General features: G+C 40.4%; 1 protein-coding gene and 1 long non-coding RNA gene across 3 annotated transcripts; both read right to left on the bottom strand.

Annotated features, from left to right (window-relative positions):
• Positions 1-36,930: 36,930 nt before the first annotated feature.
• LOC120439855 lies at positions 36,931-54,357 on the bottom strand. The gene is made up of 3 exons (XR_005612816.1): positions 54,277-54,357; positions 53,880-53,987; positions 36,931-37,032 (listed from the first exon to the last, which is right to left on the bottom strand). It is a non-coding gene; the product is annotated as an uncharacterized LOC120439855 (long non-coding RNA).
• Positions 54,358-56,821: 2,464 nt separating this feature from the next.
• Positions 56,822-69,067, bottom strand: sall1a (spalt-like transcription factor 1a). Of its 2 annotated transcripts, XM_039612734.1 has the most exons (4): positions 68,180-69,067; positions 65,638-65,823; positions 59,553-62,956; positions 56,822-58,471 (listed from the first exon to the last, which is right to left on the bottom strand). In XM_039612734.1, exons 3-4 carry the CDS (start codon positions 62,739-62,741, stop codon positions 58,031-58,033), a joined length of 3,630 nt encoding a protein of 1,209 aa, XP_039468668.1. In that variant the 5' UTR covers positions 62,742-62,956; positions 65,638-65,823; positions 68,180-69,067; the 3' UTR covers positions 56,822-58,030. The 2 variants fall into 2 exon arrangements, with proteins under 2 accessions (XP_039468668.1, XP_031602266.2); XM_031746406.2 differs by lacking the exon at positions 65,638-65,823.
• Positions 69,068-72,089: the final 3,022 nt, after the last annotated feature.

The following is a 72,089-nucleotide window of genomic DNA, read 5'->3' as shown; positions in this document are numbered from 1 at the left end:
TCAATGCCTGTAAAAGAGAGCTCAAGCGAGATGGTGTGTTGTCACCCACTGCACTACACTGGTCCACCTTCTGGCGCCCTTCAACTTTAATTTTTTCCAAGATTCAAATCACATTTTTGATATTTGCTTTATATGATAGAAAACTGAAGAGAAAACTCTTCAGGGAAGAATTAGAGCGTTTGTGCTAGCCTCGAGGGCACCGATCTGGGGTTCAACCTAATTTGGAAAAATAGAAAGGTCTTGCTGTGTTATTATCATTTGTGCTGGTGCATTTGATACTGGGCTGCCTCTGGGAGTTGAGCAAACAGACGCCAATGGCAAAAGGCGACATCTTAAAGAGATATTTCAGTTTTGTGGACTGTTTTCACTTAAAAGTTTGGGAGCATATAATCTCCAGCATTAGTTGCCCAAAGGGATCCAGCAAGCACACACTCAGACACACACTTGATTTGATCACAGAAATTGTTGTAGATACATACCTAGCTTCTTGTAGAATAGTACTGTGAGCATTGCACTATGGACAACCCTGGTTAGGTTTAACAATGTTTCTGATTTATACAGGTACTTTTTCATACTGTCATCCTGCTTATAGAGAAAAGTGACTGTGTATAATGAATTGGGACAGATCAGTGTGGGAAAATTCAGCCCTCAGTTCAATAAATTCAAACAGCTCCATGTTATGAGACGTGGGATAGTGCAGCTTACACACACTGTCTTGCCCCTGCGAGGATAATTCATTAACTTTCCTAATCCTCTCATGTGGTGTTGCAGCAGAAAAAAAAAAGATGAAAAGCTCACTGAATATCAAAAACAACGATTTCTGAGCCCCTCACCATGGTCCTCACGCTCTTTCACAAGTGTCTCTGAAAAGGGATGCTACATGTTCGACGCATGCCTGTCCTGTGTTAATGAGCTTCGAAATACATTTTCGGCAGCTTATTGCTGCCGCGCACCGCTGTGGGATGAGAACAGCTCAATAAAATATACACAGGAGGTCGAAACGGTAGGGAAATAAAAACCCCTTTTTGACAATGTTAAGCCTCGCAGCTGCTTTGAGGCAACTGAAGGGTTTTTATCAGCTCTTCAGATGTTGGATCATAGGGCGCAGAAAGCTTTCCAAGGGTAAGCAAAGTCAGGGGAGTCAGTACTGTACCAACATATGCCTTTGCACACATGATTAAAACACATGTTGTGGTGTCTTCTGTCCAAATGCATTATGTGAGCCCATTTTTTCTTGCACAATATACTTGTTGACCATGAAAACTAATGTCTTATAATTACATTAAAGAATTAAACTGAGCTAAATGTTGCCATTCTAATTTATACACTGTATACACACAGGAGAACTGAAATGGTTTTCAAATATGTGTGCTACACACTCATATGGTAACGTATAAATACACAATATCTTTAAGAGTATTAGTATTTTAGTTCTTTTTCACCGAACACTGCCAGTATTCGGTGTTTGGCAGTTCTGCTTTAGTGCCTTTTGAGAACCAACCCACATTTTTGCAGGTTTTTGGAAAAAAACAATTGTGGAACAGAAACTGGAACATTATTCATGCGAAGACAGAATCTGTGAAATACATATACAAATTATCAGTTATTTTATTTTTTGCAATAGCTGTGATCTATATCTATGGTGATCTATAGTCAGGGGTGAGCTACTCTGGTGAGTACCAGGTGTTTGGTACTCACCCAATACATAGGGTTGTCTTAATAAGTGCAGTCTCCCTCAATGTCCTCTGCTTCAGATTCCTGCATGGTAGATGATGAAGATGCTGCAGATGCACCTCCTTGTACTTGGTTGGCTGTCTCCAGCCACAGGTCAACAGCTGGCTATGGGTCAAATGTCTCTGCGGTCTGCTTTGACAGATGAATGTGCATCAGGGCAGAGAGATGAGCATGTGTCAGACGAGATCTGTACTCGGTTTTTATCAAGTTGAGATGAGAATCCCCTCTCATACGCTTCAATGCTTAAAGGCAGTGTAAGAGACAGATTAACCACCTTGTTGATGTTGGAGTAAGCACCGGGGTTACTTCTATTTACTATCTGGACCAAGTCATACACAGAAGAGGCTCCCAGGCATTTTCCTGTCTGCTTTAATTGCATCCATTCTGTCACCGTGGTGTCTTTGTCAAGTTGCAAAGTGACCTCATACTTCTTGAGAATGCTGCAAACTGTTGTGTTTCCAGAACTGTGGAGGACTTGCATTTCCTGAGGTCATGTTGAAGGATCAAATACTAAGAAATGATCACATGACTCGAGGGAGTCATATCTAATTTCAAACTCTTCGATTAACCCCCTGAGTAAGTTTGTCTTATCTCTGTCAGCATCAGCATTAGAAACAGTGTGTGCCCTATAGTGGCCCTCACTATCAAGCAGAAGGGAAAACTTTTTAATGGTCACCATGAGTTCATCCTTACAGTTTCCACTGATCAGCTTTTCCTTCTGGAACCTAATGGATACTGTCTTTAAAATGGTGCCAATGTCAAGCATGTTTGACAGAAAGCATTGAAAACGCTCTGTGCAGATATGCTGCAAGTCACTGTTATCACTCGTAGCCAGTTGCATTTTAATGGCTGGCGATAGTCTTGTTAACAGTGTTTCATGCCTTCATGCAGACCACCTGATATTATGAAACTTACCCAGTTTCACAACGGGTTTTCTTCACACAGCTTCTTCAGTGCAGCATTTTTTTTGCTCCACCTTTTTGCAGATAAAACTGCAATAGCTTAACCACAGAGCGATTTAATGTCTCACAGTAAGTAAAGTTGTGATCACCTGATTTTAGGCAATTCTTCAGTGTGTGTGCCGTGAACAGAATGTGCACAAGGGAGTCTCCAACTGCAGCAAGCTGAGTTTTGGCACAATGCCGTTGTACATACCCACGTTGACAGCAGCCCCGTCTGTGCACACAGCGACCAACTTTGTTGTCCAGTCATCCAAGCTTGTGTCCTGAATATGTCTCACAAGTCCGCCTGTTATGCCTGCATAACAGTCTGTTATGTCTGTTCAATCAACCCAAGAAATGCAAACGACTTCCTGCTCAGTTTTTGTGATGTCCTCAGATCGATCAAAAAACAGCCCCCAAAATTTGGCAGACGGGAATTTGTTTCGTAACTCCCCACTGATGGTGTGAGCGATGCTCTACAGCAGCGGTCCCCAACCTTTTTTGCGCCACGGACCGGTTTATGCCCGACAATATTTTCACGGACCGGCAATGAGGTGTCGCGGATGAATACAACAAAATAAAACTAGTGCCGGTACCGAAAAAAAGAAGATTTATTCATAACACACGTGAAAAGACCCAGGAAAGATAACAAAATAACGTTGAAAACCGATAAAAACCCTGAAAACCATACATTTCACACCTGAGGCTCAACTCTCGCGGCCCGGTACCAAACGACTCACGGACCGGTACCGGTCCGAGGCCCGGGGGTTGGGGACCGCTGCTCTATAGGATCCATGTGCCCCCTTCACGTGAATGCACCTCCAACATTTATGCCTAGCCGCCTTCAATAAAGGAATATCCGCAGAATATGAAGACATTGGACGTGCATGTTTAGCTTTATGGAAGCCGAGGAGAAAAATATTAAACAGAGCTAGCCATTTTGCTTGTCTTGCCATCTGTTAAGCGAGCGACTCGTAATTTTTCTCGGCTAGCTTGTTTATTAGCAATGACTTGCACCAATGTTCCCTCTAAGCTGCGCACGTGCGCAATTGCGCACTGCTGGCACGGTCTCTGCGCACAGAAAATCTGCGTTGCGCACAAAAAAAATCTAACCTGAATTGAAATTAAAATTAAAACTTTAACAATTCTGTTTTGCAGTGTTAGTCAGTAAGTGACTGGCTGCTCCTGTATGGGATTAGAACGATGCCACCTTATCCTATAGTCCAGCCAATAATGTGATTCACATTCGTATATACGCAGCCAATCAACGCTGTTGACAGGCTATGACAGCGTCCTTATGTGCCACACCGGTGTTTTAGCTGGCAAAGCGGCGTGGCTGATGTGCAGTGAAGCCACATTAATGACAACGTGTACAACCATTGGAGATGTGAGCAGGACAGACGGAACAATTGACGGAAAAAGTGTGGACTTTATACCAGTTTTTAAATTGTGTTGATAGGCCACGTAAAACCAGAGTTATGATAAAGATATATGCAATGTTTGGTTTTCTTCCTGAATACTATCGTTGTCTATATTTACTGCGGGAAGAAACGGTAAAAACGGTGTTTTATAAGGAAAACGCTCGAAAGCACTCTCCGCCTGTGAGCAAAAACAAAATCAAAAAACCCCCACCCTTTCCTATTGGTCGAAAAAAGTACCGTGTCGACCAATCAAAAAATGATATGGCAACGTGGCATCTAGTTGTTAAGAAACGGGGGGAAGTTTTAGGAGTGACGGCGGTGTTCTGAGATGTGAGAGATTTGAGACGTTTAGCGCAAATCTTGTGTAGTTAGTGTGTAGTGTAGTCAATAGTTTTGTTGGTGTGTCAGAACAATGAGGCGACTGCTGAATGTTACAGGTGTTACAGCAGTGATACATCTCCTGTTGTCAGGCCTGCAGGTATCAGGCTGTTGTTCTCCTTTATCTCATAGTGGACAGAAATTATTTTTTGGAGTGGCACAAATAATTTGTGTGGCATCAGATTTGATGCAGAACAGCTGATTGTTCTGTAAATAGTTTGAAATGTTTATTTAAAAAAACGCCTTGGCTGCATTAAAAAAAATAAATAGCTGCAAAAAACTTTGTTGTTTGCCAAACTGAGTTACTTTTTTGAAGTAGTAACTATATAATTAATTGCCCAGCATTGGTCATTATATACTGTATTTTGCAGACAGAGAGTTACAGGACTCTCTCCCAGACCACAGACTCATACTCATAATACAAGTCAGAGCTTTATGAAAAAAAAAAAAAAGAAAAGAAAGAAAGTTGTGTTTTCAAAATTGGAGTTAAAGTTATTTTTACTTCCAATAGTGTTAACATACTACACAGGTCATGAACAGGATTTTTTAAATTTTCATTGTAAGTGGGCTAAAGCAGTTAATTAAAAGTAGTCTAACATAAATGTAAATGCTGTAATTTGATTATTTTAATAAACCATGTAACTTGGATGGATTAGATGCTGGCGTGACCACAGTGCACACGTCTGATGTCACTCACAGTGGTCCAAGGACCGCTCAGGGAGTTTGTGTGTTCGCTCAGACACATGAAAAATTAGAGGGAACATTGACTTGCACCACATTCATGTGCTTCCTGCTCTTTTCATGTTTGTCAAATAAAGGATGGTTAAAATTCTTTGAGCCTTTAAAAATGCACCTGATTTGTCTGCTAGATGTGAATGGGAGTGGCAAATCTTGCACCACATTTCAGTGTGCTCATTGTTAGCTTCAAGCCACAGCACATCTTGGAGCCAGTTTTCCGAGAAAAGTCTTATCTTTGGCTCTGGCTCCGGTTGGCATTTCTTAGCTGGTGCCAAAACACCAAAGTAGCTGCCTAATGCCTGTTGTTTTTTGGATATTTAGATGGTGACAAACAACACGTGGTTAAGGTTAAATGAGATGGTCAAGTACGCAAAGGCGCTTGGTAACACAAGTGTCACTACGCCTTCCTAATTTTTGTCGCCCATGCATACCTACGTACCAGCTATGTGCATCCCTGTCTATAGCACCCTTGCATCATTGGTTCTGATTTTCAAATCCAACTATTTTATGGATTACTCTTCTTTCAGTGGAAATATGTGGGCCTGGTTCTAGACTGAACTAGTGAATCTCCTATTGTGATTTGTAACTCTACAAAACATAATAGGCTAATGATGCTCTTTGGTCTACAAAGTAATTCTGGGTTAGATTGCTTCTATGACTAGAAATCTAGTAAGTGACCAGTGCTAACATTTCCATCTTACATTAGAGCCTATAAATAATTTCTGGTCTCCGAAAGGCTACAAAGAGATCCTCATGAGATATCATGTGTTGGTCTTACCTCATGTATACAAGACCTTGCAGAAAAATGCTAAACTTGATTACCTTTATCTGGTAAGTGCTTCTGGGCCAGGTAGGGTATTCTATTTTCTGTATCTCACATCATATGTTTTTAATGAGTTAATAATTCCTGAAGACTGTGAGAAAACAGGTTTGATGTGACAAAAACATAATGCATACCAGATAAGGAAACTCTGGTATAATTGTAGGTCATTGTTGAATATAGTTACATAGTTGAAAAAACATCCCCAGACCTTTTGCAGTTACCCAGAGGAGGAGGAAATGAGTTTATTGATGCATGCTTCTGTCTGTGTAGATAGTGTTATAAAGGAGTGGTCAAGTAACAAAAGAAGCTCTCAGACAAATGTTAAAGGAGTGTTCTATAATGACCTTGATCTCAATCCATGGTGTAGGTTAATGACTTTGTACCTGGCCTAGGCTCTTAACAGTGATTTTTCAGAGGCCGCTGTGTGATGTATGATTGTATGATTCTTTGGGGTGTGTATAAATTAAAAGAATGGCATCCTGTTCACATTGTGGATGATAAAATAAGAGGCACTTTAGGTAATTCCTCTGATAAACCGCATAGCGGATGATAGAATCAAAACCACTTGTGCAGGTCGCTGTCAGAATCATCTGTCTAGTTGGTCCATTAAGGCGGAGCGTGTGGGCTTCAAGTCCCTGCCAAGACAGTGTGACTCTCCCCTATCCTAAACATGCACTATGAAGATGAGGGTTCACAACCAGAATACCCTATGGATAGAGACAAATTGGAGTCAGTGTCTTTATGTTTATATGTGTTCTGCAGATGACAATCATTATAAGACCTGTTGGTTCTGTGACACTTAATTCAAGTCATCCAGTTTTATGTGGTATTACTCTTTATTTATGAAGGTGCAGTTACAGAGTTTAAGTTGCTTTTCAAATGTAAAATAATATTGACTTAGTGAGGGCAATATCCTGTGAGTACCCATATTGGGTCCTCTGCAGAGGGACTGTTTTTGCTGGGAGTGTAGCGTCTCTAACATTAAAAATGATGACATTGCATCAGTGGCGATAAATAAGTGGGTAAATATGTGGACAGGAAGCAGGATAACGGATATCAGCACTTGCTGCACCCCATTAGTTGTTGACAGCTTCTGCAAGAGAAGCAGGCCGGAATATGTGGCCTGTAATTCCGTCTCATTACCACGCTAGTCGGCACTTCCTCCCCCAGACCTTTAACTCATCTCTTATAGTTTGCCTGTCGTTGGCCTTTGCTTTATTGCAAACTAACTTGCGTGCTATGATGCCTGATTTATGCTGGTCATTGAGCGCCTACAAATCAGAGAATATTTTCATTGATTACCTCAAATTGTCTAATCTTTTCAATGTTCTTGGCCTCTGATTGGGTAGTATTTACTGATTGCCTCCTCCTAACTTAAAAATCAATCAGTGGCTACAGTCAGAGTGGCTGGATGAATTCGGGCCAAGGCAGCTGCTCCTCCTCCATCAATAATGTTGGAGGCATCAAATGAATTCTAATTTTTGATGATGTTTATATTTGCAGCTCTCATCTCTCATACAACAGCCGATAAGTTACTAAATGCATTGGGTCTTTATTGTGAAATTAACTGTATTCAAATCAATTCATTCTTTAGAGTCCATTAATGCATGTCCTTGGTTTTTCAGCTGTCCCACGAATACTTTCCACCAGCATGTTTCTAATCACTACCACATATTGCAGTACCATTTTGATTTTCATAACAAACTGCTTCAAAAATCATCCGATGGATTTCCATAAAATTGTATATCGTCTTCAGAGAATCAATGTGTTAGGGGATTTCTGGATTTTTTCATGTATCTTCACACAGATGATGTTTGCTGTTTTGAGTGAAATAGCTCAACATTAATTTTATCCTTCATGAAACATGCTATGTAAACCAAAATGTAAAATATTGTCATTATGAGCATTTTGGCAAGAAAACATTAACATTTAATCCAAAGCAATGAATTGCAGGCTCATGGAAGGCTAGCTTGCTGGAGCTTTGTTGTTTAGTAATCATGTTACTAAAAAAACATGTATCTTGTTAGTCAGTGTTAGTGTTCATGTTTGAAGATCACCTTTCAATTACATAGCAATCTTAATCCAGTGCTAGCAGGTAACACAAAGAAGAAATATTGCCTCAAGTACATTTACAGTAAATAGTTAACAATCGATATCTGAAACTGCAACAAAGAAGTCACCGCTGCCATCAGACTACATGTTTTCAGCATCACTATCTAAATCTTATTTCACTCCCGTGCAGCTGCTTTGGCCCTTTGTCACTATCAGACTTATTTTCCTGACAGTGACCCCAGCTTTCACTTGCACTTTTGACATGAGCTGACTTCCTGATACAAGGTGTGGTGGATAATTATAGAATGCATTCAGGGCAGCAGAGGTGTGCTGCTGTCCGGGCTGAATCTAATGCAGTCACATCTGTTTAACTTCACCATGCGGGAGCAGCTTCAGGTCTAGGAGGGAGAAAACACAGCAACACAGAGAGGGAGACACTGCCGGTAAGACTGGACAGGTTTAATACTCTGGCCACTGGCATCTCGGATGGTATCGAACAACAAGGAGGAATCTGTAGAGGGGATGTGGGATCAGAGTGTGTGATATGAGTCTGTGATGACAAGTGCTGATTTATATTGAGTCAGACATGGATGTACAGAGCCCCGAGGGTGGCTCACCTACTCACGCATTACCGTCACTGTCAGGAAGGGACAATGAGAGAGCGATAGAGGGAGACACACACACACACACACACACACACACACACACACACACACACACACACACACACACACACACACACACACACACACACACACACACACACACACACACACACAGAGACTTTTCTTTAACCAAGGTAACTACAAGGAGCAACATAAAACACCTTGAAACAGTGCAGTTTTCTTATATTATACACGACTTTAAAGAAATAATGTGTAAAACAATCTAACAAACCTGTTTGTTAGATTTTTTAAGAGGCCTCAAACAGCAGTTCCAATAAGAGCATATAACATGTGGGCTGGATTCCCATCTGTAGTTGAGGCAGACGTCAGTAACTAGGTAATCCAGAAACTAGACCTTTACACATGTTTACCTTTATGAGGGGAAACACGTGTAATTTACACAGAGCCATATATTTTAAGGTTTCAATCTGACCATATTGACCAACACGTGAAAACAACGGTGAAGGATGATCGAAACTTGAATTGCAGTCTCTTGGATGTTCTGAGTTTGTGCTCAGAACAAACTCAGTCCCTTGGACTATGCTTATACTCCACCTTCATAGACTGTGTTAGCTTCTTTAAGTGGAAATACTGCCTATCAGTTGGAACACATAGCGCATATGATTGTATAATTGGAGGACCTTTGGCTATAATGCTGATGATTTATTATACAACCTTGAATATTCCAAGTCCAAAAGTAACACTAGACACATAATAGTGTCACGAGCTCTAAGTAAAGAAAGAGGGTTTGTAAATTAATAAAATGAAGTCCCTAACGCTGGACACACCGGAACTTAAAAAATATAAATGTATTTTCATGTGGGATGCTGTCTAAGCACCGAATATGCAGCAACCATAAAACACTCATTTAACTGGGATGCCCCTCAAGTCAGACTTTCAACTCAAAAAGTCAGAGGAGCTCCAACCCGACTTAACACTCCAAGGTGGTTGCAGTGCATGTTAAACTCTAAAATTTGCAATCTGCACTATTACCATTGTGAGTCTGGACAGCTACAGGCACTTGGGTGTTTACCTAATTGATAGATTGGATTGGAGGACCAACAGCGATGTTGTGTACAAGAAAGGGATGAGCAGACTCTACTTCCTAAAGAAGCTCAGATCCTTTAATGTGTGCAGCAAGATGTTGGAGATCTTCTACCAGTCTGTGGTATTGAATGCCATCTGTTTTGTTGCTGTCTGCTGGTGGGGGGAAGCATTAGTGTCAGAGATGCCAACAGGATCTACAAACTAATCCGCAAGGTTGAAAACATCATTGGTCAGAATTTGGAGGCATATGAGTCAATGAGGAATGGGAGGTCACTGAACAAACTGCTCTCCATCATGGATAACCCATTGCACCAGCTCCAGTCCACACTTCTGAGCTTCTTCTCCCTCAGACTGATTCAACCTTGCTGCCATAAAGATCGCTTCAGGAAATCATTCCTACTGTTTTCTATAAAGGTGTGTAATAACTCTTTATACTGTGACAGGTGAACACACCTGTCAGGCATAAGATCCCAAACATATTCTTGTATTATACCTTCATGCAGCAGTTTTTATTAGATTTATAATGTACTTCATTTTTACTTTTCTTTGTTTTTATCACTGTTGTATACACATAAATTCCTGTACTATCTCATAGTATAAGACCCTTAGCAGGCACCTCTGGCACTTCTATTTTAACTTTGTTGTTTATTGTAGAATGTACTATTTTTATTCTTTATCATGCTGCTGTAACACCAATCCCTTGTGGGATTAATAAAGTATCCATCTATCTATCTATCTATCTATCTATCTATCTATCTATCTATCTATCTATCTATCTATCTATCTATCTATCTATCTATCTATCTATCTATCTATCTATCTATCTATCTATCTATCTATCTATCTATCTATCTATCTATCTATCTATCTATCTATCTATCTATCTATCTATCTATCTATTTAATACAGAACACTGAGCAGGCTCTATCCATGACTGTGCTGCAGCTGTGTTTTTAAGTGCAATCAAATGTTGTACATTGTGCTTATTGCTAGTGATCGATGAAAGGCTCTACCTTGCTAAGGAGTGAAACAAATCATGTTTTCCTTTGCTTTTCTGACTGTACTCCTGAAATGTGCTCAAGTTGGGATTTTCATGACTCCCAACTCCAACATCCAACTTCTGAAGCAAACAGAATCCATCATTTCTTCAGTTCTACTCAAAGGACAAAACTTATTTTGAGATCAGGAAGTTATCTCCAAGTGTACTATTATTAAGTGCACATATATGTGTCCCTTTATCAAAAGCTCCCCTTGAAGCAGTCTGTGAGTAAAATGTAAAAAACTACAATTACAATTACAATTGCTGCTAGTCTGTCTCTGCTACATTTCTGTGCCAGTATTACCAGTCTTTATTTCTATATAGAGTGCTGGGGCTGTTAGTCAAAAAGTTTTAACACTTTTCCTTACATTACATTTGAATTACTTTGTAACATGTCCCGAAATGCACTGTGTCAAATCCCCATCCTTAACAAGATATATATATATATATATATATATATAATCTTTTTTTGGCAACAATACTAATTGCCTCCATTTCTTGTGTTAGGCCTTGTGCTAGCCTTGTGTTAGGATGCTATCTGTGAAGATGTTTACAAAGTTAGCAATATAATGCAACTACCTAACATGTCCAATTGTCATCATAGCAATGTGTCCCACTACTTAATTATTATAACAAAGGTGGACAAGGTGGACATTGATGCGAGAATATATTTGCTGCTCGGTCTGTGGCTTTTCGTCACACTCGTTCACTGCGTTGTTTTTTGTAGTCGTTTCGTTGCCAGGTTTCAAATGGTGGTTTTAATTTTTGTCAATGAGATGCGCTCATGACTCATCAAGTGACGCTACTGACCAGCCAATTGGTGGGATGCAGTCTGATGACATCACATTTTAGTACCTGCTCGGATTGCTTGGAATCCCGGGTAAGCAGGTACTAAAAACGTACTTGTTACCAGGTACTATGACCTAACGCAAAACCCTGAAAACTGTGGCGAACCCTGCCGAGTCAATCCAAGCAGGTATTAATGGAAAAGGGGCTTTTCTGTCAGCTGTGGTGCACATAATGAAGAATCATTGTAACACAAGTAATGACATAATTGTAACTGTATTTAGTATAGTAAAACAAAAATATAATGTGATTACACTAATGCTCTGCAATTAAAAAAAAAGAAACCACAGAAGTTTCACATACAGTTTGAAGTATTGAATGAAACACAATTAAATAACAATGCAAATATGAAAAAAATTAAATAAACAAATTTTTTGTGTCAAAATGATTTTTGAGCTCATGAAAAATCGGGTTTTTTTGTAAGATGCCAGAGATACAAGCACATACAAAATAGCATAAAACCAAATTTAACAAATCTGAAGTAAATCCTGATTAAAAGGAGTATATGTGTGGATACAGTAAGTGTGCAGACAGAGAGAGAGAAAGGGAGAGGAGACGAGAATGGCATGAGAGCAATTTTCCTCAGTAATTTCATCTGCTGACATACACACTGGAGGTTCATTTTAAAACTACAGGTCTGAAATGGGAATTTTTAAGCCCCACCATTAAAATCTAAGAATTCAAATAACTTTCTTCATTGAGAAGTTTATGGATTCCACATTACAAATGACCTTGAAGAGAGAGAGAAAAAAAGAGATGCTAATGAAAAAGTTCTTGCTGGGATAGAGTTACAGTGTAGGTTAAGGTGGTTTAAAATGGCTAACAAATGTACAACGTGAGAATTGGGAGGGCCCGGAACAACTCCTAGTAAATTACTGACGTTCAATGTCTTTTAAAGCAGCACTTTGTGGTGTACATTAGACAGCATTATTAAGTAAAAGGTGCTTACTTGGGAATCAGGCTCATCACATGGCAGTGATAACGCTGTGGTTATGCAGGACTGCAATTACAACAATCAAGAGATCAGTTTTCTCTATCACGTTATCAGCCAAATTACATTATTACAATTTTTCTTTGATGATATCACAGCCTGTGATCTTTCAAAGGAAAAAACATTATGAACCAAAACTGTTCCGTTGCAATCAACCCTTGATGAGAAAGCCATCTTTGACTGATTAAAAACTCCAGCATACATTTTTGAGGGACTTCCTGTTTGGTCTGTCTCACATCCCCGCCTAAGAACAGCACTCTGTCTGTTGAGTGTTTTTCTATTCGCTACATTAAAGTCCTCTCAAATATTTACAGAGCTCCTTTTAATAACTGCATTTCCCTCACAGTTTTTTTTTACTTTCTGCTAATAAGCATCTCTTCAGCTGCAGCCTGATTTTTCTCAGTGGAAGATCACTGTGATAAGAAAATCTAAACATCCGCCAGGTTTATCCTTCATACCCTTTTTTCTGCAGTATGCATTGTCTTTGACAATTAGCCCGGAGAAATGGAGTCCTCGGTCGCGGGCCTTGCTTTTATTGCATGCTGACAGACAATTCCCTCTGGGGTCACAACTCTGCAGCCACACTGAGACAATAGAAAGACAATACAAATCCACAGAAATGAGCTATGAGAAACAGTATGGCTTTTAACTCCTTTGGGGGAATAACTCCTCGCCAACAAGTAAAGACGGCAGGTAACATCAAACTCATCCACTGTCCACCTCGCCTGAGTAGCTATCTACTGTTTTCTCCTCATATCACCTAACCAGCAAGCACCCCCATGCCTCTTTTCCCACCAACTCAACCCCCATCCTTAGCCGTCCACCCTCGTCAATAAATCCATCTAGGAGATCAATGCTGCAGCGAATCACTAAAAGTTATCAGCTGAAGCGCTGCCAAATCAGCACACACAATCACTATGTAAATCCATCTTTACTTCTCCTTCACAAAGACGAGCCTCCTGTAAGTGTGAGAGAGCTCTGAGTTTGAGTGAAGCTGCATTTAGTTAGAACAGAATGTGTTACAGAAATGGACAATATTGGATACTCAAAGTGTCAGCTTCAACTGTATGATAAAGTATATGATTCAGAGCACAGAGCACAAGACAGTTCGGATAGTTTTCTCAGAAGAGCTTCATATTCTCACCAGATTTAACAAGGAGTACAAAGCAGTTCAATAAAATTCAAAAACAGACAAGAGGTTCTTAAAATGCTAAATCAGCTGGATACTTATTCTGTTTGTTTTTAATCATAACTTCAGCTACTTTGTATGTTTTCATGTTTACTAGACAGTTGCCATGGGCTGGTCATTTATATGCCTCGATTGAGCTCCAATAGTGACATCTGTGCTTCTGTCAGTCATGATGCTGCTGCAGCCCCCACCTTCCTCATTGCCGTGGGCAAACCCTCCCCTGCACCTCCTCTTCCTCTCTCTCTCTTTTTCTCTCTCTCAGCAGCTCTGTCTCTCTACCCCCTCTCTCTCTCCTGGACGGCCTGGGCACCCAGGCCTGCAGGAGAGGGACTCACCGTGATGAAATAGAGGCAGGCAGTTGTTCCTTCAGCCCCAGGGTCATTATTTAAAAAGTGACAGAGACTCCAGTGAGTGAATGTGAGAGAGGTAGGGAAAGAGGGAGGGAGACGAAGAAAGAGGGAGTGAAGAGAGAGAGTGAGAACAGCACTCAGGAAAGAAGGGAGTAGGAGAGGCGGGGGGTGAGGGTCTCAGTTGTGCAGGTGTATTGTCCAGCGGAGGGAGAGGGTGCTGGGAGACAAATGAATCCAGCAGGCATTTGGTACACACCGGAGATTGCTTATCGATCCAGATCGCAGTATTCAGGCTGGCCTGAGAGAGGGCTGAGAATTTTCTGAGGGAGTTAATAACCTGGCAGCTCAGCTGTCTTGTCCAATTCACCAAAGGCAGAGGCCTAATCAGGGCTGGATTCCTTTTTCTGTCTGAGGAGGGGGCTCTAGCCCTCCACCCTCTCTTTCAGCTTTTGCTGCTCTCTCTGTCTCTCCATTTCTCTCGCCCTCCCCACTTTCCTCCCTCCTTCCACAGCCCTCACTTCCACTCCATCGGAGCTCTGAAAGTGATTGAAATGACAGCCTATAGAAAGAGGCTAATCAAATTGTTTATTATCAGTCTGAATCAATATGTATGGATTGTTAAAACATCAAAGTCAGCCCCTGGAAAAGTAATAGTCGCCAGTCGGCAGCAGCTGCTCAGCCAAGACTAGGTCCCTGGGAGCCTCGCTCCATTTAAAGCGACTTTCACTCTTACTTAAGTCCTGATGACCCGACGAGGTCAGTTGGCTGAAGGGGATGTACATGGCTGTTCTACAGCGCTGCCACATAAAAACCCTCTAAACTTCCTTCCAGCTACTCAGATACATGTCTATTGTCCCAGACTGATAAACAATCCATCAAGAAAATAAATGAGCCACCATGCTACTGTGCTCCAAGCAATATTTTGGACTACTGGTCATCATTTCCCTCAAATTCAATATTTTGCACCCATCCTCTCCCTTGAATCCAACTCTCCTTTCTTCAGGAAATCAGCCTAGATTGCAAATGAGCCCAGGCTGATAAATGAGTCAGCTGAATGGATCAAATTGCTTTGAGATGGACATTGTAGTTTGTTTCAGGCCACAAGACAAGTTGACATAGAAGATTGATGGATAACCATTGTCCATTCATTGGCGCTGAGTGTGACACCTGATGTTTGTCTGGGGTCTCCCTCCATCTCTGACACCCCACAAACACAAAGCATGCTGTGGCTTGATAGAATGATTAGACACTGAATTATATCTTTTTCTGCGGCTCTCCATCTCGACCACTTTGCTGCTGGCAAACATTAAGATGGATCACAGCCGCCACGTCAAATGTGAGAGAATTTCAGTTGACATACAACAAACAAATTATGTAATTTGTTGCTTGAGGTTTCGCACTGAGAAATCCATGCATCTCTGCATTTCACCACAAGATTGGGTCAGATGCAATGAGGTCAAGGTTCACTTTAAGATACATTGGTTGGAGGACATAGTTGGTAACCACCATGTTGCCACCACCTGTTTTCTCTTATTTTGCCCTAAGATTTCCTGTCGCTCTTTCAGTTGTCAGGCTCCCAATTTAATGAAATCAGGTGACCATTTCAAACAATACATTAATCCATATCACAAGAGAAGAAGCCTGCTAATTGGAAGTCCACTCCACTCCTTATCATCACTTTCATTACATGGGCCACATAAAAGCACCGTCATCCATCATACTCCAAATTTGTTCTGTCATTTTTCTTTGGGATTGAAGATAAGGGCCAGGAGGCCATATTGATTTTATAAAAAACATGAAGCTCAGACTCCAGAAGTGGAGTGTTTGCCTGTTATCGATAATTGCTCTAATAACCATGACAGCGGGGGGAAAGAAAGAAAAAAAAAAACAGTAAAAAAGAAAGATGACCTCATGACCGGACTCCTTCATAGGAAGCAATACTGCCAGAATTATTTTTTGAAAAACTTAATTTTCAAAATTGCAAGACATTTTACATGTGTTTGCACTGGATTTGTGTTGCATTTTGATGTTGTTTTGTGGGAAATGTGGGTTAAAGTTTTAAAAGAAATTAAGAAATAAGCATTCAAATCAATTTAATACATACAGCATGATAATAACTAGAAAACAGAAAAAATCATATGACCCCCTATTAGCAAGTGGTTTGGGGACAGTGGGAAGGAAAAACTCCCTTTTAACAGGAAGAAACCTCCAGCAGAACCAGGCTCAGGGAGGGGCGGGGCCATCTGCAGCGACTGGTTGGAGTGAGGAGAGGAAGACAGGACAAAAGACATGCTGTGGAATAGAGCCACAGATTAATACTAAGACTCATTATTTTAGTATTAAGTTGAAGCTCAGACTGTTTGCCATACATTTTTTTAATCAATTTTTTATGGAACTGAAACATTTGATTCCACAGATTTCCTTATACGTGCAATGTGATCTCATCCCAGGGAGTCATTTATGGTGGTTGTGGCAGAGATCTGTTATTTGAGCCTACATGCTGCATCAGTATTGAATGCCACAAGGTAACATTCTCTTTTAAAGTCAGCATATGAAGGTTGGAAAAGTATTGATAAAGTGACAAGAATGTCAGCCAGAAGACTGCAATTTCTTTTGTGTTGGAGAACCTTGTATTTTGCAGTCTTTTTCTTTGTTATTGATCACTAATCTTTATCTTTTACTTATAATAGTTAATAAGAGCCCAGACCCATTTTTACTGTATGGAAAACTATGGGAGAGTCAGTGTTGTAACTTTAACAGGAACTTTCCTCAGTGTGTAAAGGGCTGGTGAGTTCTTATGGGTTAAGCACTAAAAACTATGATGTGAGATTATGTAAAAGATCATGGTTTGTGATAAATAATGTCATAATAATGTTAAAAATATGCTTACCCAACATGCTTTAGGACATCCTGGCACCACACATTTGTTATGCTGGTAGAAGCTAATGTATCCTTAAGCTTCAAGCCTCAAGTGGAGATGCAGAAATAGACACTTTTTCTCAGTTTATACCATCTGAAGTCAAACATTTTGAGCGCCATTGTACAAGTTCTGTTTATGTAAAAACAAACTTTAAGGTCACTGGAGATCCCTTTAAAATACATGATTCTGGTAAAGTATACAAAAAACTATTAATACCTTAACTGCTTTTATTCAACACAGCAACTCTATGGGCCTGTAGCCCCACCAAGACTACAGCAGTCCAACTCTAACTGTAAAATAACAACGTTGCTTTTTATTTTTCCATCTGCTTGTCTGGATATTTAAAACAAACACCGAGTAGTACTTTCAAATAATCAGAAGGTACTTGAAAATGGTTCATTTCCTTACCCACACTGATAAGTAATTAACTATAGGAGGAAAACTCTCTAGTGTCATCTTTGTAGAATGCTTTATCATTTACTATAGATTTGTTTCATTTTCGTCTACCACTTTTGCACACGTAAATTATCTATAGAAGGTCGAGTGTATAGTGCAAAGTTCCAGGTGCAAACCTGATATGAAATAATTATATATTGTTCCTCATATGAATGTGTAGAATCGGTAGGAATTTTTGATATAACAAAAGTTTGAACCGACTTTGGTTGCATAAATGGTAAACAGCCCATGTAAAGGTGACTAGATGTATAGTGCTGTGCATACTAGTGAAATTCACTGGCTGTTGCCATCAGCTATTGCCTGATGGCTAAGTCGATCAAAAAAACAAAAAGAAAAAGCATTTGTTTGTATTTTCAAAGAATAACCCATGGATGGAAATGGAAATCTCAGCCTGAATATCCACTGACCTCACAGGAAGCCCTGTGAAGAAAAAAAATGGCTTTTGTCCACACAGGCTAAGACAGCAGACTAGCCAGTGGGTTCCCAGACTGGATGTGAAATAATTCCCTTAAATTATTTTACTTGCTGCCAACAGTTCCAAAGGTATACCAAAATTATGTTTATAGAATTTATAAAGACATACAAGCAGTATTCAGCAAGTTTTTCCCCTTAATTTGTACATTTCCTTGTCTGTTTTTCATCTCCTCTCTGTCTCCTCTCTCACACTCCCCCCTCTCTTTCCCCCACCTGCCTCATTTCTTCTTCCAGGAAGAGCAAGCTATGAGCGGTAGCTGATGGCAGGGTTACAGTGGAGTTCTTGCCAAAGTAGTGCTGGGCACGTTGCTGCATAGTAAACACCCAGGGCTCCTGCTCTTGACATGACGGGGGTCTCTAATTAAAGAGTGCAACAAGACACCCCTAGCCAAGGCTCTCCCTATCAGCCCTACACCCACAATTAAGTCCTCCATGGGATCCAAGGCGCTGCATTATTGATGGAGCAGAACGTTTGATTAGAAACTCTTAACTCAGCTCCGGAACAGAACAGCCAGTCCATTGTCATTAAACACCACTTAAACCAAGTCAAAACATACCAGTTGGACATGCTTCTTAAACATCCGGGTTATGATGAAGTTTGGGGCGAGGGTGGGAGGGCAATGGATTAAATATCAATGCTTCTGCTAACATATGCTGAGGGGTTTTATTCGTATGGGATAAAAAAAAAAGGTAAACAATATACCTGCAGGCCAGTTAATAGAGGTTTTTCTTGATGATTTGCAAAGAAGAGGAAAATAGTGGATTTTAGGTCCAGGAAACACATGTAAGAGATAAAAAAAGCAAGTGAACCACAACAATGTCAGCACCCCATATGATGAGTCAGTGAATGTTTGAAATTATAACAACCCCAACCAGGAAATATGTACTTACATCAAAGTCAGGCTGCTCTAAGTGGGACTAAACAGCATTACCGGCCCACATTCAATCAACTGTTGCCTTGTGCGTAGATAATGCATCACTTCATATCAAAAGCCTTTCTAATGAGAACAGGATGATGTATACAATACCAAAACATTCATACTCCAGTGTGGATGAAACATGTAGATGGGGATGTAATGGGGTGTCAAATTAAAGCATGCAGCAGCAAGCCATAACATGCACAGCGGTGGAAGCTCCACTTTAAACATATACATGAATTTTTCCCTTTAAAATAAACTGAACTGTTACACAGGAGCCTTGTGTTTGTGTGAATTTCTGCAAAAGACTATTAAGTGCATTTTTTTGCTCTGCATGCATGCTTGTGTGCACATGTGTGTCTGCTGGGGAGTAGAGGGAATACTGCAAATTCGTCTGCTTTGCCTTTGCAATAGGCCTAATTAATACACACTCAAGGGTTGATAACATTGTGGCTGAAAGTAGATCTCCTTAAGAGATACTTAATCCAGCTAAAGATTGCACTGCTCCTCTCTCTTCCACAGCATCACAATCAAAGGTATTGGGTGGGTCTCTAGTGGACTCATTAGCAGGCTGTTGAGTGGTGGGGGTCTCAGCTAAGGCGCATCCCCCTATCAGCCCCAAATGCACACACATAAACCTCACCCTCACCGCATACATCTGTACACCGCTCACTGACCCAAGTGATCAGAGATGCTTGTGTTATTATGACATTCATTAAGCATCACTGATTGAAACCCAACACACTCCCATCAGCGCTGTAATTAATCACCACCTTATCGGCAAGCCACAAACTTCCCACTATCTGTGTGTGGTTGAAGTCTCCTCTTACTAGGGCAGGGGTCAAATATCAGGGACAGGAGTGATCAGTAGCTACTCAGTGGACATCATTCAGGCTAATGAATGCTCTAGCATCACCTTTACGCAAGTGTTGCCGCCCATAGCAGATCTCAAAGCAATGAATTAATACACCTGGCATGGGTATTTATAGCTACATGTAACAGTTGTAATATGTGCAGTTGTATTCTTTCTCATCTCAGAGCCCTTTAATATGACATTTTTTACTATACATATATATTGTATTAATCTTCCAATAGCCTGCATTCTAACACTGGTTGAAGGTAATGACCTCTGTATGGAAAACCACTGAGGTCCTTTCATGGGAGCAATCTGTATATCTATCCTTGTACCTGAGCTGAATTCATAATAACGCAGGTTAGTAAGTGGGATCAGGTTAAAGAGTGCTAAGCCATGTTAAACCACTGCAGTACTGGAGCATGCATCATGTCCATGCATTAATAAAAGGCAACTATGCTATCATTATAAGCACCATACGTGCCGGGGCTGCACTTCCTGGCTGCTCTAATAGCTAACTGGTCAAGGGTGATTTATCTGATAAACTCCTTTTGTGTTCCACAAGCCTGAGAGATGGTTTAGTTCAGCCTAGTCTGCTATAATGTGCTTTATAAATACAAAAACAAATGGTTGCCTAGGGAGGAGGAAAGATGTAGCATGTATATTTGTGTTGGGTGGGGTGGGTGTAGGTCAAATTGTATCCTCTTGTGCCTTGGGGGGAGACAGGAAAAGCCTGAGTTATAACTCTTCCATCACCTGCCTTCTGCCTCACATGCATTACTCAGGATATAGCGCAAATTGCAGCCGGCATCCATTAGTTCTTTTCAGGGTTAATATTGATGTAGATATCATTCCTATCTGCTGTGTCATTTATTTGAAATACTATGTGCGAGGAGTAGCTCCGGCAGTGAATCAAATCAATTGATAGAGCAGTTAGCCTTGCAGCCCGGGCTGCCTGGGAGCTGCCGAGCGAGCATGAAATATTATGGAGATTGTTCTTTAAAGTGATCTCTTCATCATCATTTGTCTGCAGCCTGGGTGATCCTATCCCCCACTCTGCTGCCTTCCTCTTGGGCACCAGCTGTCATAACTAAATCAGCCGGATAATGCAGTCGTGCGCACAGTTCTACCGCATGCCCCTGCGACACCCGTCTTCATCCCCACCCCTCCTCTCCACTCAAACATCGACTGCCTTCCTTCTCTGCTCCCTTCACCTTCTCCGTGCTGCAGACACACGTGTCAAAGAGCATCCAGAGAGTCGCTCATCATCTCTACTGATGGCCCTCCTCTCTGGGGCCTGCTTGTTTGTGTCACTTCCTATGTGCAGGTCTGCTAGTTCATGTCACCCTTTGTAGCAGGGGAGGGCACGCCTGCTGTTTTACTTCATGTTCGGCTGCTTGTGACGGGCAAAGAGGTGTAGCACAGAGTTCAGTGACAATCCTCCTGTATGTTATGACAGCCAGTTGAGCTGCCACTCTGAACTATGCCGTAAGTGAATATGACGGAGACAGTTTTTATGGTGCTCTTCACAGTCTGTTAGCATGCGGCTGGATGACTGTTTTTACTGCCCATAAATGGAGTGGCGTGCATATTTTCTGAGTCATTAGGAGGACAGTCAGGAGACATACTCAGAAGGAGATGCACGCCACTTAGGCCAGGCCGTTTACCATTGTAAAAACCTCATCACTGAGCCTCTCAGGATGATGTAAACTCTTACTTGGAGAACATTTCCATGTGTCAGTGAGAGATGAGATGAGAGGGCATCTTCAATGAGGATACTGAGAGGATACAAGGCCTTAGAGGAAAAAGCTGCATTATTCAGTGTCAGGACACCCAGAACCTGGAGACGGTCATGCCAACCTGATCAGTGCTTCATAGCCTACTGATATTACAGTCAACAGACAGGTATTGTAACAGTGTCGGCCTTAACTCTTTCCAAGACAATGCTGAGAGGATGCCAAAAATGCAGTTTCCTTAAAACGTCCTTCAATTTTTATCAAAAAAGAAGGTTGATATTTGTTTTTCTGCTTTAGGAAAATGCTGACATTTCATTTAATGAGACCTGATTGTGGCTGACTGCAAAACAAACACACAATTATGCCATTAACCCAAACATTTAAAAGAGCAAGGATATTCACAGGCAAAACAGTATCAAGTCATACATTTATACCAATTATGTGCTGACAAAATAGGCGTCTATATTGTTGAGACAATGATGTCATACACCAGCCAGTAACATTTATATTTTCTAAACGAGTCACTCTAGGCAGCCTGGCCGAGGCGGTGACATCTGCATGACTGTTAGTCAAAGGAACAATGAGTGCTCTTAGCAGAGAACAGAACCACTATTTGTCACTGTATGCTGATAAAATTCATACAGGGGCATTGTATGGGTCTGAAAATGGATGTTGAATTCATTAATCAAAGCCAGATGGATTATGTGCTCTATGGGTTATGTCCAATTGCTTACTCTAGGAGATACAGAGGTTTAAAAGGCCACAGTGTGTGCGTACATACACATTCACTTGTGTGTGTCAGTTCCCAATGAGTGATGATGACCACTGGCTCACCATATTGATCAGGAGAAGCCGAGGAGGGCTGTGAGATAGATAGCAACACACAAGCTAGGACAGCATACGCATCTCCCCGTGGCTGGGGTTAGAAAGTTCGTCTTATGCTTGGTGCACGTGAAAGCTGTAATTTAAGCTTTAGACTTAATAAAAGAAACATTAAAGAAAGTATGCAAGTAAGCTGGAAAACAAGTTACCTAAAAAAAAAAAAAAAAAACTAAATTAAGGAGGAAAAGGGGGATCAAGCAGGGTGCAAAGAATGCAGAGGTTAATAAATATAAATACCACTGAGACCACCCATCCAAAAAATTTAAGTTATGCACTCAGACCACTGTAAGATACTGTTAGCATATGCTTTGCAGATGTAACCATCATTGAAGACCTTCATTATACTCGAAAGCAAGTTCGAGGAAAACTGTATAGTTACAGGAATCAGAAGGTGGCTGCCAGCTTCCTGTTTGTTCAAAAGATTTGTGTTCAGTTATAAAAACTGAGTTCAGTTTTTATAAATTCAAAAGAGCAACTGTAAGTAGTATTTCAGTGTGATACAAGATTGACATATAGTTATATATCTTTAAAAATAAACAAACAAACAAACAAAAACAGTGAATTTCTTCAACTTGGATTTTATCCAACAAAGAATGATCTGGATACATTTATTTACGCACCATGAGAATATTAGACAACCACCACGCTGCCACACTAGAATGTGTTAAATTTGTGACTCATATTCCAACACCAGCTGGATGCCATCCCCACCCAGCAGCCCGACGCTGATTGGACAGGTAGATGTAAAGAGCATGTTGCTTCCCTCCGCAATTTTTCCACAGATTCAGCAGAAAGTATTTTATAGCACATTTTTTTGTCTCACCAATCCAAACAATGTGTGTGAGCTCTGTACCGTCACACACATGGCTCGGCCCTGGCTTGGCAAAGTGCATTTCTCTCTCTCTTTCGTCCCATGGTTATTAATTATACAGATATTGTACTGGCACAGAGCAGAATAGGGCTGCTAGATAGCTTTGGAGGTTCATCTCAAGTCAGACTCTGAAGTTTAATTTCAGCGTTGGACTTTAATATCCCTTTGCGTGGTCCAAGTGGTGCTCTGTTCTTTCTCTGCCGGCAGCAGAGGGACATACAGGGCCCTGGCAGTGGGGGAACAGCCTATGTAGGACAGCCTCTCATGGCTCCCTGGGGGCAGATTTGTGCAAACTACACTACAAATTACACAGTGGGTTGCTGTGCACCCTGAGCCAGTGTAAACAACAACATCGTTTCCTCTCTTATGCTATGAATCAAACTGAACTTATATGACCCAAGACCGAGTCCACACCCATACTTTCTACGTCCTTCAAACCCTTTTAATGACACACCTACGTAGTAGTGTTTAACCCCGAGCTAGCTTCCTCTCTCCTCCCCCTCCCACTGACTTCATTCATGAAAACTCCTCCTCTGTACGCCCCACTGCTCTCAGCGTGTCACACTCTGCAGCTGTTTCATTTTAGGAACTGGGGACTCCAGAAGTTTGCCTCGCAGCCACCAGTCTGCTCTCAGAGCCAAGTGGAAACCACAGCCAATACTTGTCCGAAGTGCTCTGGCAAAGTTAAATATAGAGCCCCTCAGTTGTTGTAAGAGATTTAATAAATTCCTCCTTCAAAGTTAGCATAATGCTCTCTGGTTTAAAAGACCAAAGTCCTCTTGCTTGTTATTTCCCAGGCCTATTTGTTGATCTCTCATTGCTGGAATATAACATTTCAGTAATGGTCTGCTGCAAACCAGCTGATGTGTTTAATAAACTTTACTGTGCCTCAGTCTGGGAGCTACCTCCCACTTAGTTACAGACATGGAGGAAAGCAGCTGAGAATAATTCATTAACACCATATATAACTAAACACCAATAATCAGTCACAGCTTAATATCCTTATCATTTTTTATAAAACAGGAAAATAAGACGAGCCCTGAAACAAACAATAATCACAGTGTAATTTTACCAAGCATTACTCATATTAGTTCAAATACTATTATTATCAACAAGCAAACAAACTTTACTGACACCATAACTGATTTAAGCTGTCTTGAAAATGCTTTACATATTGCACAAGGGTTTTCCACAAAGGGGAATTATGATAGATCCAAGATGTGTGGTGCAGTTATGAAATGGCTTCCATGCCAAGCCACGTGGTAAACAGGAAAATGCAAAGATCACTATTTTTTTAACAAACAAGGCAAAACCCTGGAGATAACACAGCTGTTTTACTGAAAGTGAACATTTATATGTTTAATATTTACATTAAGTTCAACTCACTTTCAACTCACAGTTTGAAGTAACAGTTCATTTGAAGTAACACTGCATTTAAATGAGGTAAAGGAGAAAACAGATACATGTGTCTTATACCAGTGTGTGAATGTGTGTGTGAATGGGTGGATGACTGGATATGTAAAGCACTTTGGGGTCCTTAGGGACTAGTAAAGCGCTATATAAATACAGGTCATTTATCATTTAAAATGTGTCTTTATTTGCTGTACATTTTCTTAGTACCAAGCAAATGTCACACTGGCTTGTTTTTAATTCCTGCCACATTATTGCTTATGATCCCTGCATATGGGACTCTGCCTGCTTTTCTGTGCATTTGGTACGACTAAATATTTTCTGAAACTCTTCAAAACTGTAACAAGGGCAGTGCGTACAGTCGATCTGTATCTTCAGATATCGTTAGTAGGAGGCGGGCTGGCAGAGCCCTTCACCAATATGCGTACCAGCTGCAGGCCTCGGCCTGGCAGTGTGCTCTGCTTCAGACAGAGGGGGCTCTGTGGTGGAGGTCTGTGTCACGCCATCAGAATGTGTGGCAGCGTGCTGTGGGTCCTGAGAAAAAGCGCCTGAAGCTCTGCATTATCAGCTGGGTTGATAACAGCATGGAAACACTGAGGCCAACAGGAAAGACATGCAGGGATCCTTCCCAGACCTGGCCACTGTTCTCTTTTCACTGCCAATAACCCTTGACATGACTGGTGTTTAGAAACTCTCTTGCCAGGCTGTTAGCAAAGAAACTGGCCTGTGAATGCAGGTTAAGGAGACTCTCAGGGAAAATGTGAATGCCTGTGGTAAAAAAACATTAAGGGATGATGTCATAAAGGCGCATCTTGAGTTCCTGTAAACTTTTATTTATTCACACAGATATGGAAAAAAGCACCATTTGTAAGCTGCTTTAAATCTTTTTCCCTACATATTGTTTTTATTATAGAATGATTAGGTGTAAGGTAAGATTGGATTTTAGAATCCCATTTACACAAAGTTGAAGTAAGGTGTAAAATGTAGATTAAAACATAATATAATGTTGTGACAGGCATATTATTTAAATGCTAGTAACAGTAAAACAACACCAACAAATTTATACTTTTAAAAAATGTATGAATATTTAATTCATTATTGGTAAAATTTTGCAAATAGGTTGAGAGTGGCCCAGAAATGGCTCTAAAAGTGTCATACTTGGAAAAAAAAAAGAAGAAAATCCCCTTATGGAAGACAATAATAAGGTTAATTGGCCAAAGGTCAGTAACGTGATGGGATTAAGAAAGTGCAAATAGTCCATGAAAGACTGCAACAATTTAAGAATAATGTTTTTCATTTTAAAACTGAAAATAATTTGGGTGTTTTATAAATTATATTACAAAAGAACAGAAGAGCCAAAGGACAAAAAAAGTTTCCTAATGTTGAATGGCTGGGATTTTTGGGCCCACACGACAAGTCTGCACTCCAAAGTTGAGTGGGAACAGTCAGCATCATTGATGGTGTGGAGGGGCATTAGTGGATATCTGTGAAGGCACCATTAATGCTGAATGATCTAAGTAGGTTTCAGAGCATTGCATACTCTCATCAATGTCTTTTGAAGAACTACCAGGTTATTTCAGCTACCCACCTGGGGAATACATAACACCACATTCTATGTGGCTCCAGAAACAGTTTGGTCTGGCTACAGACCAGACCTGTCACCCACTGAAAAAATCTGGTATATTGGAGGTGGGAAACTATTTTCCCCATGGGGCCACAACTGGAAGCTAACATCTACTCTTACCAGTAGTAGTTTATAAAGAGCTAAAATTAATATTGAGCAAAATGGAGTTCATCTCATCTGTGTGGTCCCCCACAACAGTCCCAGTTTCTTATGGGATCCTTTGGAAAAAAATTAAGCGCCAAGCCCTATTTTAGACAACAGAAGAAATAGCAATAGAGAGACTGAACGATCAAGATGTAATATTTCTATATCAAGTAAAAATTTTCTTTTTGTGTTTTTTTTACACTTTACAATTTTTTGAGAACAGTGCATATTTTTATGTTTTCATTTGTATTTATATTTATAGTTTTTTTCTCACATAATAAAATAATCTGTGAATTAACAGGATATGCCCACACACCATGTAGAAAAACACCTCCATACCACTGAGCCTTCTTCATGTTGTCTGCACATGATGTTACTTCCATACATAAACAGGTAGTCAGGGCGGACATGTGAACATAGGGCTTTAATTAATACCATGTTTAATTTCCCCTATCCCCCTTACCCTGCCACACATCCTCCAGCCACACATTAACTTGGGGAGAAGAGCCGAACAAAACACCCCTCTGCTCATCTCCCCTCCCATCTCTTCCTTCTCAGAGGGGAAGAGTGCAGATGTGAGCAGGGTCAAATAAATAGCCGCGATTCAGCCGCAATTCCACTTTGACATCCACTTAGCCTCAGGTTCCCTCTGCCAGCAGCCACCTGTTGCTCTTCTTTAAACACTGCCTGGTGAGGAGGAAGTCTTCTCATGTGGAACTGAGCCCCCTACCTCCCCCGAATATACTCCCAGGAACTGTAATGGCTTAAATAAAATTGTGTAGGGCCTTGGAAGCGTCATTCAGGCCTTTTACATGCTTCAGAATAATGCAGACAGAGGAGCAAAGAAAATGGGGAAAGAAGGGGGTGGGGGTTGGTGGGTAAAGAGAGATACAGAGATTCAGCCATGTGGCCAGATGCTAAGACCATCAGGCCTGTGTGTGAACAGAGCGACAAGAGGGATTTACTGTAGTCTACAGAACTGGATATAAAGTAGCAGGATACAGACATCTGGTGTGATTTTGCTTGTCTTCTAAGGCAAAGTCAAATATAAGAGAAGAAAAGAATACACGAGTTGTCATTATATTCCACAATGAGCAGCTCTGTGTTTAGCATTTCCACAATAAATCTTTGGAAAAATGGCAGTTATTTTATGTTGTGCTAAAATATTGCAGGAAATTGCACTGCACTGGGTTTAAGGTTTTATAGATCTGGGAAACTATGCACCGGTAGCCTCATGTTATATAAGCTGCTCCTTTGATCAAACCTAATTATACACATGCAATTACCAAAGTGAAATTAGCAACATTTAAATGCATCCATTTACTTGATTAAAGTTAGATGATGAGAGTGAGATAAGTGAAGACCAATACTCGAGGAGATGAAAGCAATAGGTCCAGATATTGGGTGTCAGGTGAAGTGCACACAAACTTGGCAAAAGACTGTGACACAAAAAGGAAAAAAAAAACACAGGTAAATAAATGAAGAGCGATGACCGTGTCACATCCTACCCGTTGAGCTCGACTGGGTGTCGTGTAAAGCTCAAAGCTTCGCCCCAGAGTGTCGTGTGCTCCCACATGGGTCCTGCCACAGATGCACAGAGCCTCTGGTTACAATACTGAGAAATCCTGCCTGCTCAGACCCAGCTCTATTACTTAGGCCGGAACAAAGACTCAAGGGTAAGTGCCTACCTGAAGTAAATGTAGAAGCGTCCAGATTTATGGAGCTCAAATGTGTCAAAGAGGAGCTCTCTTATGTATGATGCATTGCTGATAAAGCTAATTATGATCCTTTTAGCAGCGCTACTGCTGCTGTGGCTTTGTCAACGTGGAGAACAGGTATGTTACCAAGTGTCCTCATGTTAACTAGTACCAGGAAGGAACAGGTGCCAAGCAGGGAGAAAGCAGTCAGAGACAGGTCTACCATGTTACTGAGCCGGGCTTAGTCTGTCCAGCCTCCTGTGGATGAGTGAAATACTGCTACTACTAGCTGGGGAATAGGAAAGCATCTGTCACCCCTTTTAAATCCCCAAAGGAAAGTAAACCAGGTCCAGAGTTTCATTGGTAGTACTCACACAGCAGATGTCTTAAAGCAGTCCCAGGACATTCAAGCATTTAGGAAAGCACCTCTGTCTTAGCAATAATTAGCCCAAATGGATCTCTTTCTCCATTTCCCTCCTTGTCTCCTTGCCTTAGTCTCTTTTCAGGCACTGATATGAATAATGATCCAGAGGGTTAACAGCAGGTCACACAGAGCTCCATGTCTGCCACGTTATTCATTTGGTGCAATGAGAAATTGATCACATTATTGTGTTAAGAGGGACCTGATTCGTTATAATCAGGCCAGTATTGGCAGGACTGGCCCGCGGGCCCTACTATTACATTAGGAATGCTCAGGCAGCCATAGGTCAGCACCACTCAGACCATTTTACAACTTCACATCACCTCCCTGACCTTTTAATGACCACTGACAAAGACAAAAGAAAAGCAATATATGACAGACCAATATTAGCTGCCGGTTAAACTCCATGCATCTTCAGGGTAGAAGGCGATTTGCTAAAGGGACGGTTGTGTCCCCCACAATTATTTAAGTGTGTTTTCAGGCAACTAAACACAGTGCATGCGTGTGCAAGACTGCCCTACACACAACACTCGTAGGCCATGACCTAAAAGCTATATTTCTGTCAAAAAGATTGACATTTATTGGGGAGGTCATGACAAAATTAGCAGAAAGTCAATCATTCAGCTATTTAAAAAATGTACAATTGTGAGTAGTGGGTGCTTTAAAACAGTTTCTTTGACTGTTTGCTCCATTTTCCAAATGAATGAAAAACTGTGTAAACGACCAGGTGCACTAACCCATTTCCCCCCGTGGTTACATCATGCCAGCTCATTAATCAAATGAGTCAGCTGCTCTGTTTGCACTGGGTCAGAATGTATTGGTTAGTGCTTGTTGATTTAACCATAACACCTCAGCACATAGAAAAGGCCTTGGATCTAAGATGTTCAACAAGACTTCATGATGTTTTATTTCATCAACAGCCACCAATCAGTTTATCATCTAGTGTGCTTCACTCAAAGCTGGTATGTGTGTAACTTTAATATTGTTAGTAGTTTATTACAGAGGTTGCTCCCTACACCTTGCTAAATAGTGGTTTTACAACATGTCAATGAGCTTGTGAAGTTAAACTTGCCCTTGCAGGAAGGGCAAATAAAGCGTAATCAGAATGGACACAGTGCATTTACATTAACAGTCTGATTTGGATTTTGATGGAAGACATTTGCCAGTCTGTTAATGTTGGCACATCTTTAAGCCTTGCAAAGTGAGAAAACCATCAGGATAAACATTTATGTCAAGCCTACCAATAATAGCTGTTTAAATAATGACCTTTTATTTTTATTGATGAAGTAACTCGTTTACACTGAAAAAAATGGATTGGCCAGCTCTCGGATTTATTTAAGCATCTTGCGTGTATTTAACACAACTGCCTCATGCTTTAAAGTTAAGTGTAACTAGTGTAGAATCTACGTCATATGCAGAGAGGGTAGATTAAATTGTTCATATCATGTTCGAGTGAAGTATGTCAATAATATAGCAATGTTAAATCTCGCGACACTGCACGGGTTTCAGTCTCGCGCACTTTGGATCGTGGTTTCAGGAAGGCATCCATCTCAGTCAAGTTGAGCAACCGCCTTTACTTTTTTTGGTGTACCGAAAAGAAGTAAATTGGGTGGTTGTTACATTAAAAAAGTCTACCTTTTAATTTGAACACAAAAGTTTCGTGTTTCTATCTTGAACGTAATTAAATCATGTAGGATCTGTATGAAATTCAACTTAATTTGTTCTTGTTGAGATGACATGATACAATCTAGTAAGAGTGGTTAGTTGCTGGACTCATGAAATTAACAAGATCACATGAGATTTCAAAATCACTGAAGTCATAAGAAGCACACAACTACACACACACCACATGTATGCTATTGCTTTTTATTGTGGTGTAACCTATGAAGGACAAAAACGTAAAGAAAATTCTGCATCAAGCCTCTTTGATAAGCCTGGGTTTGTGGCATTGTGGTTAGTGCTGTTGCCTCACAGTAAGAAGGTCCTGCACTGAAAAAAAGAGGTTGTCAGATTTACTTGATTCAATAATGGACATTTGTTGCACACAGATGTTTTGCTTTGGCAGCAACTTAAACAACTTATTTAAATCAACACAACTTATTCATAGTCAATACACCTGTGCATTTTGTGTTTATAAAACGTGATTGAAACATGTTTAGATGAAGTAAGTTGAGCTCTTGGAATATTTTAATCCTTCACAATTTTGTCATTTTATTTCAACACTATTCAATAACTTTTACCCCAATACTACTTGGTCACTTAAATACTACATGTTCTCTTCATATTATATAATGTTCAACAAAGTCTAGATCCTGGTTACCATAAAAATTGAATGGATCTACAACAACTACCATCCTCCTGTCTTTATCCTGGTTGCAGGGGGGCTGGGAAATAACCCTGAAGTGATAGGTTACAAGGCAGGGTACACCCTGGACAACTCACAAGTCTATCACAAACAACCATTTGCACTTACATCAACAGGTAATTTAGAATCACCAATTAACCTAGCTCTAACAACTGCATGACTTTTAACTGTGGGAAGAAACCAGTGCAAACTAGCCAGATTGTGGATTTGAACCCATGGGTTCAAATCCACAATCTGGCGCAAATGGTTGTTTGTTTCTTTGTGATAGACTTGTGAGCTCTCCAGGGTGTACCCTGCCTTGTAACCTATCACTTCAGGGTTATGCCCCAGCCCCCCTGCAACCAGGATAAAGATAGGAGGATGGTAGTTGTTGTAGATCCATTAAAATTTAATGGTAACTTTGTTGGACATTATATAATATGAAGATAACATGTAGTATTTAAGTGACAAAGTAGTACTGGGGTAAAAGTTATTGAATACTGTTGAAATAAAATGACAAAATTGTGTAGGATTAAAATATTCCAAGAGCTCAACTTACTTCATCTAAACATGTTCCAGTTGCGTTTTCTGAACACAAAATGCACGAATAAGTTGTGTTGATTTAACTCATTTGTTTAGGTTTCTGCCAAAGCAAAACATTTGTGTGCAACCAATGTCCACTATTGAATCAAGTAAATCCAACATGGCCTTTTTTTCAGTGTATGAGCAAACCTAAATGACCAAGCTTTTACCTGTCTACAGCTTCAGTAACATTTAAACTAATTGCCTTTGCTTAGGTAAATATTAGATCTGTGCAAGAATAATGAATCCAGGGCCTAAAAACATTGTGGAATTAGACCTCGTTGGTCATGGCTTAAGGGCCATTTACAAAACTTGGGAGATGGCTTCTTTTTTTTCTTTTCTTTTTTTAATGCAAGCACCACGTCACAATGCAGATTTTGTTTTAAGTGCTTAATTTCTTGTCAAAGTTCCTAGCTATCATCATTTTCTTTAGTGGAGCCATTCTTTGAATGTAATTAGCATTTAAATCAAATGACAACACCATCGCCTGAGCAAAATATTTCAGTATGCTTTCCACCTCTGGAAAACACTTCTTACTCTCCCTGATGCCCGCTTTCATCCCCCAACTCCCCCCAGATCGCTACGGCTGTTTACAGTGAAAAACATCTGCATTGAAATTATTCCACTTCCTGAGGCTTGAATAAAATAAAGTCTCTACAAAACAACAACAGGAAGAGGGCCATTTTTACAATAGCTGTGTTTAAATACGTGCACGAATTTGGTGACGCCTGTGAGCACATACTGTGTCGGCTGTGTCGGGCTGATGCAAAATAGCACCCTATTTACACATTAGCAGACAAAAGTGAAGATGAAAATATCTGTCTGCTGATTTTTTTGTTTAGTTTTCACCGTAAACTGATGAAAATAATTTACATTTTCATCTGTCAGCCATAAACCAAAAATGTGTACTTTTTGGCTGCCTGTACTCTACACCACAATTTGTAAACTGTAGTACATTGTTATACTTTATTTTGCATTAAATGACATTTTTACCTAGTGCACCACTACACTATTGCCTCATGTATTTATATTTTGAGTAAATCATAAGTATTTATTTGGACAGCAGGATGGGGGAAGTCTATTTGTCTCTTCTGGTTTTTGACTGTACTTCCCATGCAAAATCTGAAAGAGCACTACCTGGTTAATCATCAGCCAATAACAGCATTTGCCTCATCTTGGGGACACAAATGGGTTGCTCTTGGAATTTTCTCGCTTTTATGCACACTAAGCTATAGAGATTTTTTAAAAATCTGTAGCTTTCCATTTTTTAAGTGAAATACGAGTCGTTAAAGTTAGACAGTTTTGATCATTAAAAAACCAGATTTTTTTTTAAAAGTTCATAAAATTTGCACCTCATAAAAATTGCCTAACATTCTGCACAACTGAAAATTGCCCACTTAGGATTTAAAACTTTAAAGCTATTGTGCACATTGCTGTTAAATGCAGCGTACATATTTGACAACATTTCTTCTTTTTGTTCTTCCTCTAATTTCTTTCTAATTTAACCCCAAGACATTCAGCTTCAAATAGGAAATAGAAAAAGCTGCAATTTCTGGTTTAAACAATCCTTGTCACTCTCCATGCTGCTCGAAACCTGTTTAAAAATGTCTCAGCGTCACCCTGAAATGTTTACACAAGGAGTTGTGCATGCAGAATTAATCATACGGGCTTACAATTAAGACATTGAAGAATTTCCCTCAACATGAGATGAGGCTGGCAACCTCGTTCTCTCCCCTAACAGTAGCCTTGAGAAAGTGTGTGTACATAAACCTCCTGTGGTTACTCAAATGTTGTAAACTGTATAACTAAAGCTTAGGCCTCATTCATAAGCTGTTTACCTTGTCGATAAATCACGGCGTCCCTCGAGCGACAAGTAGTGACAGGACGCTGAAGAGAAGAAGGATGGATTTGAATTGTAAAACCTGAGCCAAAGTAAACCTGAATGGATAGAAGTCAGTTAACTCTGAAGGTTTTTGTGTTTGGGTTGTATTAGCTGTAACTAGAGAAATGGATACTTTAAGTCAGAGACAACAAACAATATTTATCTGTTCAAATAATTACATTAAAAATCCTGGCATGTGTTGGAGTACAGGAGAAAACGCAGTGCTGGCCAAAACAACACAGGTGTAGATTTAAGTCATTCAAAAAGTTTGTGGGCCCTCATCAGTATTAAACTGTTAGCGAGAGAATCTGAAAAAAAATTCAAAGTTGTACTTTAAGACAAATCACATTAAAAAGTGTTACAATTTGCTAAAAATTATTGACAAAAATAAATAATTAAACAAATTATAAGAGTAATTATACTGTGTGTCCCTGCTGAATTTTTAGTCAACTGGTTACAAAAAAAAGAAAGAAAGAAAATTCAGACAGAAAACACACATTAAACTAAATAAAAAAAAACAAAATAAACAGTTAAAAATGTTTAAAAAAAAAGTAACACACAAAAGAGAAACAAAAAAGAATGAAAAGAAAAAAAACCCACAGACCTTTAATGTAACCCTTTACATGGAACCTGCTGTGACTATATACTGACTGCTTCATCAATAATCTGTAATCTTGGTAATCTAACCTTTTATCAGGCAATGAACCATATTTGGTAACTTTAGTGGACAAAAAACAGCCTCAATTTTGTTTTATACACACTTTTTGGAAAAAAGAAATTCACAGTAGCACATATATGATATCTTTATGGCCCTGGATTTGTAAGGGCAAAAAGTTGGACAAATAAAAAAAGTCCTGTAATACAAGAATAGCACTAGAGTTAAAATTTATAATTTTCTAGTATTTTAATGAGTGTCTTATAAAGGGCTGAAGTAAAAATTCTAAAGCTGTCAAAGTATTGAAAGAAAAGTGCAATGCTTCTGCACAAATTTTGAAAAGTATGCATAAATAACACTAAAATGGGATTTAATTGTCCTGAATTGTAATTGTACTGAAACACATTACTTGAATAAATACACTCTACAATACCAGTAAATATAGCAAAAGCAGATTAATAATTAATCTCAACTTCAAATTTGACATCATTGCGTAAGGAAGATTCATGCATTACTTATTCAAGGGAACACACATTCACAGGCTTGCTTACTCATCATATTGAGCTGTACAAATGCCGTTTCTGTTGCCCCACCACTTTGTTTCACTGCATTACACTTGAATGCTCTCACTGTTAATCAAAGCACCTTCTCGTGGCTGTTTACGCTACAGCTTTTTATTCCAGCATCACTGCTGCGTTGCTCACACACTAATGGCTCTGTTGTTGCTTACTGCATCTCAGCTTGTCGCTTTTGTGTTGCCCAACACAAACAGTGTCATGTTGTTATTTATTTATTTATTTTTACCATTACTGCAACTTAGAAAGTGCTTTCAGTCAGATAGTGTGGAGCTGAAACAACAGGTTACGTGAGCTGTTTACAAGCTGCTGAAAGGGCCTAACAGGTTCCTCATAGGGGGAACTTTTCTTGCTAAGTGAGACAACAGATTACACTTTGGCACATTTCTCGAGAGACTGCAGCCTGCTCCCCACCACAGCGCCACATTCCTCATATCTGTGAGTAAGTGTTCACTTGATACCCTCTTCAAAAGGGTAGCAGGGCAGACCTGCACCACATGTCGCGCACATAAGTGATGGATGACAATTTCAACAGGGTTTCATGTCTTTACATAGAAATCTATATGTTCCAAAATTTAACTTGAGCTACAGTATATTTTCTGCTACATTTGCCAGGAGACAGTATGTATTGTGCACTGCTGAATTAAGTGTATATTAAACTGTCAGTAACATAACTACACCCACGTCCAGTTATTGATGCACAACAGTATCATATCTCTTTGTATCCTTACACTGTGTCTCAATTACAACTCCAAGGAGAGGCACATGCTGTGACAGAAGCCAACACGGTCATGACACTGAACCTCTAAGCTACAGACAGTGTCAAGGGTCAATTTGTTTCTCTGAGGGTTTCCTCAGTCACCTTCAATACCTCCACCTTGGATCGATGATGCTTGACTCACTCTGAAAGTCAGTCGGTAAGCAGTGTGAAAGCAACTAGCAAACAGCAGTTTTGTAAAAAGAAAAGCCTCATTACAGGATACAAAAAGTCTACTCATCAATATTTCAGTAGCAGGTATCACTTCTTAAAGCTGTTTTTTGTGTGTGTTCAAAACAGATCTCACTTCAGGTTGTTCTTCTTACTTTGAGAGTAAATACTGACTAGGATTACTGTATTCCAATAATTTAGCCCATATAAATAAAATTATTTGCATTTTGTTCAATTATTTCATCTCCTGTACTTCAGCGGTACTTTCAAATGCTGTATCATCTATCCGTACATCCCAAGGGTATCAGTAAAACCTCTGAATAATATATTTAATATTATTTAAATATATAATATTTAAATATTATTTCAGTATAAAACATTTTCCATGTACTTATATGATTATTACCTTTAATTTGTCTTTTTCAAAATCGTTTTCAAACAAAACATATGCAATACATGTAACTATATCATAGTTGTAATAGCTTCTACGGGACCAAATCTCATGCAACTGGGAGCAAAGGACACAGTATTTTTGTTTTACTAGATGTGAACCTAATTTTAATAATGCTTTAAAATGTTATAACTTACAGCAAATTGCCCCAAATACCACTTAGCTATGAGTTGTGGACCACTGGAGGTCCCCAGACCCTACTTTAAGAAAAATTGTCATTAAAAAAACTGTATGTAAATAAATATACGATAACTAACCTATACTGTGTCAATTAATCCAGAGAGCATGTTAACAGAGAGGATGAAACGCAGCCTATAGTAGCAGTTATTAATATGGCATGTGAAAACAATTTACTACTTCCTGTACTAAATAGTGCCGTTGTATTGTTTTTCTCATAACACATGTTATTTAAGAACAAATGTAGGCCAAGTTCAACAGTAAATTACACTATGATAGAAAAAACTCCAGTGAGCTATATAATACATATGAAATGTAAATATTACTATATCTTTTCTATTTCTTTTTCCAACTGTGTAAACAAAACCATCAGAAATAACAGAAGTTGGTCTTTCATCTAATTGTAATGCTTTACCTAAAACAAAGGACACCTCTTGATTGCTTGCAAGTAAATTAAATATGTATTTATCCTTCAGAGAAGCAAAGCAGTGTCATATTAATCCCTTGGTATATCTGAAATAATGATGTAAAATGAGTTGTTTCACAACTCTTCACAAAGCCTACTGCTAGTAGAAATGTATGGCCATGTATTATTCTTGCAATGAATATCTCCTTTTGGAAATCTGCCCCCCAGACTTTAGAAATTAACAACTGAAACCTCAGTGCAGCAGCCCTGCCGCTGTGTGTGTTTTACACCAGCAGTAATGCAGTTTTTACCTGGTAAGGTCACCCTGTAGTCCACTTCGAGTCTGGCAGAGTCGAGAAAGAAGATATCCAGTCCAATTTACGATGGGCCAGCCCAGTAAACCTGGAGTCAGTCTGCAAGTGAAGGGTGGAATAAAGGAGTTTCTCAGGTTTAGAAGGCCCAGCTGAAAGCACTAGAGCCCTGTCCCACTGAGAACTGTACCTCTCTAAATTACACTGACACTGCTCAATTAATCCACGAGAATTGTTTCAACTATACAACACCCAGCTGGTCCATTTGCTATGAAGGTGTCCCTCCACAAAGAGCACAATTTAAGTTTGGAGGTCACAGTTCAGCATATGAAAGAATATTTTCGGAACAAATAAATATTTAAAATAAACACTTCATTTTAACTATGGATAAACAAGTTGAATTCCAGTCAGTGTTTATCTCTAAATACCTGTTATTGCAAATTATAGGATTATAGGAATTACTTAACAAGCAAAAGTGCTTACAAACACTCTTTCATTATGCATGATATCACTGAGAAAGTATGTAAGTGGAAACGACTAGTTTTACATTTTTGGTCATGGAACTCTATGGCGGCACATGGCCCCTTTGTCTGAGTGGGATTATCAGGAGCAAGCGCTCACAAAAGGAAATGCTTGTGGAGCTACAGTAACAGAAGGATAAAATCAGCCGTGTGATGATTGGGGTGACACATTTGTTTGGCTGTAATGAAAATAAGCCCATTGATGGTGCATTCAGTCATAGGCCTGAACCCCCCCGACTCCACATCCTGTCTCTTTATCCTTCATACAAGTGGCAGACAGATAGCGGCTCGGGGGATATTGCCGCAGCCACTGGGTGTTTGTGTGTGTGCAGAGCTGTCAACCTGTCACTTTGAATATACCGCTGATGTGTATGACAGAGTTGTCTGTGCTGCTTTCCACGAGCTGATCAGTTTATGTAAATCTGAAGACTTTAAGCACATTAAACACTACACATGACACGCTTTAAGAACAAGTTAATGCAGTGCTCTTTTTTGAAACTTTGTTACTGTGTTTGGTTTTGTGCTTTTCTCTCAATAGCGTTTGCTGATCTGACCGCAAATCCTCCAGATTATCAGACAGTCCAACTTATTTAAGTTCCGTTTTATTTACTCTAAATGAGCTACAATTTAATTCATAGCTGTTTTAGTATGAAGTTAAATGAATCACAGCACAGAAAACACACCCATGGAAAATAGTAGGTAGCACTCTGGCATAACTCTAACATGTGAGACATTGCAATTAAGTAAAAGTATAAATGACGCAGCCAAGTAGAGGTTTTGGGCCTTCTCACCATCTATATCACCACCTTCCTTTTAAGCCACTGCAGAGGCCTACAGTGCAGATAAAACATAAGGCGCGATGGTAAATCCAAGGCCCCCTTGAAGTGTTTGATCTCCGGATAGCGTCTGTGAGTCACCCCTCTGTGTGTGTTTCAGACACTGGGAGTAAGAACACACATATACAACACATATCTCCACCAGGAACCTGCCCTCAGTGTACCACAGAAGCAACTGGATGACTTCAGACTCACTGTATCTAAATCTACACTGCACCACCAAAGCCCAGGGCTCAGACATGCCACACACAGGATTCAAATCTATGTCCGACATGCACATGTTCACACTGCCAAATGCAGCTGTTGTGTACAGACTACTGAAGTGGCTCAGAGAACATGATAAAGAAAGCAGCAGGCCTTTATCTGCAGTCCTTGATCTGGTCTGGTGCTCTTTGAGAAACAAATCTCTGCTTTTTGCATTGCTCATCCATATTGGAGCTTTACATCTCTTCCACTTATTCAAGAACACATAAATTGCGGCAGAATAAATATGCTGTGTAAAACTTCAAAAGAAACTTTAATAGAAACATTGTTTTTTTTCCAGATTTTTAAACAGCTTTTATAAAGAAAACATTTTGTCCATCGAGCCATCCATCTCCTGCTGCTTATCTGGAGCTGGATTGCAGGGGGAGAAGCCTAACAAGAGAAGCCCACATCGCCCTCTCCCCAGCCACCTCCTCCAGCTCGTATGGGGAAACACCACAGTGTCCCAAGGCCAGCTGAGAGATGTAATCTCTCCAGCATATCCTTGGTCTACCCTGGGGCTTGCTCCCGGTAGGACATACTCAGAATCATACACACACACACACACACACACACACACACACACACACACACACACACACACACACACACACACACACACACACACACACACACACACACACACACACAAAACTGATCATTCATCCCATGGCCTAGTGCCTCGTGCACTTGAAAATCCTTATGGTCAAACATGGTGTTTGTTATAAACTAACTGTGATTGGCACAGAGGTCCAATAAGAGAACAACACTGGGGTTTAGATCAGGCAGACTCTTCCTCCTGATCACACCACGCCAGATTTTACTGTCTTTACCAACATGAGTGTTGAATTCTCCCAGTTTGTGAATGGAGGTCCATGTGTGGCATCCTCCAGCACCTGGTGACTGAAAGAAGGTTGGGTACTCTAAAATGTCCTTTAGGACATAAGTGCAAAAGACGGTCAGGGCCTGCTCCCTGACCCAGAAGCACAGGGAAACAACCACTGGGGAAAACCCCAATGTACAGGCAGCAAACCGAGTTGATACAGTTATACCCAGATTGAAAGAGAGACTAGTACGTCTGTAGGAAACTGGTCCCATGACCCAAGCCATGTGTTGAGTTTGCCAAACTATAGCTAGCTGGTATCTCTCAGTCTCATGGACTAGCTCAGGTTTTTTCCCAATCAGATAGATCAGGGGTGGGCAACTCCAGGCCTCGAGGGCCGGTGTCCTGCAGGTTCTAGATGTGTCCTTAATCCAACACAGCTGATTCAAATGGCTAAATTACCCCAACAACATATCTTGTAGTTCCCCAGAGGCCTGGTAATGAACTAATCATTTAATTCAGGTGTTTTGACCCAGGGTGACATCTAAAACCTGCAGGACACCGACCCTCAAGGTTTGGAGTTGCCCACTCCTGAGATATGATGGATCCTTTTCATGTTATAGGAGGTAGTTTTCAACAACTGGGCATCAGACTGTCCATCTCAACTCTTCACTGCCACCTGAAACACATTTCACCCCACTGCTACAGCACCTTCTGCAGGTTGTGAGCCCACAACAGGGGTTGTCATCTTCTCTTCTGGCTGAACCCAACGGGGCCACAAGGGTTAAGACCCAGCCACCAGATTCTCTCCCTTAAGCTCCCTCCCCTGTCCTTATTCCAGGGTGTGCCCCAGCAACCCTGTGGTGGCAGGATATAGTAGTCACTTGGTCATTTCTTCATTGGAACTTTGTGAATCGTTCTTCATCTGACCCCTTACCCAGAATCAAATTGCTTTGGGAGGAACCTATCAGGGACAAAATCTATCAATAACCTAGTCCCTAAGATCACTGGGGCACACAAAACTCTTCACCACAGCAACATGGCGATTTAGGGACAGGAAAAAAATTGTTGTTTTCTGTCTACACAGGGGCTTTTAGTCTGGATTCTAAATAAGTAGCAAATTAGTAGCAATTTGCTACAGAATTTTTTTTATTTACTGCCAGATAAATTCTGGTGAAACTGAAGGATGACTTTCCTTTCTAAAACAATGACCAGTGCTCACGGTAGAGAAAACGCCAGTGTTACCAAGAGACTAACACCAAGAGATTGGGGTTTGCATTCTGCCTCCTAGCCAGATTACCGTGAAGGTGAGCTTTTTCTGATGTCAACCTAGTGTAGTGTGCCTAAACAAGACCAAACATTATTAGTAAGGTCAGATCAGATCAGATCAGATAGAAAGACTAATGCTTAAATATAAAAAAGTGCATAAGCACTGTTTTTTCTGATGGATATGATTGCTGTTTAATTAATATTCAGATTTAAAAACAAACAAACAATCAAAAATATAACACTGGAGCAAAATTATACGCTTTAAACTAAAGAATTATATAGTTAGCATTAGCATGAATCACTATCACAGCAAAAGAAAAGAACAGCATTTTTAGAAACTCTGAAGATGCAGAAACTTGGCATGAGAACTGAAATTAAAATAAAGTTATTATTAAACAATTTCAGCTGTTCACGGCTTTTCTGTTCACAAGCAGTTCAAAACCACAGCCCCCACTTCTCCACCCCCAAAATGTCTGGGAGCGCTCTGACATCGTGTTGGTGGTATTAGGTGTTACACAGGGGTCCATTTCCCTCTCAGTTGTCTGAGTGGAACACACCCGCTGTGGCAAGGCTCCCCCTCGACTCCATGTGTGACAGTAATTTTACACAGCCGGGGACCTTGGTCCCGGAGGTGGGCCATTAAAGTTCAGGTGAGGTTAATTACAGAGAATTGTTAAGCCTGCTGCTGTGCACTGGGCGGGTGGGAGGGATTTGACGCCTCCAACGCTGATTTCTGTGAGACACGGTTCTACCGGCTCCACGGGTGTTCAGCAGCCGATTTACACACAACACCTACAAAGTGCCAATCATTCACTGAAACAGCTCGAAATTAAAGCCCACAACACAGCCACATGAAAATACTACAGCTTGTTATTACACTCGACGTATAAATTACCACACACGCCATGCAATTCCCCACATGAAATACACAGAAATTGAATGTAACTACCTCTACATAAACAGCCAAATTTAGGAAAATTATTTTGCATAGAGAATGCAGTCTTTAATTTTGACCAAGAGGTTCTATTAAACCCGAAACAAGCCAAAAACAGGAGCCGGAAAAAAGCAAGAAAAGAGCCTCTCGAAGATGCAGTCTGCTCTGTTTGAGTAAGGACGAGATTATATTGGATTAAAAGGGATTTTTGCATTGCAAATGAATGCACCTCAAATCAATAAGGCCTGTTCTACTCAATATACAAACTAATTAAGAGGTAATACAATCAAACCTGAATAAAATAGATTGTGCGGCTTCCTCAGAAAGAAATCCAATCAAACCTTTTTATGTGAAAAGATAAAATCTAAAGCGATCTTTCTTTGTACGAATAATGACCTCAGCTTTGTGTCCATTTAATAAGGAAAACTTGTCTTAAGAGGTTACGCTCAATGTGCATATTCTAATCAATATGAATTACATAGGGTTTTATCTATGTTATCTGCTCCAGACTGCTAAGCTAATTAATGTTTTATCGAGTGTTTTAACTCAATTATTTCGCAAAGTCAAAGGGGTTCAACACAATTTTCTATGAGCAGCCAGAACATTTTCTGTGGAGAGGAAGTAGTTGAGTTCTGCAGCCTTTAAAGGAGACACAACTGCTACAAAGCATGCTTTAACTTAAAAAAGTAGTCAATTCAAATGTATATATATAATATATGAATTTACAAGAGAAGTTCTGGTGCAAGTGGCTTTTGGCAAAGCATTTATTTGTTTGTTGAGCACCATTCCTCTCTGACACTTTGACATACATTTTGTGTTGGATTTTCCGGGTATCGTTGCTAAAGTTTGGATGATCCCCCCCTCCTCTTGCGCTTCATTCCAGCTGATTGCTCATTTTCTAATGTTAATGGTGCTAGGCTGGGGCTAGGGTTTCTCCCCTGTCAGCTGGCTACTGGGGCTGTGGGACGGATCTAATGGGCTCTGACAGAAGGGAACTGATCTCATTCAAAGGGGATTTGATATGTGGCATGAATGTGGTGACCCTCAATGGACATATTAATGACCGTTATCATTCACAGACTTTGTGCCATTCATAAAGCCCCTTTCTATTGGATGCGCCGGTGCTGCGCCAAATGCCATGACTTATGGATGAGCTAGCCATATATTGTTTTCACTGCCTTTTAGGTAACATGTCAAAGTGACTCAGAGCTTTGCTCCGGTGGCTGTGGCTGGCCGAACGGTTTGAGCAGCATAGGGCAGTAAATAATAACGTGGTGGGTGTTGTTTACAATTCAATTACAACCACATGCTGGCAGAGAAAAAGACAAAAGTCTGAAGTCACAGGAGACATTAGTGTGGAGTCACAATGTCAATATTTAGCTTCACCTCAACTGCTATTTATGACTGAGGTGTTTCTTCAAGCATGCAAAGTATTGTTTGTGCTCATTTCTTATTTTCACTGCCTCCAACCTAAAGTATGAAAAGTAGAAAAATAGAAAAACCAAAGGAAGGTTTTCTACAGTAACCGCTAATATTGATACACGTTTGCTTGCCAAAATGACCAGAAGAGGGGAAAAAAAGCCACTTAAGGAAAATTTGCAGCTTATGATATAAATGATGATAAACATAAAAGATTAATTATATCCACCAAGGTACTCATATCCTCCCAGCCAACCAAGACCATAATATCATGAGAAACATGGACCAAAGGAAGAGAAAAAAAAGGTTACAATCAACATGTGGACGCTTTTGAATAAACAAGTCTTAAAAAGGCAGAGAGCTGCTGGTGCACAAAATGGAGCAGCCACAATTAAATGTCTCCGGCAGGATGCTCATCAGAGTGTGGTTTTCCAAAAAATCCTAAACAAATCTAGAATGTCTATAAATGGGAGCACCAGGCTGAGAAAAGTCATATTCATCCATATAAGCATCTGGTGAAAAATGAAGATGACAGATTTCTCAGGGCAACCACTGCAGAAATATGTGGACGAATGGCTGCAACTTGAGCTATTCTTCCTGGTACCTGGTTAAGATATCCGTCATGAACCCATGTAAACATCAAAAGAACAACAAATACATAATCCAAGGCTTATATGTTCAAGCATGCGGTATTAATCAACAATCAACGAAAAAATATCCATCAGCTGTCATGTGGATATTTTTTAATGCATTTCTGTCTTTTCTTTTTTACATAATGAAAGCAAAATTAAAGTATGCCATGAAATGTGCATGTGTTCTGAAAAAGTAAAGCATACCATACAAGTGGTTACTATTACAAATTTATCATTAACCCCTAATTTTAGGGTTACTATGATTAATTATAAGCATATTCCAAGTGTTCTCTATTCCCCTATTTTCCCTGCATGCTCTATTAGCAGAGCTGAGGTGCAGCAGCAGCAGCAGCAGCAGCTTGGGAGGTGCTGGGAAGTGTTTCTTTCTTGACAGCTGCACAGGAAGTCACATCCCTCCACACGTCGAGGTGTCACCAGCATTATTTTAACATTTCCAATTTTAATCTCAGATTCCTGCCATGTGTCAACTTCAAAATAAAGTTCCGCTCCTGCATTCCCCTCTGCCTCCTAATAACAATCTGCCGTATGGAGATGCCACAGAGATGCCAGGTTGCACTCAGGTCCTTTGTTCTGCTCCTTTTTCCCCCCACTGTTCTCAAAGGTTCATGAAACAAGATCCGTTTGAAGTATGTTTCAAAGCAAGATGCAATGTTCAAAAATGATTCAAAGCACATGATTTTAAACACATGACTGGGTTAAATGTACCATTTAATTACATGTTTACTATTAGGAATGGATTAAATATGGTTGATAGAGTAATAATAGTACTCTAATTAGCATCTGGCAGTGATGGAAAATATCAAGCGAGGTATTTTATTAACTTCTTATACTTTTTCTATGTATTGTAACTCTATTAGATTTAGATATATATTAATAAGTTACTGTGAATTTATCATAGATTAAATTATAGAGCTACAAAATTAAAATTTTACTTAGATATTAATGAAAAAACTTTGAGAACAACCTCAAAATACATGCTAAATAAAATAAATAAAATAATAAAATATTGTGATATGTAATGAGTGCTTTTACTTTCATCACTTTTGGGGGTAAATAAGTTACTTTACTTTTTATCAGATTTCTGATAAAACATGCATCTAAAGTGCAACTGTGTTGCATGTTTTCTCACAGAACTTTCACTGACAAACAAAATTAAATATCATAAAGCAGCAAAACCTTCACCAACAAAGTGTTTGTCACACCAGACCTGAGGCAGCAGGACATTTTCGCCTGACTTCTTCCACAGCCTGGAAAATCCTCCCCACATTACGACCATTGTGAGAGCTACTTTGCTTTCACAGTCCAAAGATCAAAACAGCAGCCATGTTTTCAAGGAACAAATGTCTTACCAGCTGGGTTGGTGTGAACACAGATATAATGCTGACAGGAAGCCGAGGCAGTCACTTGTAGAGCCAATTATGGGCAGAGCTGTGGGGGCAGGTTTACAAACACTGCTTTTCTTGTGTCGCGCTACTCTGAGGTATATGATTAACTTCCTCACCAAAAGTATCCAGGCAGCGCAGAGTCTGCCCTCTTTGTAGGTGGCAAAGCTGGTGAGTCGTGGCACAGCACAGCCACCACTAGACTACCAAGAAAAACAAAAAGGAGGCTGCGCTTGAAAGCGTTAATTTTGTTGTTTTTATTACTAACTGTACATCCACATGCTTTGACTTTTAATGGCTCTTCTTTAGGACATATTTAACCATTTGGTTAGGTTTTACAGCATTGCTATCACAAGGAGAATGCAGGTTATAGGCCTCTCCTGAAGCCGCAGAGGCTTGGCGTTCTCCATTGGAGTCAAGAGGAATTCAAATTGACCCATCCGATGAAAATTCCTTTGCTTCTGGAGAACTAATTACAGGCCGTACTCATGAATGGAGGATGGAGGAGCAACTTAATTAACCAGTCTCCAGATTACCCTGTGTTATTCCACTGCTGCCTTCCCCCACCAAAATAATTTTCTAGACAATCGCAAGACTTTTCCTTAACAGTTGCTCTAAAATTAAAATTGAAAAAAAGAAAATCCCTGGTGTCCAATCAGTGAATCACCATAAGGAATGTCCACAGTATGTGCCTCCTCCCATGTGGCATTGTTGGGGTGGCAGAGCAGGGTTACCAGCAAACAACAGTCTTTTAACTATCCGTACTCTAGCAGCGCTCCTTCACTGTTGAATTTAAAAAGTTCCTTTCACCACATCTGCCCTATTTGTGCGGCCTTTTCTTCACCTGACTTGCTCATGAGATTTGCTTTATCTTAAAGGTCATTTCATTCAACTGGGCAACAAACAGAAGTGAATATAACCGTCCCCGATCTTTCCTTCGCAGAATTCATGCTTGAGTTGTCTCAAATAAAGAAGGTCCCTGCCAGCTAGAAGAAGGAGCTCACAATCTGGGCAGCTCTATAGAAAAGGTTCCCTGTATCATACAGTACCCCTTTACAGCTCTACATTTCCATTTAATGACACCCTACATATTAACCCTGGTCAGCATCCAATTACACAGAATAAGTGAATTATCTGCACCAGCATGCAATTTGAAAATGTTTTTTGTGCAATGCGGGGACAAGGGGGCGTACAGGGGCCCCTTTTTTTTCATCAATCCGGGGTTCATTAAAGTGCGAGCCTGTGAGATATTTTGAATTAATTAACTCTAAATACAGGTGATCCCCCCCACCCCCCCTCCCCCTTTTTTTAACACAAAACCACCGAGATTCCCTGTCATGGAGTGTTCCAGGGGTATAGAATGACACAAACACAACTGATTTGATGAGCTTTCCTCCTCAGGCCAGCACTGAACCAAACAAACTAGCCAGACAACCAACAGAGCTGCATTCATATTTAATTACAGCCTGCTAACATCGCTGCTGGATAACATTACACTCAGAAAATAAAATGGGGAGATAATTGCTATAAAAACCATAGTGGGATAGTTATTTCTTCTTGTGTAACCTGGAAGATTCTGCATTTTTCATTTTGGACACACAAAGTGAACTTTTGATTATTGCATCCAAATCAGATAAATAGAGTCAGTAAGGTCAGCACACATCTTTCATTTAATGGCATGTAAATAATACCAGGTGGTGAATATTAAGTATCAAACGTAGGACACAGCACTCTGTGTCACATGACCCACCTCTGTGGGTGTAAAGTCACTGCTGGCCTCCCAGGCGACAAGCATGTATATGTGTGTGCTTGTTGTAGTGTGTGTATGTGCGTTATCATGGACACAAGAAGGAGGGTCGAATTAGCCGAGATGACCAGATGAGAGCTGGCTGAGTCCAGCCATGCCTTGTCAAGTTGTTGAATGCTGCTCTGTTCAGCCCTTCTGACTCATGGCGGAGCAAAGAAAGACACCAGCATGAAGTGGCAACCTCTAAAGCTGAAAAATAATGCCAATGTATTTGCACCAAAAACTGCAGTTTCCTAAATGGCCACTTGAGGCAGTCACTAAAAGCAAGACTCCAAATGTTAAAATGACAAAGTTCATCGCAGAAATTTGGTCTCTGTAGCTAATTTCACTTTTAAAACAGTAAGAAGTGGTCTGATTAAAATGGCTTAAGACTTAAAGTAATGCATTGCCAGTGAGGTGGCTGCTGTAGCTAGCAGGTAGGTTACAACTAAATAGCTTTTTTAAAAAATCTAACATTTTTTAATTAATTAGACTAACAGCCCCCAGGATTTTGCACTCCAGTTTTAAAGAATGAAAATCTATTATTTTTATGTTACTGAGCACAAATTACAGGTTAGCTCTCCACGTCTGTGTTCCACCAATACAATGCAATAGATGAGAATGGCTTGCTAACCAAGTTAGCTGACAAAACAAAGCAGTTTATGACATCAAGATGGCTGCATCCAGCTTGTGTATATAGTCATATACATGTATGTCTGTAGTCAGAGAGACTACCTTACCTGTTTCCCTGTTTCGCTCCATGCAATGCTAGTATAAGAAATCAAAAAGAAAATATATATTTATATCTATTTCTCTCTGTTGTTTGATAGTTGTACATTATCCATCTTTCTTAAGATGAGTAGTCAAGTTTAGATATATTGCCAAAGCAGAGAGTAAAACAAAGTAAGAATCAGGGTTTACCATCAGTCTCATCATTGCATTATGGCATTTGTACTGATTTTTAGCAATCACACTGACCGAGTTCCATCATAGACAGATAACAATAATCTTGTTTTCTTGGGTAACTGTCTACCCACTCCCCTTTTTTTCTTATTGTGCTGATTTTCTTTCATACACTTCATAACTGTTATAAATTCTGATGTCAAATATTACAGACCTAACTGAATACAGATGAGGCAGGTTTAAGGAAACACCATCACCTCCAAAAACAACAACAACAACAACAACATTAAAAGAGTTATTTGATCACAAAATAATCCCAATGCATCACAGACAGAAGGTAACAGTTGATCTGAAGGTGAAGGTTATCTTTTGTTCTTAGTAAATTAGCTACTCTGAGCTGCCTGACTGGTTAATATGGAGTATTTCTTAAGATAAGTAATAAGGGTGTGTCATCTGTTGTATTAAATTATTAACACTCTTTGTAACAAGCAAGTAGCTGACAGTTCATGTGACAGCTAACTGATACATTAGCAGTCTTACATTAGTGTTCTTATATATAAGTAAGATAACTGTCAGAAAGTGTTGGTATCCTCAATGTGGAAATAAGACGCTATGCACTAACATATTGCTCTACAATCATACAGAACTGTGACTTCACTTACAGCTGAGAGGTATGAGACAAATAAGCAAGCACAGACACACATGCACACAATATACGTATGCACACACCTACTGAGCATCATAGTCTCTTGGCACACTGGCGCCTGTCACTCAGCGGGGTCCTGGAATATGCACCGAGCCATCGACAGGCGTCTGTGTCAATGCCTGACAAACCTCAAGGCACCAGGCTGTAATTGGAACGACTGGCCTAATCCTCAGATCAAGACAGACTCATTGACAACCTAAGCGGGCAGCAATCCCAACAGTGCCTTATTAGTGGAGCTGGCCTCTTCACTGGGGGCACTGATGTCATCGCTGCCTGCCAAAAGACGCTTTCTTGGCCATTTAACAAAAATGTTCAATAATGGAAGTTTGTTTTTATGTTTGCACTACACTTTCATACACTTTCAGAACAACAACAGAATGGCTATATGCTTTTTCCCCTCTATATTTTAAGTTAATAACCGAGGAAGGCTCAGCAAAATATTCCTTATATGTCTTTCTAGGGTGGACTTTCTCTGGTATGATTATGGTGTGGAAAAAAATAACAAAAAATTGTAAATTCAATTAAAAAAATAATTAACTAATAAGGGGAAATAAAATCACCATCAAAATCACTATAATTGATAGTTTGACCTTTGCAGAATATGATTTTTTAAACATTTAATGTAACTCTGTTGGTGTAAAATCATGTTTAAAATGTAAACTATGCCAAACTCCTTAATGGAAAGATTTAGAGAATTTATGAAAGCGATGAAACTTCAGCCAGAATCTGCTTAGCTTAACCTGCAAGAAAAATAGAAATCATTAGAAATGCCTAGCCTTCTCGGTCCAAAGGTAACAAATTTGTTTACTTGCTCTTTTGAAGCTCAACTCCCTAACTAAATATTAACATATTACCTTATATATATTCATGTTTTTTGAGAACTTTCATTTGTTTACTGATTTGGCTGTGCTTATTTTAAAAAGAAAAAAATAGACGGCTTTGTTTCTTTGATATGCAGCTGACTTTAACATTCATTTTGGCTGCTGTTATACAGTTAATTACTAGGTACTGTGAAACACAGAAATTTTTGCCCATTTTCCTAAATTCTGCAGATTTGGGTATATTATTCATAATCCTGCATTGTCTTCCTCTTTGATTTTCGAAGGTTTACTGATAATCCTGTCCCTAACAAATATATTTAGACCAAAGCAGATCGAATGCTACCAGAGAAAAGTGAAACATCAGCTATGGCACATTACCCATCCAGAAATTTCACCTGTCTGCAGACCACCACAGCTGCATCACTTGGACCAGACAGCTAGCATATAGGTTCTTCTGCTCCTTCATTCTCAGTAGGAACAACAGTGGGCCTCTCTTGGAATTGCCCTGTGTCCCTCTGCCTCACCTCCCAGAAGAGTAATCTGCTCTCTGATGGAGGGGAGCGTGTAGCAGAGGTCTGCTCTGACACCTTCTTGGCAGAGTCATAGAGCCTGGCTCCCAAACCAGTTCTCATAAGCCAAAATGAGCCAAAGCCTAAACCCCCCGACACAGTGTGTTCATTTGTGGCCCTTTCTGAGTGCCTGGAATCTCCTGTCAATGAGCATATCAGACAGTTTAACATGAACAGACACGTACAGTATGAGCACCCGAGATATAATGTGTTTGTGTGTGTTTTTACTGAATATCTTGCAGATAAGGTGTCACAACTGTATGAATACAGCAGTAACAGACAAATAGAGTACAAGTGGAAAGCACATGCAAAGATTATTTATCCAGATACAACTATTATGTTTCAAATCATAATATGCTGCCAATGCTGAAATGGTCATCCGATATTGCAGTTACCTACTACAACTCATTTCAAAGAACACAAAGTGTACTTTCCTTTCAATGTGCTAAGTAGTCCTTGGCAAAGCTTAAGAGCCATCAACTTCATGCAGAGCATGACATGAGTGTTTCTGTGTCAGTGTGGATGTGTGTGTGTGTGTGTTTGTAGTTCCTGGCTTTTGTAAAGGCACCGGGAAGCTCGAGCCGTCCTCCCAGGCATGCCTGTGCAGTGTAACCAAGACTGACTGGCTGACCTCAGACTGTGTGGGCCCTTTAGCAGAAGATGAAGGAGCTTTTTCATTGACACAGGAACAGGAGGTATCGCCTTCCCTTTGCAACAGCTCTCATTCATGCCAGACACAATGCGTTATTATTGGTTTTGAATTGAAATGTTAATTTTGGGAACTGGGCAACTGGGTCTGAGAGCTTGTCCTGCTCATTTCTCATTTTTCACTTGGGTGAGGTGGTCTGTTTCAACGGGGGAGACTTAACCCTCAACTCTCCTTGTATTACAGCACCTTAGTTTAGCTACATAAGGGCTGAGGACACAAATGCAAACAGGCTAGAAGTTTCTACGTTTCACCTCTTAGACTGGCTGTTGAGCACTGCCCTTTCATACAAGAGCCAAAAGCCAACATGTCAAGAGGTGAAGCCTGCAAGACACCGGTCCATACCCACAGAGCATGCACTATTGATCCTGAGGCCGTAGAGGAAAAACCTGCTTTTTCAGGCCAGGTGGTGTGAGCAGGCAGGTCAGCACTCTGCCGCACAGCCTCACAGAAATGAGTGCATCAGCAGGCCCGGCAGATCTATATGACGGGAATTAAACAGCATAATCAAATTGTTTGCGCAACCATTTAGCATCTCATTCCCTCGCTGCCCTGGGCCAAACTGACCACTGGAGACTGGCCATCTACAGCAGTAACAAAGTAGGGCAATAACTAACGGCGATTAAAGGAATATTGATGGCCTGTGACACACAGCATCCTGAAAAATGCTATTTGGTCAAATAGCTGCAATAATTAAGTATATGAGGGTCAGTCAATTTTATCTGCTGCTTTTATTTGGATCGATTATTTAGTAAAATGGCCAAGCCTCAGAGAGCATTATTGCTGACTGGGGTGTTGATTTCTAGCACAGGTGCTTCAGCCAAGTAACACAGTAGCAGCTCGCAGTGAAGAGTAAACACACAGTGTAACAGATATTACAGAATCATGGAGTGAATGATTCATAATGTATCTACTATCACTATAAAACATGTGGGCTGGAATTTTACATCATCTCTCAGTGTACAATTACACTCTGTCCTGTGACATTTTTGCCTTTAAAATCGCTGCATTCTGTCCTTTAATTTCAAAACACTCTTCCTGATAACTGAAACCTTTCTCACTTTTACCAGCACTGACAAGAAGCATGTAAGGCTGGTGCAAAATATTTCCACCACAGATTGATAAACATTAGCTGAAACCAAAAAAAATAATGAGTTTTGGCTGTGCAAGACCTTGGTGCTGTTAATGTGATGCAGTGGTTAAAAATAAACTAGGCCATTTAGAGGCTTCTCTCTCAGTTGATTGATTAAACATTAACCTGCTGGATCTGGGATATTTCTTATTAATCACAGGTGGCAGAGAGTTAACTGAGCATGAGGACGCCGTGTATGCAAAGAGATCCACACGGGGGGCAGGCTATAAAAAACACTCACACAAACATTACTGTGTGCTTGAAATCACATAATCATAGCATATTCCATTTAGCGGATGCTTTAACCTGATGAGTGATTCATTTTTAGCACCGCGAGACCCAGTGGGAGTCAAACTAAGTCTAGTGGTGCAGTTGAGTTACCCACCCTCCCGCACACACATCTCCATATCAAACAGAACATTGTGGGAATTGCCATGACCTAATGCATTTCTTATCTTACGTTAGATTACACATTTTACAGTTCCTGGCCCAGTAGATACACTATATAGCAGCCCCAGATCCCCTTAATGACAGTAAACTGGAGCAAAATCTCTATCAGACTTTCCTCATTTTCCCATGGCCAGCAATTGAGTAACAGAACCTATCACACACTCAAGTAATGTCGCTAATATTCAGCCACTGTTGCACTTTGCTTTGATCTAGCGTTGATGTGGGTGGTCAGTATTTACAACTCAAAACGTCTTGAATTTGAGACTAGCAGCACACTGAAACTGACTCCGAATAGTTTCGACTTTCCTGTTGTAACCCTGGGTGACTTTTTTGTGCCCAATGAGCCTTTTATGAGAAAATTGACAAAGTAAATATCCTATCAGCTTTTCAGCTGATGAATAATGTACGCAGTGAGTGATGGAGTGTTTTAAACAAAAAAACTGCTTCAGGGTTGTCCCTGCACATCAGCTGTCATCTGTGATGCAGGTGGTGGCCCAGGCGTGGGGGCTTACGGCAGCACACAGGTGCCCTTTTCACTCCCAGGCCAAAAATGACAAATTCAATAAACTCAAGACATCTCTCCACTGCACCTATGGAATCAAACACACCTGACAAGCGGCTGAAGGGCTTCTTCCTAGTCTCTCTGACATCCCATCCTGACAACTTCTCAGTATCAATAACTTGTAGAATATCCATCTTACTAGCATGCTTTCACACTGTGAGAAAAAATAAGAATATGTGTCAGAGGTTGTGTGACTTGAGGTAAGACTGTGATGAGGAAACTGAATCTCCGAGATGACATTAACAGAGAGTGTCCCCTACTGTGTGTGTGTTTAAGCCCCAGAGCAGACAGACCTGGCTTGGGTTACCAACCGTAATTCTGATGGTGAAAGGGCCACAATCAGCCTACTTAATCTCAAAGCTGTTCTTTAAAACCAAAGAAAGACGATCTGTCTCTATTCTACTGTACAAAATAAGCGAACATGTGATTCATCTCAAAATGGAAATGTACATTAAATTAAATTTGCCTTTAGGGGCAGGGAGGACAACCCGTGACCGCAGGTTTTTCTGTGATAACAAAAAAGGTACTTGTACTTCGTCAAAAGACCCAGTCTCATAAACCTACCCTGACCTCAAAGAACAAACCTAGACATCACATTTTAAGGAATTAGCATCACAATGCCCTAAATGTCTCCCCTGTAGTAAAAGCCCAGTAAAATGGCCTTGCAATTTTAGTGGTGATGATAAACTGGGAGACGCAGATAGCAGGATCACTGAGCGTGAGACAAACCCTTACTGTATGTTCATTAGCATCCGTGAAGGTTCCCATCTGACGAAGAGGGAAATGGAGTACTGAGGCCGTTCTGCAAGCATGAGTGTCTTATTAAAGAAAGGGCCAGGGAGCCTCAAATTTGGCGAGGCTGGTCCACGAAGAGCTCCCACCTGTTTGTCTGGGCACTCCTTTGACACAATAGGTCATGAAATGCAATATGGGCCTGTGCCTCTCTTTCTCACAACACTAAAGGCAAGGAGCGGATGAACTGCAAGATAAATGACCTTGACATTTGGAAAGTCTCCAGATTTCTGCGCTATAAAAATAAACCATGCAAAGAAAAACTCCAAAGCCTCATGAGCCCTGAGTAGAACTTACACATGGGCAGAAGTAAAAGAGCTGCCTTTCAGCGGATTAAAGTTTCTACTTAAACATCTTGATTGCTTCGCTAGCAGTGGCAGTGTAGAAAAGCAGTGGCAGAATGGAAAACCCAGAGCTAAAAAGTTGTGCTCCATGTTTGTACCTTCAATATGGAGGTCTTCCAAACAGCTGTGCACATGCTGCAGACAGCCTCCACTTTCCACAGGAAGTATGATGAGAACCACAGGAAGATAAAAACAGCCTGGAATGGCTTGAGGGAAATGACAACACAAATTAGACATTTACAAACATACTAGGAAACAGAAAAAACACCCTTTTGGGAAATTAGGGAGACAAACAGAAGCACATTAAACAGTCAATGGCGTATTACTTATTAATGATTTAGATTTGCTTTTTTAAAATTTCTACATCAGTATTTGTAGGTGAACATAGGAGTATGTTGTTATAGACAGTAGGCCTCTGAGCAGGTCAGTCACCTGAGTGACAGCATGGACAGGTGTGGAGGTGCATCCGGGGAGAGTGAACCACGGCTGCCTTACTATTGTTCTCAGTGGGTCTTTGATCTCCCGTAGGCCAGAACCTCAGTGGGGAGTCCAGGCTGGGCCCCAGGCTACGGTTTGTATCGACTCAGCAGGACTGACAGCACAAGGCGGAAGTGGGTGTGGGCGGGTGGGGACTCCAGCTTCCTAAGATCGCCTCTGTGCAGCTTCGTCTCAGCCTGACCTACACACTGAAGGGCGGTTGAGGGTACAGGAAAAAGAAACAACAGCTATTAAACAGATTTCAGTCCAACCACAGATTAAGAGTCAAAAATATATTTTTTTTCTGACCTCTCAATTTACAATGAACGCATACATCAGATGATGCACAAAAACTTGCCATCAGCCATGGAGGTCATTCTTTTCTCTTCATGTTTTCCTGTTTTACCCACACTTATGTATTATGAAATAAAGATGTTTTCCAGGTAAAAAAAATATAATTTCCATAATGACAACTGTGTTAATTATACACAAGTGTGCATGAAAAGATTTCTGACACAACCAGAAAACAAGTGAGTTTATTTTTGCAGTGTGACAGCTGTGCACACAGCCTTTACTTAAGCCAACCCTATAATGAACTTTCAAGTGTACAGTAAGTGGACAGGAGTGGCTTACAGCTAAAGAGAGTAATGTTTCTTTCCTGATGGTTCCCATCCTCGCCAGACTCTGCAGCAAAAAGCCATCAAGCCATTTAGCTTGAATAAGGAAAAAGAAAAATAACCGTGAAACTAAAATAAAAACAAAAACAAACATGAGACGTAAAATAAATCCAAATGTGTGTGTGCATGACTGTGTGTCTAGCTGTAGAATTTGTGTTTACAGCATAATATTGTGTATATATTCTCAGTTGCCTGAAAGCAAAGTCTCAATGTAGCGGCAGAGCAGTTGACTAGACTCACAGTAAATTGTGACAGTGAGCAAGGCAGACTGGGACAGCCCCTCTTAGTCTGTAGCGATTGTGTTTCAGTGTGTTCGCCTGGCTCTTCCTGTGGTGCGGTGTGTTGTGGAGCAAAAAGCCACTGCTGGGAGCCACAGTGGAAGAGATCAATTGTACACATTCCTGCCACCTGAGATTCAAGTGTTTCTGTAATACTGCACAGCTCAATCGATACTTAAGCAAGGAGCTGAGAACCAAGAGCACAGTCCATGCTTAGTGGTGGGATGACTCACACAGAGATAAAGCATGTATTTACTCCTGTATATTTGTGCTCCCCAGCTGTGAGCAGTCTCCATGAAAAATAAGCCAAATGACTCATCAGGTCTTTATTTATTTATTTATTTATTTTGTTTCCATTATTTTATTATTCAAGTATTTATAATTTTATGATTTAATTTTGCAGCACATCTTTAAGTATTTATAATTTTATCATTTGGAATTGATTTTTTTTATGAAATCAATTAGATTATCATTTAGAATGTAATAATAATAATAATAATAATAATAATAATAATAATAATAATAATAATAATGACAATTTTCCAAAATAGACATACACCATATTTAAAATAGTACATGCAAACGAAGAATTTGTCATAATTAAGCAGGAATGTGGGAATGTTTTATTTTTCTTTTTGTTCTTTGAAGGAATCTCTCAGGAAGCCGATTTACTGCACAAACAGAGCTCAGGGGAACAGATGTGACTGTTAAAAAGAAAACAGGCACTGTGGGCAAGGATCATTTAGCTTCTACGTCTCGAAATCTAAAACGTAAATATTGGGGATTTCGGCTTTGTAAAGAGGAGGGGAGCGCGCCGAGGATGCTGGACAGAAATTAACAGATCCTGCATTGCAGGATGTGCAACGATGTGTTAAATTAAATGCAGCTGTTGAAATACAAAAGGGGAAAAATTTTCACTTTGAATAAAAAATGCAACGCAAACGCCTTTAAAGTCGTCAACTGTATCCGGATAACCGAGCGATCGTCTTGACAACCTCCTTTGGAAAGCACTTAACTAGATCGTCGCTTTCTTAATACAAGTTCTATTTTCAAATGAAGACGAAGAAGAAGAAGAAAAATAACGCCAACTGCGCATCGGACACCTCCTGCTTAACTATCTGCTCCGGACACCCCATCCGTTTACCCGCTGAGACGCGCTTCTTTCTTTCTTTCTATTCTTTCTTCTTCTTCTTCTTTTTTTTTTTTTTAAAGAAAACCTTTGTAAATAAATTGCAGGAGGGGGCCTTTTCCTTTCCACGGATACGCTTTGAATTTATCCGATTCTGTGGAACAGTCATTAATTGGAGATCTGGAGAACTGGCGACAGAAATTACGATGTTCAAACAGTGTTCATTTTAAATTAAAGAGCAGGAAAACTCACACCATCAGCACCCAAGCCTCCGTTTCTGTTTCTGTAGTTTGTGCACGGTAACTGGAAGCAGTGTGGAAGCTGCACGTGAACATAAATTATTTAAAAGAAACAAAAGTTACTTATTTGATTTCTTTTTTATTTCTGCTTTTTTTTTTCAGTGTCTTACGTATAGTTGTTAGTAAATGTAAAGAGACGGTATTTTTAAAATTAGGAAATAAATGCACACAAACACACAATGTTTCTTTTGGAAAACTGATGTATTTGATTATTAGAGTAAAGAATTACAGTATCTTAGTTGTTAGTAGGTATTAAAGTGTAGAGAAACTGGACCCATAAAGATCTTCCAACTTTCCAAGAAAGTGCATGTAACAGTCCGAAGGTTGTCAAACCCGATATATATTTATACTTATAAAAACACTATCATTTTGTCCCCTGGCCGTGATGGACTTCTCATGAGAGCTTTATGTACATTTTCTTGCAAGGGAGCTTGTATTTCCACATCTGAACATATTTACAGAAGCTTCAACACATAACTTTGCACTTGATGTCAGTGAGGATGCTGGGACATAGCAGCAATGTGGAAATCCAGCTCAGATACTAAAAGTGATCCTTCTAATTTGATTAGCTGTCTCAGTTCCAAAAACCAGGAAACAGGCCAGACTGAATGTTCCTCTATTTGTAACCATCTTGCTCTCAACAACACCAAAATACGAGCAACAGAAGATAGAAGAAAAAAAAAATATGGAAGTAAACAAAAAAAGTAGAAAGTACAATACACAGAGACTGTAACGAGAAAACAAATTAACACTAAATAAACCCTTGAAATGTAGCAAACTTCAATGTTTTGTCTTCCTTAAATAAGATAAAGGTAAATAATAATTGGAAAGAAAGGAACTACAACATCATTTAGTCCCTTGCCTGAATTTCATTGTTTTGTCTTGATGAGGCGGGGTGGGGGGGATTCATGAACACAGATGTTAGACCATCTACAGAAGATCAGTGTACATTATTTACAGCAAGTCTGTTCGCTTATTACAGGGCTAATGCATCACATGAACATAGACAGTTCAATTATAGCTACTACAGACAGAAAATAACTTAATGCCAAGGTAAGGTTATCTAACCAGATATTCTAAGTTTCAAAAGCACATTTTTTAAAGCACCCATTGTGGCTTTAAAATAAACAAAACCTAATTGTTAATGCTTCCACTTGGTTTCAAGCAAGGTTATAATCACTAATAAATAAGCTCCTTAAAACTATAACATGTACATTGTACAAAAAAAGCAACTTGTCTTCACACTCATGTTCGTAAAGATTCAATGGCGAGCAAAGCAGTTCAGCTGATTTTATCCCTGTCTTGTTCTCTTCCTCTGTCTGTGTCTACATATGTGTACAGTATGCCTTTAGGCATCTTTATGTGTCTGTGCCCGTTTGAGGACACATACTAATTGGTGGCAATTTCTTTATTGTCCTCCATGAAGCGTGTGAACCGGAAGTGGGCCCCATTCTCTGTGTTGGCCATTTTCTCCAGACCAGCCAGAGCAGCATTGGGCTCCGTGTTGTGTAGCTTATCTAGGCTGCCTGTCAGGCCACCTATGGGAGAGCTGCCCCCATTTCCGACACCACCTGACATGGGTGGGATGCCTCCGTTCTGGATGACGGAGATTTCATTTGTCTTCATTGCGAGACCATTGGAGAAGGCCGCAGCATACTGATTCCAGAAACTGGCCGGGTCTCCGTTGCTTGCCCTCGATGCCATGTCCTTCTGGAAGATCTCGGGAAACTTGACTGGGTTGGTGCCAAGGAAGGCCATCGGGCCATCTACGGAGAGCCTGCGGCCACGTCTGGCTGGAGCGCTGTTCCACATGTGGGTGCCCATGTGAACCTACACAGACGGAGAGGGAGAAGAACAAAAGAGAGGAGGTGAGAGACAGAGCAATGAGCGGGATGAAAACTAGAGATGTTTACAAACTTGGCCACAAGAGCTGCACATGAGATGATGCAATGGAAAAAATAATAATAATGCTTGAGTGTGAATTAAAATAGCTTCACACCCTGAGTGCAGCAGATCAGTTAGCTGCCTATGCTATGAGAAGTACAAACACTGTGTAAACATCTTTTGGCAAGACTGATACATGCTGTTTAATCTGAACTTTAATTTGCTCATCTCACACGGGGACCACACGGCTGAGGCAAAAATTGCACTGTCCAGTTTCATTGCCCCAGCCAGTATTACATGTGACATTTCACCTCTGCCCGTACCCTTTCTAAGAACAAGACAACATTCTGCTTGGACATTTTTGAAACACTGCTCCAAAATAATTGTATTTTAATATGGCTCATATACAATAGTTTACAAAAAGTTAATGAGCCTTTTTTAAATAAACCATACCATTGTGAGATATCGCTGTAAGTCTAGTATCATCCAACAGCCTGAGCTTGATTTAGTAAATCTTTTAGAAATAAAAAAAACAAACAAGAAAAAAAAAACATATGCCCTTATTTCTCCACTAGGAATTGGAGATTGAGACATTCAAAAATAACAAACATAATTGTAAATTAAGGCCACATAATCCCCCAAAATCCTAAAGATCATTAAGCAGATCTTTTTCTTGATGATTTAAGCCTGTGACATTTTTTACAGAATCCGTTATGGAAAAATACAGACTGACTTAGCTCACAGTGATTATACCTGATAATTAATTGTGTGCACTGGATCATTCTTAGCTGATCACATGCTGGAATTTCTCTCCAATAATTATATTACATGCATGATTCAGCTTTTCCATTTTTTTTCTCTAAGAGCAGTTCCTTTCATTAATTATACCACATTACCACATCTTGATGCCTAGTGCACTGACATGCCATATAAAATTAAATAGTAACCCTGAGACTCGTTTTTCACGAACATTCTCACGCACATACTTTTAGGAGGCCAATAGTTTGCCGAGTGTTTCGACATTTACCTTGAGGTTTCCTTTGGTGGTAAAAGCTCGGCCGCAGATGCTGCAGGCAAAGGGTTTCTCCCCTGTGTGGGTTCTCTCGTGGATCTGTAGAGCACTGGCGGAGGAGAAACACTTTGCGCAGGTATTGCAGAAGTGTTGCTTAGGAGTCCTGCGTGGTGGAGCAGTGGAAAGCACTGGGGATGTTGAGGCAGATGATGTGACCAAGCCAGGGGGTACGTCCTTGTTTTCCGGATGAAGGTTATGAAGGAAACCATTGACTTCTGGTTTGCTTAGAGAACCAACAGATAGAAGAGAAGGAGTTGGGCTGGAGGACAGGCTGGTATTTGATGGCTCAAATAGCTGTGAGGGCAGGTCTCGCATTTGATGTGTTAGCATATGTTGCTTGAGATTGCCCTTGGTGGAGAAACCCCTGTTACATGCCGTGCAAATAAATGGTCTTTCTTTGGTATGGCTTCGATAGTGAATGTCCAAGGCACTCTGACAAGCAAAGGTCTTCCCACAGATGTCACAGGATGTATTCTTGATGGTGCTACGCTCACGGAAGGGGAAAATCATGCCCAAAGGGTCTTTTGGTGAACTGACAGATGTCAGGTCCAGGGCTCCAAGGTTGGAGGGATGTGAGTGCAAGAGGCTTATACTGGTGGGGTCTGAAGATAAGGCCCTTTGGTGCCTTTCTTCGAGGCTCGGGGATTTGCGTGGTTGTGGCTGCATGCTAGTGGGTGATAGCGCCTGCATGGAGGAGGTAGATTCTGACACCGCTGGACTCCCGGCGCTTTGGCTTTCAACATCACCTCCCAGAGATGAGGAGTCATTGGTGAGACAGTCACCTTCAATTAAGCCATTTGCAATAGCCTTCATCTGGATCACATTATGTTCCTCCATTTCATTACTATTCTCTTGGCCATTCCTCTCTTGCCCTTCCTGGGTAGCCATTTCAGGGGGAGCTGGGGAGTTACATAGACTGTCATGGGAAGCATCAGCAGATCTGGGTGTATCTGGCACACTGCTGTCTGGACCCTCTTCCATTCCTTCAGTGTTGTCATCAGAAAAGTTGTCAAGATCATCAAAGTTTCTCTCTTCAAATGAGCCAGTATCAGAAGCCATGGACTCTGGATAACTCTCTGGTAGAGGGGTGTTTGGGATCTGCCCACCCATGTGCATACGGATATGTTGCTGTAGAACGACAGCATTTGTGAACTTCTTCTGACAAATGGGACAGGAGTGTTGAACTCTAAGAGGAGGCATGGCCCTATGAACACTGTAGTGGGTTTTAAGATTTCCCTTGGTGGTAAATGCCCTGCCACAGATTTTACACTTGAAGGGCCGTTCCCCAGTGTGAGTGCGATAGTGCATTTTCAGTGCACTTTGGCAGCTCAGCACCCGGTGGCAAATGACACATTCATTTGGGTCTTTCACCTTTCTATCAATGTTCTCCACAAGTTGTTGTAACTTGGATGTCTCCGATCCCTGGAGAGGATCCAGAATGCCTACAAAAGGGAATTTAGCCTTGAACTGATCAGACATAAGGGGCATGAGTGGGTTGGTCATCATGGGTGGGCTGGTAGAAGTCGTATACTCTGCAGCAGTTTCTGATGCACAACTCACATTTGTCATGAGACCCGAAGTCTTGCTGCCTTCTTCAGTTTTTCCATTTGAGGTAGGCAGTGTTGCACCTTCACCCTCTTCAGATACACCATCATTACTTTTAGCTGAAGGCTCAGTGGCACCTGAGTCACTCTTTGCAGTAACAGAAGGACTAGTTATGGCTATTGAATGATCTTCCTTTTTGATGAAATGTGGCAGGCTTGGCATGGTTGGTGGTAGCAGCATGCCAACTGATGATGTCAGAGTAGGCAAAACTGGTTTACTGTCAAGCCAGCTGGTCACAGGTTTCTCAGGTGGTATAGACATGCCGTATGGAATGCCAGTGCTTGTTGGTATGTTATCTAAATGCTCAGGAACAGGGTAAGGGTTCATCTGGATATGAGGGTATTTTTCTTTATGACGCTGAAAATGCACCTTCAGGTTACCACGAGTGGAGAACCGGTTGCCACAGATATTACACTTGTAGGGTCTCTCACCAGTATGTGAGCGCAGGTGAATTTGCAAGGCACTGTCGCTCCCAAACACCTTGCCACAAAACCTGCACTTATGTTTGAAGAAAGCATCATCAGAGCTGCTTTTATGCTCAAATGAACTGACATTTGGCGGCTTGTCTTTTCTCTGCTGGGCCAAAGCTGCTAAAGAATTGAGGTCCTCTACAGTGGTGCCAACACTGGGCAGAGGACTGGAGAACATGGGATTTCCAGGTGGGGGTTGAGGTAGAAGGGGATTCACGGCCGAGCTTAACAAGCTACCTATTCCAAATGCTGGCGTCGATGACTTTGCTAGTGAGGAGCTGCTTAGTTGAGAATGAAGGCTACTCATATGAGTGGGCCTTTTGTCAGAGGATTGGGGATTGATTGTTGATGGCCCCAGTGTGGTAATGCTCTGAGATGTCTCACTGCTGCTTGGGTTGGACTGAGGTAGCTGTGCCGCTGCAGCCAGCTGCTTTATGCTGCTAATACTGGCCGACTGGCTGGCCAGGTTCTGTGCTAGGCCTGCGGCTGCCGCCAGCTGTTGAGAGAGATGTGAGCTGAGTGTGGTCAGGGGGCTGGCAGCTGGCCCCATTGTGCCGGGAGCAGAAGTTGGAGGTACCTGTATTTCTGGTGACTGGGAGGCTAGTAGCAGTATCTGATGGCGAATCTGTTCAATAAGCTGCAGCTGGTGGATCTGTTGCTGTTGCAGGGCTAAGAGCTGCTCCATTAGTGCTGGCACGGCCACCCTTGGTCCTCCAGTCGAACGGGCTTCTTGGGAGAATTGGGCCACAGCCACTTTGGTGCTCTGCAGATTTTCAATTATGACATTGCTGTTGATCATGGAGAAGTTCCCCAGTTCAGTTAGGTTACTGAGCTGAGGTAGTGAGGCAGAGATAGCTGAAGTACCTACTGCGGGGCCAGAGGTGCCTCTATCAGCATGGCTGCTGACTGTATTAATGGGGCTTCCGCTTTCTGTATGACTGCCGTCCTCTTCGTGACCACTGCTCATTCCGGAAACGTCCACGTCCATGGATTCGTCTTTTTCAAGAGTGTTAGGCTCCAAAAGGTCACTGCCCTCTGTTTGATCAGTGTTATTAGCTGTGTCATTCATCTGGTCATCGGGATTATGAGGAGGAGACCCAGGCGAGAAAGTTCCGACAGGGGAGGCAGGATTTTCATTCACTATCAGAACTAACTGATTCTTAGTGCAATTCTTCTGGTGTTCCTCAAGATCTGATAGTTCAAAGAACTCAGCACAACATCTGCTACAGACATGGGCGTCTGACTCCTTGCAGGGGGGGTCCTCGGAGCAAAGTTCTGTGTCCCCTGAAAAAGAGGAAACAGAGGATTAGCGATTAGAAATGTTTTGCAGCTGAAGAAGCAGGTTTATCTTCTTGAATTCCATTGCTGTTAATCTTAAGTTAATCAGTTTTAACACTTATCCTTCTGATGTGTTCACGAAAAAACGATTGAAAGGCAACAATAAGCCGGCAGAAATGAGAAAAGGCCTTATTCAATGTAGTGGCCTCTGAAACATGATAAGAGGGGATACAAAATCAATGGGAACTACTCAAATATTGGTTAAAAGTGATCTTTGAAGATGTACATCTGGGTTTCATCAGGCCAACCAAAGGTAATCATTTTCTCTAGATAATCCATCAAAATATAGAATAGAGTGAAGTCAGGATCATTGGGTCTTAATGAAATTTCATAGAAAAGCATTGATTTCCTATATTCCATGCCCTTCAAAGTCTACTTGTCCACTCGGTGCAAATCAAGCATTTGAAGGACTTATTAGACTTTCAATTTGCTGTCAACTTTGCTCATTTTCAGCCAACTACAGGCATCTTGGACAGGTTATCTATGTCACTAAACTAATTTGTATCCACTCAGCCTGCAATCACAGTGAGACAAGAACAACAGAGCCTGTGGCACCACATCTACTACATATACACAAGAAAGCAAAAACAAAGAGGAAGAAATTCAAGAAAGAAGTTTAAGGTAAACAGTTACTCAGTTGATAACCAAAAAACATGAAACAAATCTGCCATCTATTACAAGAATAAAAATATTTATTATTCTTAAGAGTTTTGTTTATGTATTGTTCAATAAACTCAAAAGTTAAATCGAAGAAAGGACAGTTATCGGTAAATTCATTTGAGGAAAAAAATGCCTGAAAGGGATTAAATAAATAAATAAATACTTGGTCAACGCTAAAGAGCAGTGTGGCATATGAGAACGCATGCATCACAAACTTGCCAAAACTAAGAAAGCAGACACACCAGTTCATAGAACAAGCACAACAGAAACTTCTCTTGTTACTTAGACAAAAATTCTAAAGTAACGACCACATTTCAAATGCGCACTGAAACAGGTTTTGAAATTTTCCATTTTAATAAACAGGACGAGTCAGGGAATGAAAAGGCAAGACGACACCCTGCCCCCAGAGCCACTGCTGTGCTCCAGACTTTCCTTATTCATTTCCCTCTTTGTCACACTAAAATCTCGCTATTTAACATACAAGTTGATTTACAAATTGCATTTCTCTATGAATCCCTTTCATTGTGCCTCTGGCCCCTCAACACTTTCATCAGGGCCAAGAATTCATTTGCAAATGAAACCCAGAGAAGTGCAGCCCTGCCCCACAGAGAGACAGGATGCCTTCCCATTGTTCACACAGCATGGGAGCGGCGGGGATCGTCGGCACAGCCTGGCCCTGCTCATCTCAGTCGACTCAAAGCAGATCCTGTTTAATTCAGGGATTATCTCCCTCAATGTTTCTCCGCTCAGAGACATCAGATAACGCAAAGTTGCCATGACAGTAAACCCCGGCCCTCACACCACCAAACCATGCAAACAGGGAAGACTCAACTTTAATGATAACTTTTCATGTTAAATCCTCCCCTCCTTCCACCCACCCGTCTACCTACACCCCAAGCGTTAATTTTGAAAAAATGTGTTTGATTCATAGTGTGAGAAATGTGAGGATTAAATAAACACCTTTTCTCTTTTCTCAAGGTTCACTGTACACAAATTAGTGTGAAGAAAATCAAATCATATGACAATGAGTGGGATGAAAATAGAAGAATATAGAAAAGAAACAAAAACTTTTGCCTGACTTTTGGAAGATGCAGAGTTATTCATAAAAAATAAAATACCTGAGTTTTCACTGTGTGTGCAAATCTACACACATCAGAGAAAAAGCTCTACAGTAGAATTTAATTAATTCACTATTTAACTCACAGACATAATAAGTGTGTTTCTTTAATTGAATAAATCCTAACAAATACTAAAACATTTTTTTGTACAGTACATTTTCACAATTGTGCACTTTCAAATTATTTGAGTTTATCAAACAAATGCCACAATAAAACAAATGCAAGCATAAAATATAACTATCGCTAGAATATAAAATTACACTAAAAAAGACAGCAAAGATAGATGAACTTTCCCCCAAATTGTACATTTCTATACGCTAACTAAGGAACTGCTAAGACTCGTCATCAAATTGCAATGCAGCAATGGACATTGTCGTCTTCCAAACTCTATCACAAGTTTAAGGAAAGCCAATGGTAAAAATGCCTTTACGGCTGTACAGTGTAAGAATCATTTCACCATTAACTGCATATGACTTATTACACTGCCAAAATATGTTTTTACTTGATGACCGAAAAAGGAACAAAACTGAATTAATGCATCACTACAAATCCACTGTCCACATAAGACTAGGAGCAAACAGCGCAGATGCTAGCATTAGGCTTAATTCCTAAAATAGCAAGGATTAACTTCAAATTACAATTAAGATAAAGTCAAGCTGGTATGAAGAAAGACTGTAAACTTCGATAGAATGTCTATCAATAGCACAATGTAAGTAGTGAGCAGAGCTAAAGGGCGTTAGGCAGGCAGCAAGAGGACGGAGCCTCAAAGAGATTGACCAAAAATCTGAATATGAGAGACAAGAAAGTAAGGATTAGTCAAAAAAGTTGGAGAGCTTTGAGAGATCCTACATTATTTTTTCGCAGGGGGCCTCTGTGAGCGTCTTGACACTTGTAACTTCAGGAGGGTTTCTGCTCACATCTTCTCCAGCCCTCAGGACTCATCCCACTGAACACTAGATGGGGTTCCACTAAAGCTGCCGTGGTCCAGGACAAGATTCAAATCTCAGAAGCTCTGCCCCGGTGACATGGTTAAAGCTTAAGGGGAGGGAAAAAGGCAAAGCAAGTCCTTCAGGCTACACCTAAACTCACACCACATAAACAATGGCAAAATGACAAGCGAGGAACTCTGTGTTTGCAGGGAGAAACAGCGCAAAAGGGGGCTGCCCTGCCAATCTCTCCTCTAGGGGGGCCACTCTGATAGGGCATAAGGGGATGGTCACAACATTGATAAGGCCCCACAGTCAAACACACTCTTAAATAAAAAAGCTGAGGCCTTGCTGGGCCGCCTGCAGCTCTCATCAGCAGGGTCAATGGCAAGGCAGAGAGGAACACAGTGAGCCCTGAACTCTGATCACCTCCAAACAGAGGGACGCTGGCAAAGGTTAAAACAGCTCAACATCCCACCCTCTGTGGCTCTCACTCCGACCTCCCAGTAACTACAGCCCTGAGCATCACTGATATTCAGCTACAGATACAATGACTTTCTGTTTCCCTTCCTGCTACCAGAACACTCTAGAAAGACACACAACTCATTTATAATGAGCACTGCTCCAGCTAAATAATCCCAAAGTTAAAGACAACATGGTCATACTCTTATAATTACATACACAAGATACTTGCAACTATTTTAGCATATGGCCTAGACATAATTAGGAATTTTTGCATTCTGCAGTTGGGTTGTTGAAACAAGTGACTTTCCCTCACTCCCCTTTATTAGATTTAAAGGAAATTTAGACGAAAAAAACAGCACTCAGGGATAGACTAGGTTTTGCATTAATCATCAAGTTCCTAAAATCACGTGAAATAGCGTTTCAATGCCTGACTTTCTCACGAAAGGAATATTTATTTTAAATATTTATGTTAAATGCACATGCTTTTCAGGTTGTGCTAAACACAGTGTGCTGCATAGAAAATTTTATTTGCACGCATGAAACCTGTAGGCCATTTAAATGAAAAGATGTATTTATTTTTAAATTGCAGAAAGTATAAATTTTGTGCGGCAAAATTCGATCACACTGCGCGGAATAACAAAGTCGGGGCTTCTTTCCATTTAAGAACATTTATGAAATTACTTAAAATATTAATGGATATTTTTTTCCTCCTAATGAACGCATGACTGAAAAGTCGGTCAACAAAAATACACGCTGCAACGTCCTGTAGCGAATGAAAGCTTAATTTAAAACTATTCTACAGTGATCTCAAAGCGCAGTTTTATTAAAGTGTCTTGTTTGGCTCGAGTATTCCCCTTTTCTACAAAAACAAAGCAGCTTGCAATTAATTATAACTTTACTGGCTTATGTTGGCCTCTGAAACTCTGAGAGCTCATGCAGAGTCCTGAATGCCACTTTTTACAAACTCATTTCACATTTTAGGCACCACATTTCTAACAAAGCATTCTTACTGCAGTATTTTTCAAAGGTGTAAGATGGTCGCATTGGCTACAAGTCCGCAAGTTAAAATTAGGAAGTCAGTTTTATCTATATGGACACGAAACTATCTTTTAGACTAATCGGGTGTGTAGCCTATTTGTGCACACAGAATGGCCGAGACAAAACTTCAGTTTCCCAAATATTTGTTTTCTTCTTCTTCTTCTTTTTTATAAATAAAAAAAAATTGCCTAAAGATGGGTAAACTAAAGAGACCGTCACAGGAGGAACTGGGAAAGATGTTTGTTCATTAACGTTCTCCGGCGCACTCTGTCCTCTTTTCATCTTACTTTAAAAAAAAGTAACAAGCCATGACGTAGACTGTTGATATATTTTCATAAAAGAAGGAAATGTCTGTACGAGTTTACAGCGCAGAACTGAAGCACACGGAAGACGGTATTTGTGGGTCCGGGACCAAAGAAAAGTTGGGAGTCCCGGCAGGGGCGACAGGGTGGTCGATGTCGAGGCAAGACACCGACCGCTGAACGCAGGGAAGCCTGCGTGCGAGCGGAGCGATTATTTATTTATTTAAAACGCGCTAAAGTTAAGACTAAAAACTTTTGAAACTTTTAAGTCACACCGAGCTCAAACCCAAAGAAAACACACCATATCTATGTTTTTATATTTAACTTATTAACCGTTTAGAACCGAGTTTTAACCCCTGATAATGAAATAATCAGCGCAGAAATGTCAAGTTACCCAAAATTGTTCTTGGTACTTGAATAATGGGAAATTCGTGGAAAATCGGTGCATCAACTTTTGTTAAAAGTCGACCATACTTTCATCAAGAAGTCACTTGAATTTGTAAAGAAATCAACAACAACAAAAAAAACTAACAGCATAAACTCCAATTCAAAGTCTTCCTTAACAGTGAGAGTTGACCGCGGACACAATAAAACATCGCTTAAAAGAAAGAAAAATTCACGGTGATTGCATAAAAGGAGCGTTGGGTTACTTGGACTCACCATTGTGCTCCGATAAAGGCAGATGAGGGTCGGATTGGAAGTGTTGAGGTTTCGCTTGCTTCCTCCGCGACATGCTGGCTGGCACATCAGCAGGCAAAGAATAAAAAAATGACTACAAAACCTTCTAAAAAATTACGTAAATCGAGAACATCCACCGCGCATGTGCCCCGTTATGATTATCAATAATGCTCTGCGATTAATCATACGGGGGGCTTCTTTGAAAGGCGATTGGCACCTTGCCAGCCCCCCTCCTATTCAAATGAAGTCTCTTTAATCAATTAGCTCCTGATTTGCTGGGGACTCTTGTCTCTCTCTCAGCTCCCACCCAATGAGTTGATCCGTATGAGGAAGAAAGGCTGGGTTTTCCAAACTCCCTTTAGATACGGTTTAACCCCTTCTGTTAGCCAAGTCAAGGCTTATCTTGACTACTACAGGGGAATGTCAGCGTCTCGAGTCCATGCCCGCGACAGTATCTTTCAGTCTTTCTCACTGATCAAGCAGTGATCACAGTTTATTTTCTTTCTTTCTTTTTTCCTTTTCCCCTGTTGATGTGGATTGACGGGACGCTCGCAACTCAAACCTTCGCGATCTCCAACCAACTTTAATTTCACTACAACTCGGTAGTCCGTTCTCCACTCTTGCGTTAAGATCGCTGTAATTCAGCTCTTGTTGTGTGCACACCGACACCTACTTTCTGAAGAGTTTGAAGCGAAGCTCCCGGTGCGCTAAAACGCAACGTCTCGCCAGCATGTTCCGTGCGTAAATGGCACCGTTACGCGTTCCCAAAAGTCCAGAGTGTGATCCGACGTCCCAATCACTTTGATTTGATTATTATTAGCAGAAAGAGGGGTTACTTACTAACACGTTTTCATCACACACTGCGTTCCGCGAATAAACAAACTTTGAGGGCCCGTGCGGCAGTGGGACAAATGTGGAGCCCGGCCCATCGAGGATCTGATTGGTCATCGGGCTATTCAGTCACGTTACCATTCACCTCCACCTCCCTCTCCCTCCCTCCTCTCTCTCCCGCTCTCTCTCTCTTTCTCTCTGATTGAGCACAGCGGAGCCAAACGGTTTGTGCGCGCCGGGATGATCAGTGGTAAAGAGCGGAGAGACAGAAGTCTGTTCATCTGAATGGGGATAAATTAAGCTTTTAAATTCTTCCCCAAACACTTTTTTTTAACGAATGCTTGCCTCATATCAATGTCATGTGGACTAATCTATATTTCACATCATGCATTTGGAAAAAAAAAACTAAACTTATCTTTATATATTTACCATCCACTGGGTTGTTTATATTGTAAAATCGGCATGAATTACTGCATAATGTCCTTATCAAAAGTTAAATGTTTGGCCTGTTGATATGTTTTATTTTATCGTAATGGTAAATGTTTTTATTAGAATGACAATTGGCCAATATATTTCAGCTGATAACGGCAAAGCAAATAAAACAATGTCTTAATCGAGCCTGTGGATTACAGAAGTTACAGTATTATTATTATTATTATTATTATTATTATTATTATTATTATTATTATTATTATAAATAATGCATTAACAGGAGTGCGCATTCACTTGGGATGCTTAAGAGAGCAAGAGATCCCACAGGAGCTTCTTGTGAGCGCTGAGTCGAGTAGATTTATTACCTGAAAAAGATAAACGAAGCTCTCAGTCAGGCTGATTTTGAGAAATGAAGATAATAATGTTACTATAGGTGATGCCTCGGATGCCATTATTTTTCACTGAATATTTAAAGAGCAGCTGCAGGCTAGATGGATCTGGTCCTCTCTTGTGTCAGATATCTTTTAGTTTCGACTAGCCTTACTATTTACTTATTCATGAAAAAAGGAAAGAGCAGAGGGAAAATCAAATACCTCTGATGGCCTTAGTGATCTGCTTTATCAATGCGTTAGGTCGAATAATTAAACAGCACACATAATTTTCAAATGGAACATTCTTTTTTTTTTTTTTTTTTTTTTTTTGGGAGGGAGTATCAATTGATGCATAAACTGTCCAAAAACCCGGGGACCAGATCGAAATTAAAGCTGTGACTAACAAAAATCAAAGAGCAAATGATCATTAGTAGGGGAAAATGTGTATGTGCGCGTGCAGTTAAAAAGCCCGTGCAATTATATGCAGGAAACTTGAAATTGCTAGGAGAGGAAAAAGGGGTCTGCAATATTGTAATGTCCCGGGCGGAAAAATCAATGGCCAGTTAATTGATGTGAGTGTTGGTGTGAGATTGTAAACAGGGTGATTTGCAGCCCAGCCGAGCAGGAGACATTTTAAATGGGATTCACTCGGGACGGTTGAGGATACAGTGTTAACAGTCATGGGCTGAATGACACAGGCGGACACAGTTTGGGGACCCAACTGATATAACTCAGTGCCAGTGCTTGAAAAAGTTTTAAACTGATTTAAATGTTTTTTTTTTCTTTTCTTTTTTCAGAGGCGTGTGTCTGCCTGAACTATTATTTATTATCTGTTGAGTGATAAAGCGGGAAAAATTAAATATTTAACATAAAAAAATGTTTATCATACTAATGATAATGACATTAAGATGGAATTATTAATGTATATTTCCTTTAAAAAAAATTAAAACCTTTGATTAACGGTGGATGTAATAACCGTTTATTTAACAGGCGCATCAAACGGTTTCTTTTTGTCACTGTGGGGGAAGTGCTTTCAAAGAAAAGTGACAGAAGCCTTTGGCGCATAAAAAGTGCGCATTTGTCGGTTATGCGCAATCAATGCTGCGCGCACCATATCAGAGACGGTCTGTCGTGGGTGTCATCATTCACTATTATCACCGACACGTCGTGATTGATCACGTAGCTCAGAAACACTGCACGTCTGAGCGCATAATGCGATAGTTAAAGCGAGGAATCTACCAAAGCGCAGTTGTTAGTGATCCTCACACTCTGTATTTCTAACTAGAAAGCCCCCTTTTTTTCTGCGTATTCAACACGTGGTGGGTTTCTATTCACGGTCCTGCTCCCTGCTCGACGCGATGCCTAAAGAATTACAACTAGCTGGATTAGGCCTTCATCTAGGTCAGCTGCACGTGTGTGTGTGTGTGTGTGTGTGTGTGTGTGTGTGTGTGTGTGTGTGTAGTATTTGTGATAACAGGCACAAATGGCAAAAAGAGAGAGCGGACAAAACTCTTTTTACAAGAAAGCAGAGTCTCGTGACTCCAGTATGTATGAAGAGGAGTGGAGTCCCTGATTAACAGGGCTGCTGCTTACATGGACAATAGGTTTGATTTATATGTTATGAGTAAAGAGCCTCTGTTAAAAAAAATACCAAAAAGTTATAGAGATAATATTAAGAAAGAGCCTTTTTAATAATAACAAATACAATCACAAACAACCATAGGATGAAATTCCCTAAAACGTTTTATTTTGTGGCAGAATAAACTAGTACATTATTCCTTCTTTTATTTATTAATGACAACTGATGAAGTCAATGGTCCCCTCATCCCAGAACAAATATCAAGCGCCTGGCATTATTAATGGCACCATGATGTCTTTTCTAAAGGATTATGAGCTTGATTAAAGGGATTGTTGTAAGCTGGCCTCATGCTCAAATAAAGAAATAAGCCCATATTTTCCTTCTACCAAGTCACACACTCTGTCACTGTATGACTCTTAACAGAACAGTACTGCTATGTTTAGGGTGCCCAACCTCAGTCATTTAAATATTACTCAGTCTTTGAGTTATTCCACATAAGTCTTCTAAAAAAAAACAAAACAAACAAATAAACAAAAAAAAAAAACATATCTAAAATTCATCAGTTTATAAGGCTTTGGGGAAGAAAAAAAACTCCAGCTGGAGCAGAAATTATTGGTTCATTTACTTGAAGTATGAAGTGAGATTACTTTGTCTTCCAGACAATCAGAATGCAGCATTT

This window comes from Oreochromis aureus, linkage group 1 (assembly GCF_013358895.1).
Source record: "Oreochromis aureus strain Israel breed Guangdong linkage group 1, ZZ_aureus, whole genome shotgun sequence".
NCBI lineage: Eukaryota > Metazoa > Chordata > Actinopteri > Cichliformes > Cichlidae > Oreochromis > Oreochromis aureus.
Note: the sequence above shows the minus strand (reverse complement) of the source record. Positions and strands in the feature narration are given on the sequence as shown.

Bases quoted from the DNA above. Each gene is read 5' to 3' on its own strand.
- sall1a (XM_031746406.2), bottom strand. From the start codon at position 68,252: ATGTCGCGGAGGAAGCAAGCGAAACCTCAACACTTCCAATCCGACCCT. The intron at 62,957-68,179 runs GTGAGTCCAAGT...CCTCTTTTTCAG, and splicing joins GCCTTTATCGGAGCACAATG to GGGACACAGAACTTTGCTCC. The intron at 58,472-59,552 runs GTAAATGTCGAA...CCGTCTGTGTAG, and splicing joins CCACCAAAGGAAACCTCAAG to GTTCACATGGGCACCCACAT.